Below are 72,089 nucleotides of genomic sequence, written 5' to 3' on the forward strand. Positions count from 1 at the left end.
CCCACCAGGGGCGGGCAACATCTTGACAGGGTGCAATGAACTTTCAATCATAAATTCATTCCTTCCTCGTGTAGTAGTACTGTAAATACTAATAACATTAAAAATGCACCATTATCATGATAAACAAATGATCCGAAAGTAACCTTATTTCATTTTTTGCGTTTGCTGACTTGATCAATCATGATCAACAGATGCTTACAACGAGATCTCATTCAGTTGTCACAGGATGTTGGCGAGATTTGCTCTATATGCCTTTCAAGTTGCCGATCTGTTTATTTTATAGCTCTTTGTAGAAGCCGATCGGATTCCCTATATTTAGGCCGAGCACAGCTTATCGGCAGAATCATAAGCTCAACTTAATTACTGTGTATACATGCAGTGAGCCTTAAGAAACAATAATCTAAAAGGCCCATTTCAAATTGATGAATAAATAAAAGACAGTGGCTAGAGAACCGGAATCGGTTCCCTAGACTGCGAAATTATTCGTCCGGAACCGGTTCTCTAAGCAAAATACCGTGCATAGGCTAGGGAACCGGAATTTTATTTCTATGCATAATGCTGCCGAAATCCACTTTGTTACTTGGTAAGTGTCATGCATATTATTATCTTAATTAATTTTATCATGCCTTTGCATTTATCTGCGTTTACTGTCTCCAAAAGTGTACTCGCCGCATCTGCCGTATTGGAATGATATAAACTAGTACGAATGAATGCTTGAAAACTACTTTGCAGTTTTTAAATGTTATTAAATTTTGCTTTAAACTTGTACTATGTTTAAATTATTTAAATATAAAATGATATTGGTTTGTATTTGCGTCATTACATGTTTATAGATTAACAAATTAATTTAATTGCCCTTAAAACTTCATACAGATTCTATGATAACTTTAAATACTTGTTTGTAATACCTCGGCATTTCACGTTCAAAGATATGTAATCAATACTAATTAACAGAAATTACTTAATTTGTTTTAATCGTTTCTTTTATTGTCTTATACCTTTTAAGTTTAATTTCAAGTTTACTTCGGCTCCAGGGTCGACGATTTCGCATTCATTCGTACTAGTTTATTTTATCATTCCAATATGGCGGACAGTATGCGGCGAGTACACGTCTGGAGACACAGTAAACACAAATAAATAAAAGGGCATAGCTTGCTGAAATGGTAAAAATAATTAACTTATTAAGATAAGAATATGCACATGATACTTACCAAAAGAAACAAAGTGAATTTCGACAGTTTTATGCATAGAAATAAAATTCCGGTTCCCTAACCTATGCACGGTACTTTGGCTAGAGAACCGGTTCCGGACGAATAAGTTCGCTGTCTAGGGAACCGATTCCAGTTCTCTAGCCACTGCCTAAATAAAAATGTAAAAAATAAGGAATTTCTATGCTTTTTATGGGTGGGGTGTTTGTTTACATTATTAGGCGTAAAAAAAAAAATTGTTTGTTTCCGGTATCCCAACCTACCCTAAATTTTTGGCCCGACCCTAAATGTTTTTATGGCCTTGGAGAATATTTTTTTCAACTTTTTAACAGAAAGATGCAAAACTGCACTTTTTATGCTTTAAACATGGCCAGTGATGTTAGAAATCAACTTACTGATGCTCTAAAGGCATAACCCCCTTATTTGTAATCATTTTTTGACAAAAAAAATAATTTCCGATATAAAATAAAATAATATAATAAAAAAAAATTCCAAAAAAAAAAAAAAATTTCCGACCTACCTACCCTAATTTTTTGAGCATGTTACCGGAAACAAAGAATTTTTTTTAGGCCTTATTATACAATGGAGAGTTAGTTACTCACGTTTCTAAAAATGTCAACAGGTCCAACCATGCACATGCTGTACTGGAGTGCCGTCCATATTCTATATAAAAGTAAAATAATTCCATTAATCAGTCATGCCTGCAAGTAAAATCACGGATTTCTTAATTTTAAAAATTCAATATAGGCTTAGTAACAGAGAAGTTCAAAGAAACTAAAGTACCGGAAAGGAATTAAAATACGATCTGAAAAGCGACACAAAGGTGAATCTATTCTCTCATTCCCCGAGCTGAAGAACTCGGAGAATATTTTTGTTTCCTCAAAAGTCAAATTTTCAAAAAATGTCGGCGCCAGTGTAACGTGTATCCACTCTCACTCTAAATATAAAAATGTTCAAAATGTCGCCGTTTAAAAAATGCTACTCAGTATTGAATAAAGCATGTTTGTATCACAAATTTTATCAGTGTAGTCACGTTACTGGCTGATTAGCTTCTGACGCAACAAAATGAATATTCTTTCGGGTCGCAGACATCTTATTGTGCGGATATTGCGTTTCGCCTACTGATCTGACGGACGCTTATTAACATTAACGAAGACCGTGATATCCCGAATTTCATCGGGGTCGTCGCACGCCCATGGTCTAAACCGGAACTCCATATTTTTTTATTTGGATAGTATGTGTTGTTTGGATACACTCGTATGTTACCGTAGTGGGATTCGATCCCGATTTTCGTCGCTTCGCGACGAAAATCGGTAAGATCGATTCCCTATTAAACGACTACGATATATTTTAAAAAATTACATACTGAAAATGTTACGTCAAAAAGTCCATTTCAATAGTGAGTTTCCCCATTTTATGCGAGTTATTATTGAAAGTTGGCATTGATCTTTATAGAAGGCTAAAAGTGCATTGTATGAACTTTCTAAAGATATCTGACTTATCTTGTTAGTATAAAACTTTCATGAACCACCATTATGTGAAAAAATTACATCGTTTACAGTAAAGCTGCAAATATTAGATTGCATAACGTTACGTCGTATAATTTCACTTTGCTGTACATAAAAACGCAACGTTTTTGGTAATTTTATTAGCTCGATTTCCATTAAATAACTTTAAAGTATTTGGTTCATTTTACAAATTTGTGACGCATATTATAGATCTTTATTATCTTTCTTCTATATTTTCAGTATCTTCGAAATAATTTATTCTGAACATTGTGCCTAGAAGTAAACTTAAAGTATGAACGTCTCATCTATGATAATTTGAACAAATCACTTTTACATTTAAATCTAAGGTCCAGTCCAAAAAAAAAATGTTCTGTAAGAAAATTGTACTGGACCTATAAAGAAAGAGAAAATTGCATGGCAGCGTAATTTTATTTGATGTGCCACGAAATGGAAGTATTTTTAAATTACTTTCTCAACGAATTTAAAATTACATATTCCTACAGACCTACCATCTATGAACTAATCAAATGTTCTGTTTCCCGTTTAGTTTTTCATAAAAACCAGTGTTGTAAGTGGTAATTTACAGGTCTATATGAATGCATTAAAATTCGAGGAATTGTAATACCGTGATAAAATTAAGGCGATCAGTTAGCCTACGAAGTTTAAATAAATAAAAGTAATACTTTTTATCTACACTTAAGTTAGGACAATTTCATTTGCATTTTGCTTCGGAGTCGAATTTACATGATTTTATCATATCATATACGCATATGAATGTATGCATCATAATATACAGCTTTCAAAAGTAGAACAGTCACTTTTGGGATACGTTTCTAAATAACAAATCAAAGAGGGGAAAATATACTTTTATGTTCTAATGAGCACACAAAAAGAATAAAAATCATTAGAAACAGTCATGGTGTCTTAATTGATAAATTCAAATGAAAAGAAGTCTGCTTCGTCCGCAGTCCCTCACTTACATAGTCACACAATATCTGCTCCCTCGCGTAGGTCATTTTGCTGTTGTTTTTTTTTTATGTTATACAGCAGTAATTCGGTCAAAAATATGCTTCCGCAGTTGTAGCGTAGTCGTAAAGATCTCTAATAAATGGAGTTTTTTTTTTTTTTTTTTTTTTTTTTTTTTTTTCATTTTAGCGCATTTGCGCGTAATCCCGGGAACAAAAAAAGAGGATACCTTTCATTATTGTTTTTTTTTTTTCTTTTTAATTTTTATTACCCCAAAAACGAAAGTACGTGTTTATTCTGCGGATCGCTTTCTGAAATGCGGCAATATGAGGGTACTTACTTCATTGACTTGTATTCCACTGCAAACTTATCAACACCCTTTTTCTTTTTCGTTTTCTTAAAGCATATTCATAAATGTCTTTTTGGAAATAGGTCTATAACGGAGTGAAAAACTAGAACCTGTATCAAAAAGGACCTGAAGCAGCTAAATTGTTATATGAATTTCTTTCATAAGCATATAACCTAGATTAATGTATGTTTTGACATACTTATCTTTATATATCATTCCATTGTTGTATATATCGTTTGCTAATATAAAATTCGAAAAAGTTCGTACACAGCTTAGTGTCCGAATTTTAACTATAGCCGTCCAATTTTTAGTGTTTCGTTTTTTCCACTCTATTTTCCCGAATAAATGTGCAAATTGTGTATTATTTACTGCGGTAATAATAATAGGTATAAATGAATATACATAACAAATAATGAAACGCAACATTCAGTCGACCATTCAATCCATCCGCGTGTCTTTTGGCAGTCGAATAGCCGATGAGTATGCACGAATTCATGACCAGTTGGTAATTATTTACTCGATCATTCATTTAGTCAGCCTGAAAGATTTGTTTCTTCAGTATGCCCGTTTAGCTGTCTGTCTTACTAGAGATTATGTCGGTCAGTAGCTATATGTAGTTGATATACAAATGTTATGAATTTTGTCAATGATTACTCTATCTTATTGATATTTACACAAATGAAGTGTGATACTCCCTCCCCACATCCCCCACCCCACCCTTGTCTGAGCATTGCGGAGAGGCGAGAGTGGTATCGCCAAAAGAAAAAAAAAAACGGCCACTTGAACAGAAACGCGAACGCTAGATGCAGAACTGTGACTAGTATCGGGTGTGAAGTTTCAAGGTTTTCCGCACAAATATAAAATATAAAAAGCTGATTTGACATTTTGATGCTTTACATATATTTTGAATAGATATAAAGAAATCATCAAACTTAGATACCGAACTATGTATTTTTCCTGCTTATAATACGCGGTCTTTAATAAAGACAATAAACAAAATTTTAATCGATAACGCCGTTATTTATTAATTTATTATGATAATGCACACAATGTCTATAGATCTGTGGAAGTTTGTCAAAAGCACTTGAGATAATTAAACTTTTTTCACATTTTATTTTATTTTGGAGCACGAAACATTTTTCATTTGCAGTGTCGCACATGATGTGAATAAAAAGGGTATTATTTAAACGGTACTTAAGCTGGTTGAGAACTGGTTATAGGGGCCTAAATAATTTCTTTATGAAATAATAACTTCCCAATCGTTGTTTAACGTAAGATAACACGTCTTTTGATTTCTTATGCGTAAGAATATATGAGCCGCGCCACGAGAAAAACAAACATAGTGCGGTTGCAACCAGCATGAATCCAGACCAGCCTGCGCATCAGGGTCCATTCTGTTCGCTAACAGTTTCTCTAATTCCAATAGGCTTTGAAAGCGAAGAGTATGGATCCCGACCAGACTTAGCGGAGGTGCATGCTGGTCTGGATTCATGCTGGTCGCAAACGCACTATGCTGGTTTTCTCATGGCACAGTTCATACTGAGTGATATATTGTTTCGCATAAGAAAGAAAAATTTTTGGTGTTGTTTTAAACAAAAGTCAGAGTACAAAACTGGATTTAGCATGAAAAAAGTTTTAAATCCACAGGACCTGTTATATTCTTAAATGCATAAAAATTTTCTAAAATTAACTGCTTTACGGTTTAATGAAAATATTTTTTTTTTCAAATATTTTCGTGCGACAGCACTGCCTCTTTGTCGGTTATAATCATCCTGATCACTGTTGATGCTAGGTTTGTTAACGTCCGGAAGTTGATATTTATGTTTGCGATCAACACGGTACAACATGATAAAATTAATTGCAGTTTAAAATGCAACGGGCGGTAATGATTAATGATAAAAAACATAAATAACAAAAAAAGATAAATAATAATAACAATGTGTTCAAAGCAATAACTGTAAATTACGATACCATTAAAGAATGTGCAGATTTATCTCAACGCATTTTTTGCTATTCATTTTCTCAATTAGTAATTTTTACTTCAAACTGACGTCAAAATGACGTTACGCATTTGTGCAAAATAGCGTGCGACGTACGACTTACAATGAGTTTGTTTCATAGCACACAGTTTCAATCTTCAAGGCTTTCTTTAGCAGGAAAATAAATGGGGTCGTGTAACATATATATAGGAATAAAAACAACTGTACCAGATTTACGACAAAACTTACAATTATTTTCTAAACTAAAACTCTTCGGTAGTTATCTGGTGATATAACATATGTGATGTCCGTACTTTTGAAGTGTAAAGCTCAGTGGGTAGAGCATTGGTCCTCGGATCGCGGGATCGTGAGTTCGATCCCCGGGCGGGGCGTTTGTTCTCCTTGACGATTTGATAAAAGACATCGTGTCTGAAATCATTCGTCCTCCACCTCTGATTCATGTGGGGAAGTTGGCAGTTACTTGCGGAGAACAGGTTTGTACTGGTACAGAATCCAGGAACACTGGTTAGGTTAACTGCCCGCCGTTACATGACTGAAATACTGTTGAAAAAACGGCGTTAAACCCAACACAAATAAACAAACCAACCAGGTAGTAAAAAAATACCAACAAATAACAACACTTTCCTTCCATCTTCATATTATCAATTAGAAGCCCGGATTGTTTTCGTAGCACCTTGATTAGATAGTTTTGGTCCAGATAGCAGATATTGCACGTCTCGCTATCTGCTTTCACCAAATTTGTCCCTAGTGCATTTCTTATCTATTTTTGTGTTGACTTCGGATTATATTTCAGATAGGAAATTTATACATGATTTCTTAAATAACGTTTATGTACAGAAAGTTATGAGGTATTCATGTAGCATAGTTGTGCAATTTTTTAACAAGATTTTAAATTCCAGTACGTAGATCCACTCGAGCCATATCTTGGTCCGCTCCATCGTATGGACTATGCCAAATTAAAAAATTACTTTGTAAACATTAACTGAATGTTGTCTACTTTTGAGCAGCTATCCGTTAGTTTCCTGTCACCAATTTTAATATTAACACAATGGATACCTCATTTATTTATGGACAATCTTCTTTAACAAGTTTATATTCACTAAATCTCAGTCACATAACGAGCAAGACTGCTTAAAACACTCTGCAATAAGGGGGTGAAAGTAGTACTCTTGTTATAAACATAACAAAATGATCGATACTGTCGGACTTTGGTTTACTTCTTTAAAGTGTTCCCTTCAACATTAGAGAAATCACTAATAAAGCGTTGATATTGAAACGCGTAATATCACTTAAATGAGTGCCTAGTCAGATAATGTCATTTTACATCACATTTTGTCGCTCGATTGTCTTGAAATTTTGACCAAAGTGTCAGGAAAACTCTTCTAGATTTTTAATTAGAAGGTATGAATCTGACACATCAACCTAACGGCCAGATTGACGTAAGAACGGACACCCATATGTTATATCTCCGTTTCTGGCGAGAGTGGGGTGGGTGTGTGAAAATATTGTTTTTTTTTGTGATCAGGGTTTAGAAAACAAGGAAAGGCGAGATGATTTATTTTGTTTTATGTAAAGTCGTGTAATGAATAACAGAAATGGAATTATTTCTTTCCGAAAATACATCCGAATCCGCTGCAGTCGGCTTCGGTTGACACCTGAACATTGTAACATCCAACAACCTCGTTTGTTGATGTGTCCTTTATTTCAGCATGAGCTTTGTAGTCACCCTGTATGGAAAAATAGTTCGTTATGATATAACTAGGAGTTTCAGTAGATCTTGTTTGCACTTTTAAAATATCAAAATAATGGGCCGCAGAGTAAGAAAAAATGTATAAGATAACTATTCCAAAAGTCAGATAACTAATTCCAAAATACAGAAGAAACCTTCACAAGTAAGGCTGAGAACGTGCACATCTATGTTTAACTAACTCCTATACTTAATTATAAGCGTCTGATGTCGGGACAACTTGCTACACTTAAATTAGGTTCTTTATTATGCAGTTAATTTTTGCAAAAATCTTAACAGACTTTTATTCTAGCATTGTGTAAGAATTTAAGCTGGGTCTGGCTTCCCACCTGGTAGTACAGAATCTTGGCGCGCTTTTTATATGCATTATATTGGTCCTTATTTGATAAACTAATCATGTGATGTATGATTCAAAAATGTATTGGATAATTTTTTTTATAATTAGTTGAGATTTCTCATATTTGAAACTTTGTAGAAACTAAGAAAAGAAAAACCGTGTTGTTTTCTATACATAAACACTGAAATAAAATAATGCAAAGAAGCAAAATAATAGGTTACCCTATTTGACTGAGTCTGTCCATGAACGGAAATTAAGTTTAACACCATTCAATGAATATGTGCATTTCAATTTTACCGCAACATACACGTATTTGAAAGACTTGTAATATTGAAATTTGCCGATTTACGCATACATGTACAATAATAAATATGAAGCATTTTGGTTCTGTTATTACCGACGCAAGAAATTTCCACACTCCGGCTAGTTCCGGTATGATGAATGTCGTGGGGTTGAGGTGGTAGTTTCCAGGCTGGAACGGGCATGCGCAAGGGAAATCTGGCGTCGATGACACAATTTCATTCGGACAATGGTGGGTGTTGTTAAAACTCCTACCACTTAACAGATCGCAAACTTCGTATTTACTGAATTGAAATACATACAGATTATGTTAGTTCAGCATAATTATTAAATTGTCGAAATAAAGAAGCGAAAATATATCAGTATATTAAAGATGAAATAAAAACGTTGCATTAAATCAATTGCATATTCATATACATATAAAATAATAAATACACATGTTTTTTTTTTTGATTTTACACAACGATTTTCATAACAGAGCTTGAAAAAACGGATCCACTTAGTAGAAAAATAAAATATACAAAACAGAAATCCTGAAATTTGTTGGCTGATTTGTGCCATTTCGTCATAACGTTCTGTCGCAGCGACACAACGACAAACGTTGTTATGGCGCCCCATCAAACGTCGCCCCGCCGGACGTCGCCTTCCGAAGTGACATGATAGTATTAATCAAATTTGTGATAAAAGGTAATAAGGTTTTAACAGTTATGATATAAATATTTATTAGCCCCTAATGAAGTGTTATCAGAAGCAATTGTCACTTTTGTCCCTCCCCCGCCCCAATCTTCTTTAATTGATAAGTGAATTAAGCCATCAGTGACACGATGTATAATTTTTAAATAACAAGTCTTTTTATGACATATAAATAGATAAGGGACAATAGCGCAAATCAACCACATTTCGAAATAAAAAAGATTTCTCTACGAATGTACTCGACGAAAGTAACTGCTCAATAGGACCTGACATGAGCCTTGCTCAACTCCCTCAGGAAGCAGTGGCATTTACCTTTCAAATAGGGATCTGGTGTTTGCTCGCGACAATTCATTTCACTGAGGCAGGTATAAAGTATTTTCCCAATGTATCTGGACAATGAATTGGAGAGGCGGTCTGGCGTGCGAGCGGACGTACGCATATTGCCCTCTTGACTATCTGTTTACAAAGTTACACATCGAGTTACTGGTGATGTACTGTTGAACTGGAAGTGGGGGGATAAGGAGGAGGTGAAGAGGAGTGGTGTGGGGAGTAGGGGTGGAAGAGTGGGGGTGGAAGAGTGGGGGTAAGCGTGAGCAATTTCCTTTGGTAATACTCCATTAGAGACTAACAAATATATCATAACTATTTAAATCTTCCTTCTATCTCAAACTTGAATAATATAACTAGTATCGTTCCGGACGAAAAAACCGACATTCTGCGGACACCATAACGACGTTTGGCGGGGCGCCATAAAGAAGTTTGTCGTTGTGGCAGAACAAAATGGCACAAATCAGCCACCACGAATTTCTACATGACTGAAAATGACTGGATACGCATTTTTTTTTTCTCAAACAGCAAAATTCAGGAATCTCTGACAATACCAAGTTATAGATGTATAAATGGGATATATAACGGGGTTTTTTCCTAAATTTCGCCTTAATTACATTAAAGTATAATACTGCTGAATTCATCTAAAATTATGTAACACTTCGTTTACAAAAAAAAAAAAAATGCCTCGTGTAATGTTACTGTTAATTCTTACCAACTTCCAACATTACTTATGCATGGAACAGTGACGAAACCAAATAACACTTTTTTGGATACAATCAAACTGAGTTCGAAATGGTTCCCGGCTATCGGCTTTAGAACTTGGACGTCAATGCTACCAGTCTCAGGACCAGGGATGTGGACTGGATCCGCACTTAAGTGGGCATGCTCTACGTGAATCACTTTATTTGGACTATGATCTGTAAAATATAATTATTTACTTCTCATAAACTTGCACACATTTCTGACATATCATTGTTTTCAAACGTTTGCTTAAACTTTACATGCAAACCATCATACAGCAATATCATTGTAACACTTCTGGTCTTCGAGAATGAATGACGCAAGAAGTTATTCTGGTTACAGCTGGTTAACAACATCCTTTATTATTATGACAAGAAGTTATACAGCCGATGTGTGCCTTCTAGCCATAATGGCACACCTAGCGTAGTAATGGCCCGAGAACTTTAGTGCGAGGCCTATTGTGAAACTAGGTGTACCATTATTGGCAAAAAACCTTTTTATTACGTGACGTTTCGTCAGATGTTGACGTATTATGTATTTAACACAGTGGGTGTTCACTACTTAAAGATATACGGTAAATATATTTTGGAATTACTCACTAGAAATGCATCTAAAGTGTTTCAAAACCATGTTAAATTATTTGGTCTTGTTAAAGTAAACATGCGTAAAAACAAACGACAGATGTCTAACCAAAATGCAACGGTTGCAAATTTGTACGAAAGCGAAGTTGTCAAACGTGTACGTCTAGTATTATATGATATTGAATAATAGTTTTGATAAAATATACGCAAGTTGCTATAGTGTTAATTCAGCATTTGGAAATTTGCAATTCAAAACAAGTACCGGTATATTATTTAGTGTACCGGGAATACTACCCTAATTATGAAGAAAGCAATCTCCAGCTATTCTGTAACGCACTGAAACGTAACATCGCCTATTTTTATGTACGGGAGTGTAAATGCGCAACATTGAAAAGATGTTTTTTCAAAACAAATTGTTACAATGTAAATAGAACTGACTTCGCTGTAAAGCATCATCACATTCAACAGCAAACAGCAAAAATTTTCATGCGTTCATCCTTCATAGCTCTATCGTTTGACTGTTTAGTCATTTTCAAGATGTAAATAAGACATTTTATGTCACGTTATGTTCCGCTTTTTGACGCCAAAAACACCCGACAGCGGTCACCCCTTTGCGTTATATTATTGTAAGATGACAACTACATTAGACACTGAATTACACAACATCTTACGCAACGTCATAAATATTTCTACACCACGTCGACGTCAGAATCGAGCGGGCTTTCGATCAGGGACCGTAAGTATGCCAATAATATGTTACTTTGTACACTGTGCCAACATCTCATGAGCAAGTCATTTCGTATTCGTGTAATTTCAACACGTTAATTTGTTTCTATGTATACAGGCATACTTGGAGAGATATCCCGAGGGCCAATACTGGTCCAGTATGCAAATGTTGCCTTAATGCTCACCAGCCCTGTTTTATAACTTATGTTCAACTCTACTGTTTGGTTGAAAAAAAAGAGGTAGAAACATGTTGTTAAGCGTTACTGAGTACTCAAAATGGGATGGAATGTCAGCGTTGTCTGATGATGTTTACGTAATTTCCTTCATGACATACTAATTTGACTATGTCATAACTTGTCAATACTGCTTTGATATTTGTCTTGTTTGATCTTTTTCTTGTGATCTGCTTCGCCCTTTATAGTGTTTCTCTGTTTTTATGTACCCATCTATACGGCAAAATAGAAAATGTGGAAACTCCAGTCGCTCAACACGACAAAAACAAAAATGCGAGTCGGTTTGACTGAGCCATTTCATGGACGGTAAGTCAGGTTAAGTTTTATTGCCAGGTGTGTTTTACGTATTAAACTCATAATTTCCAATTATCCTACTAAGTAACTTGAGTTTTGAATTAAGTGTTTTGAAATTTCGACTTAGTGTCTTGCCTTTTTATCCGCATTTATTATCTTCTGTCTATCAAAGGCCAAAATGTTAATGGACTAATATTAAAATTGTAAATAGGTTATCTCTTGTGACCATTTTGTGCCGATTCGCCGTAAAACCCAACTCACTCACTCTTAGGTAACCCGACAATATTTTCGGCCGAGGCTATTGCTTTAGCCCTATATTTTATAAGAAAAGTTTATTATCTTTTCCGATTCATTTTCTGTTTTGCACTTATTTTGCGCCGAAATATTAAAAGTCCTTTCAAAATACTCTTCCAAGGGTTTATGCACTATCTTTCAAAAAGTCGATAAAGAAAGGTAATATTTTGTTGGATTCCTATTCATGTTGGTATTTATGGATATTGCAGAAAGAAATCCCTTTTATTGCCACAATCTAATTTGAAATAACCATATATTGATTTTAGACCAAATATAAACAAATACATTTTTATCTAAATGGCAAGCGTCATGGAACAATGCTTTACCATAAACTGGTTTACGCTTCCCAGCGGTGGTTTTGCCACTGACCGTTCCAAGGCGGTGCCCCAACATGTTCCTTTATTTTTGTCCGTGTGTGTTTGCTTTGTGTGAGTGTTGGTCGTGCGGCGTTCTCGTGTTGGGTTTACGTTTGAGGAGGTTGCGTTTTTAGAACGTGGCTTTCCCTGTTGGATTTTCATTCTTTTTTATTCAATAAACTTCATATTAAACCTACTTTAGGTAAATGGCACCAAGGGAACTGATCTGTTCGCAGGGAGGAAGTTGTTCTTTCTAGTTCCCGACTAGGTCATACCCGTTTGACTCATTCTTATCTGTTGAACGAAGAAGATCAAGCTGAACATGTACAATGTCAAACTCCGCTTACTATTAAACACGTTTTAATCGACTGTGTGGACTTTGCTCCACAGCATAGTATTTACAATGAAACAGATGTTTGAAAGTTTTAGTCCGCACTATTTTATCAGCACTATCACTACTTTTTAAAGCACATAGGCATTTATCACAAGTTTTAAACATTATATTCACATCTTTTGCAACATTATTATGTTTGCAACTATTATAATATATCCAAACGATATCCCGGATAAATACCTTCATCTGCATGTATTGTACCGACTAGGTCGAAAGGCTTCCAGATGTGGTCAAAATAGAATATTTCACTACCCGGTCACCTATGACCTCTTCTCAAAATCTTAATACCCGACTTAGAAATCAGATTTTGGTCGGACTCGTGACTATACGTTCATCAAGGGTATGTGTATATTTCACAAAATAAACTTGAAATTCTTTGATGACTGTAAATACGGGTATATTTTTGAAATTCTGATAGCAGAAGCAGAAATACCCTAACTAGAGCTGCACTAGTGCTTTTTACGTTTCTTCATTGAAATACAATTCAAATACACATTGTCCTATTTAAAAAGATATCAAATGCTAAAAAATAGAGAAATCACAAGACTTTGTTTAGTAAAAAAGAAAACTCCCACTTACTGCAGTCCGTAAGTTTCAGATGAAGAACAGCAAATGATGTTGATATTGCGCATAATAAAATGCAAAGGCGAATCATTTTTGATCTTCTAACTTTCAAAAAGCTAATAGGAGAAGTAAGGTTTCTCACGAACGTAGACTAAATGTGTGTCTAAACCGATAAGCGCAAGTTAAAAAGTGGCAATGTTGGCCACAGATAAGCATTTATGACGTCATTCTTAAATAGCATAAATGTTAATACGCGGAAAGTCATGAGTGAGTGAGTTGGGTTTTACGGCGAATCGACACAAAATGGTCATATATCGCCGAGAAGAAGTCATATTGCAAACGCCAACTGTAAAGCATAAACATTGATGTAAAAATGTAAATAAAATCTGGAAAGAAGATCCCTCGGAAGCACCGAGAACAAGGCAAACAGTGAAAATTGCAGACTCGGTTTGATTGAGTCTGTTCATGAGCAGTAATGGAAATGAAGATTAAGTCGAATCCAAATGTAGCTTCCAACAGTTGTTTGTATGTCGGGCATAGGCTAGAGCCTAGGGGTCGTCGTCATCAAAGTTCCTATCTGTAACTCTTGACAGATAACTATTCTTCATGATACCACTTCTGACCTACAAAATCAATGTAAAAAGTAAGAAAAAGATTATTTTTGAAAAGTAAATTATCTAAAACAAAGTCGTCGTATACCGAATCTTTTATATTATCGACCCTGTTTGCTGAAAGTAGAATTTGAAGTCGTACATGATTTAAATGCTCGCAAAAGCATATTGTTTTAGACGTATGTTCTTACGTCAATCCAGACATAAACACTTCCAAGAACCAAAATAATGAGGATAAATCACAGTACACATTCATATAAAGTTACTGGTTAAGCGTGTGTGTTCGGGTTTAACGTCTTTTTCAACATTTTTTCATTCATATTAACGACGGTAGCAGTGAGCACAATGCCCAACTTTATAGTGCTGCCTCACTGGAATATCACGCCTGTCAAGATCAGGGAAGCTGACACGCTAGCTGCTTTCAAAAGCCTGCTCAAAACCCACTTCTTTGTACAATATTTTGTTAACTGACCGATACATTTTTTTTTTATCTTGTTTTTAAATTATACTTGTTTTCACAGGATTTTTGTTACTGTGGAATGCATTATCTTTGTATACGTATTTTTGCAATTTATTCTGTAAAGCACGTTTGAACGTGTACAAGTGCATGAAAAGAGTGCTATATAAATGTGGTATAATAATAATAATAATAGACACGTAAGTTACTGGTTAAATCGCTTGCGTGTAGGCACGTGTGCAGTACATAGGTTTAAATCACCAGAAAAATCGTAATTTTGGAAATTATTTGATATTGTTTTACATAATTCATCGAATAATTGAATAGATCTGCCCTTCTGATATATTGAATTTTGAATTTATGTCCAATTCGTGACATAATCGGCATTTAAACCTATAGCATATAAAAAGTCAGCAGCGATGAAAATTTCATCGCAAATTTCCTCCACTATTTTGACGTCATCGAAAAAAGTTAGGTGCAGACTACTGCTTGGATGATCGAATAAGGCGAGCCATTTGAATGCCTTTTTATATCCACATATCCTGCCTTTAATGTACCCACCTCCAATAACGTTGTTTTGTGGATAACTTAATGATATAGATCTCTAGTTCTAATAATAGTTTTTCTTATTAAATCTAAGTGGAATAATGCATGTAATGCAAACATGTTCCTCTTATTGTTCTATTCATTTTTAAATTAGCTATTTTCCGCAGGATAGCAATGTCTTCCAACAAGCAATAGCAAAGCACCAATGGTTGTTGTTTTTTTTGTTTTTTTTTTTGCTGTCTGCTGGTATGGCAAGAAATGCAGCAGCCCGTTTGTATCAGGTTCCGAGATAAAAGATTGTCGATAAACTGAAACAACAAAACTTGTGCAAAAAAAACAGGTTTAACGCAAGCCGAATAACCGACACCCGTCAATTAGGCCTCACCAAATTGTTCATCGGATTTGCCGCTCGTATATATTCAGATTTTCAGTTTTTTTGTTTTTGGCTTGCGCTCTTTATGCAGTTACGCCATTTTCTTCAAATGTTTACCAAATTACATTCTCCAAAAATCGATTTATTTCATTGGAAACTGGATGAAGAAAAGCATACTAATTTGTTTGATAACATCAATCTACATTATTTTGGTAAGGGTAAATACTTACTGATGCATATCACTTATCAGTTTTCTGTTTTTTCCTGTCCAAATGATCAGCATTTGCATACGAAAGTTGGTGGGGTAAGGAATTTACATTACGAGTTGTTTTCAGAACAGTTTTGATTTTCAAATTTTCCAGTCATTTAGTAGACTAATGTTAATGCACGTTAATCTCCATTTCAGACTTTAATTGAGACTTTGTTTCAACAAATTTAATATGTTATGAAAGTTTAAAGTTAGAAAAAGAGCTGTACATAAGACATCATGCTCGACTTTTCTGAATCAGAGCAAAGAACTCTTTGATCAGAGCTTTGCCAGTAAAAGGGGCATAATAGTCAGAAGCTATTAAAGTACAGAGCTATTGCAGGCCTTTTTTCATCAATTTGGGAATGCCACCGACACCGGTGGAATTGGGAAAATGCTCTCGGAAATTGTCTTGATTGGGACAATTTGCAAATTACCAAAATCTACATAAATGTGTTTTTGTGTGAAATATTAATGAATTGCATTTCAGTAATTGTTCAGCAGTATTATAATTTACTTAAATAGACATACAAATCAGCTAAACTATCTTAAAACAGCAAAAACCCTAAAAGGTATAATCATTTGGGAATTTTAAATTCAACTTTGGGAAAAAACATACTTTTTTGCATTGGGATTACCTCCTTTTACAGGAGATAGATTTATAGCGGAAAAAAGCCCTGTATTGGTCATTATATAAAACTTAATTAAAAATCTTCTATGTTAAAAAGGGGCATAACTCTGTCTAGATTCAGAATTAAGAGTATTGTTTCTCCTGGTGTAGACTTTGACAGTAAATAACTGTTCTAAGTTTCAAATCAGAAGCTTTAATAGATCTAGTAACACTCACATAGATATCTGATGTATCAAAAACTTTGTAAAGTTGGCTAAGAATGCTACATTTTCATAGCAGTAAATATTCAAGTCACATATATATGTGATAAGTATGGTGTAAGGTTATGCATTGTTGTTTATTACATATTTTCTAACAGCATTTTCAAAAGCATGCATTATTTGATTACAGTGTACTGTATGACAATGTTATTACCTTTTTTCCCCCCGAGTTCACTTTTTTGTGCGTCTGCATGTCAGATTTTCTCAATCCCTGGGGACTTACTTTTTAATTTAAAAGGGCTATACATTCTATTTTAAGGTTTTTATTAGTCAGTCGAGGGACAAATAAAGACAAATATATTTCTTCGCTCTTCGATCGCTCCTGATTTTCTCAAAAACCAAAAAAAAAAAAAAAATTAAATTATTTTTTCGCTCGCCGCCTCAAATCTTTCAGAAAAAAATCCGATGAACAACCTATCAATTTGGTGTGGCCTTACATATATTTGATTTGCGATATTGGCTATCCCCTTACATCCTTAGATCTTTGGCAGGTAGTAGGCTTAGATGGCAGAAAAAAAACTGATTTTCTGAACAATTTACCTGAATGTTTGTGTTACTTTTGAACATGGCGGGGGTAAGAGTGAGGTTAGGTGCACCATAAACTGGTTTAAGCTCCCCAGCGGTGGTTTTACCGCTGACCGTTCCAAGGCGGTGCCCCACTGTGTTCCTTTATTTTTTAGTGTGTTGGGGTCAAATTCAAGGTCAGGATAACTTATTTAATCTTCACACTAGAAAATTCCACGATGGCGCAGTGGTCTAGAGCGTTGGGCCAAAAGCTACGTTTTTGTCGATGGGACAGAAGAGCGTCGGTTCAAATCCAACTGAGATTTGTCGTATTAAAATCCGTCAAGTAATAAAAATAATATAAGCAAAAAGATCAACAGCATGGGGGTTTATCCCGTGTATACATGGCATGACCACCATGAAATATCTTATATATCTATATATAAATCCTCTGAAACATCACTTACGCACCCTAGCACTGGCCTAGGCGGAACTGTATTAACAGACATTGAATAGACTCAATGATCCCAAAGGATCAGAAAATATACTCAAAAGTCCAAGTACTGGAAGACATTTTACAGCCGCTGCACACCACTTAAAGGCTGTTGAGAAACTTGATAAAATTTGTAAGAATATCCTTTGGAAGCATAAAACACAACCAAGTAAAATAATAGCAGACTGGGTTTGACCAAGTCTCTTCATGACAGGCCACCACTCACACCCACTAGCACCGGCTTAAGCGATACTATTACCAACAGTATATATAATCCCGAGATTTCAGTGGATCGCTAAATGCATTCTTTGGATCACTTGTTGGATCCTGCATTTGTCCCGGCGATATATGACCATTTTGTGTCGATTCGCCGTAAAACCCAACTCACTCACTCAATGCACTGCATTTGTACATATATAAGAATCAATACTCCACTAAAACGCCATGTAAAAACAAAGACAAATATCATTAAACATTATAAATACAACTCGTTACAATCTTTTGTCTTAGTAATAAAAACAGGTCTATTTAAAGGCTCAATTGAATCTTATTAGTCAGAAACCACCAATTCAAACAATAGTTTTAAGAACACAAAATACCTCTCTTCATGCATGGGGAGGACTCTATGATGAGCAGTTTTTAAATCCTACCAGGACTGAACTGTTTTGATATCTGTCTTCTGGCCTGTTTCGTCGGGCCCTTAAGGGTGTTTCTCTTGTTGCTCTGTCTTCTGAAAAGGCATTGAGTACATACGTTTTTGGTTCTAAAGGTTTGCTTTTTATATATTTATACACGAGCATTTTTGTGTTTTACATGCCATGTCTTTTTGTTTCCATTACGTGTGTTAGGGATTCACCTGGAGGGGATAACTTTTATTTACACTGTCCCGTGTCTTTGGAACATGGTGGGGGTAAGAGAGAGGTTGGGTGCATACCATAAACCGGTTTAAGCTCCCCAGTGGTGTTTTTGCCACTGACCGTTCCAAGGCTGTGCCCCACTGTGTTCCTTTGTTTGTTCGTTTTATCCTAATGTGTTGGCTTTGTGTGTGTGCGCGTGTATGTGTGTTTGTGGTGTACGCGTCTGCGTGCTGTGGGTTTCGTTTTGGGGAGGCTGCGTTTTTGGTACGTGGCATTCCCTGTTTGATATTTGTCTTTGTTTTTCAATAACTAAACAAGGAACATAAATTATTTGGTCACTGTGCACTGGACGTTTGACATACTGACCTCAAATCAATAATTATTGGTCATTTACTAGTCATAAGTGACCTCCGTATCAAATGTGATCTTAGACCAAATCACTCTAGTTATCTGGCAATACAGTTCTACTGTTCTGGTCAATGTGACCATGACCTACTGCCTCAGAATCAATAGGGTCATCTGCTGGTCATGATCAACTGCCCTATCAAATTTCATGATCCTAGGCCTAAACGTTCTCATGTTATCATCCGGAAACTGTTTAACTGGTCCGGGTCAGTGACCTTGACTTTTGACCTCAAAATCAATAGGGGTCATCTACTGGGCAGGACCAACCTCCCTTATCAACTGTCATTATCCTAGGCCAAAGCGTTCTCGAGTAATCATCCGGAAACGGTTTAACTGTTCCAGGTTACTACAACATTGACCTTTTACCTTAAAATCAATAAGGGTCATTAGCTAATCATGATCAATATTAAGTTGCGTAACCCTAGGCCCAAGCGTACTCCAGTTTCAGACGGGAACGGTTTAACTGTTCCGGGTCGCTGTCACCTTCACTTTCAAAATCAATAAAGGTCATCCGCTGGTCATTACCAACCTCACCATCAACTTTTATGATCATAGGCCCAAGCGTTCTTGAGTTATCATCCGGAAACTGTTTAACTGTTCAAGGTCAGTGACCTCGACATTTGACCTACTGACCTGAAAATCAATAGGGGTCATCTGCTGGTCATGACCAACCTCCCTATCAACTTTCATGATCCTAAACAAGCCCCAAGCGTTCTCAAGTTAGTCCAGAAACGGTTCAACCGTTCCAGGTCAGTGACCTTGACCTAAAAAGCCACAGCAGTAATCTGCTGGTCATGATAAACCTCTCCATCGCGTTTTGTGATCTTAGGCCTAAGCGTTCTCAAGTTCTCGCCCGGAAACCGTTTAACTGTTCCGGGTCACTGTGACCTTGACCTTGATCAATAGGTTCATCTGGTGGTCTGGACCAACCTCCCTATCGACTTTCATGATCCTAGGCCCAAGATTTCTTGAGTTATCATCCGGAAACCGATTGGTCTACGTACAGACCTACCGACCGACTTACCAGAGCGGGGCCATATTTGACCCTAGGGGGATAATTTCTAAAGTCTTGCTAGAGGACCACTGGACGATGCTACATACCAGATATAAAAATAATTAAGACCATCCAAGGAACATTCCTGTGAAGTTTCATCAAAATTGGCCTGGCGGTTTAGGAGATGTTGTTTAAAGGAAAATCTTGACGGACGACGGACAATCACTGACCACAATAGCCACCCTTGAGCACTTCTTGCTCTGGTATGCTAAAAAATACGTGAACATTTGCTTTTAAAATTCAACATTTTCTTTTTTTTTTTCAGTATTTACTTATACATTTTGACAACTATTGCTACCTTTCACGAGTATTGAAAAAATGATGTGTATAACGTTTTTCTCCCATCATGCAACCGATGTAAACAGGGGGTCATATCGTTAGTGAATGCGAAATTGACTAAAAGTATCATTATTCATATGATAGTTTGGCTATTTCACTTTGATTGTTCTTTTAGAAACTGTGACTACATACATGTTTCGATTTGGGATCTCACCCTTATAGAGCAGCTGGCGGATTAAAATTCACGTACCGTAAAGTGATCAGGTTTATTTATATTTTACAATCTAAACATTTAGAACTATTTTATCAGATTCTATTTATGTCTCCGCATGTCTGGCAATGACCGTTTCAAATTCCAACAGACAACACTGCTATTACTTAGGTTATTGCATGCAGTCGCATACACCAGCTAGCCTGCTGCCACGTCGAGACTTCTGAGTGAGTGGGATGTAACGGCGAATCGACACAAAATCTATCCGTATATACATATATAGGTGGCAAACAATAATATTGCAAAATATCTGACTCGAACATTTAATTTTCAGATTTTGTGATAAATGTCTATCGGCTTTAATTCATCAGCTTGAACATTTCGGCCTGGGTGGTTCCAAACTCCCGCTTTCATAGCTTTGGGTATTGTAAATCACCCCTTGGATATGGTGCCTGCTTTTTAATTTTGTCTTTTGGGAATTCCTGTGAAATGCAGGCTCCATAACCTCCATTCTAACTTCCAGTTTGTTTAGTTCTGCCCATTGTTTTCTCGTTTAGGGCAAACCCATTATTGTAGCTGGGGACCATACGCCGGTTTTCATGGAGTTGCTAGTGTATCATGGATGGTTCTATGTGTACCGCCTTATGAATACATCTGCTGATGTTTGTACTTGTAGCATGTGTAAATGTTGAGTTCTGCTCAACCCGGGGCTAGAGGGCGTGGACGGTAGCATGCATTTTCACTACCGTCCATGAACAGGCTCAATCAAACCGAGCCTGCAACATTTTCGTTTTCTCGTGTTGAGCGACTTTACAGGAATGTTGGTCAGCCTGTGTAGTTGTGCACCTGGGGTTTCGCGTCCGGATTTATTCAGTCATGTAGGAGTTATGGCCCCTGACTTAGTAAAAAATTGGTCATTTTAATGTTGTGTCGAGCCTAGCTCCAAAAGTATTTGACGTAGAGTCACAAAACTTTACAGGAATGTTGGTCAGCATGTGTAGTTGTGCACATGGGGTTTTGCGTCCGGATTCATTCAGTCGTGTGAGAGTTATGGCCCCTGACTTAGTAAAAAATTGGTCATTTTAATGTTGTGTCGCACTTAGCTCCAAAAGTATTTGACCTAGGGTCACCAAAGTTTACAGGAATGTTGGTCAGCATGTGCAGTTGTGCACCTGGGGTTTCGCGTCTGGATTCATTCAGTCATGTAGGAGTTATGGCCCTGACTTAGTTAAAAATTGGTTTTAATGTTGTGTCGCTCGTAGCTCCAAAAATATTTGACCTAGAGTCACCAAAGTTTACAGAAATGTTGATCAGCATGTGCAGTTGTGCACCTGGGGTTTCGTGTCCGGATTCATTCAGTCTTGTAGGAGTTATGGCCCCTGACTTAGTTAAAAATTGGTCATTTTAATGTTGTGTCGCGCGTAGCTCCAAAAGTATTTGACCTATAGTCTATATGACCAAAGTTTACAGGAATGTTAGTCAGCATGTGCAGTTGTGCATCTGGGGCTTCGCGTCAAGATTCATTCAGTAATGTAGAAGTTATGGCCCCTGACCTAGGAAAAGATTGTCATTTTAATGTTTTTTCGCGCGTAGCTCCGAAAATATTTTACCTAGAGTCATTACGAAGAGAAATGAGTTAGTTGATCCGTGTCCTTTGTCATGTAGTGGGGGCATCTGTGTCCCATGGATTCATTTCTAGTTAAAAATTCTGACGAAATCGTGGATAAGTTTGAAATAAAAAAAATACAAAGTATCTACAGTCAGTACATACGATTTGTCTACTTTGGATACAACTTTTCCACATAATTTAATAAATGACAAACTAACTGCCCTAATTCAAAAGACATTTGCCAGAGAGAATGCTACATTTCCTGCTTGCAATTTTGACTAAGCTTTTTCTAATAGCATTATCATGAAATATTGTCCAATATGGACCTGTGATTATGTTTGTATGCCCTTTCTTTTTTATTGAACGACATTTACATCAGGTTTGGGAATGCAGTTTTCAGACAAGTAATTCGTATTCCCATGGGAACAAATTGTGCACCCCTTGTTTTGTTTGTTTGTTTTGGGTTTAACGCCGTTTTTCAACAGTATTTCAGTCATGTAACGGCGGACAGTTAACCTAACCAGTGCTCCTGGATTCTGTACCAGTACAAACCTGTTCTCCGCAAGTAACTGCCAACTTCTCACATGAATTATCAGAGGTGGACACAATGTCTTTTACAAGTTAAAGCATAGCAAAAGTTCCTTCTAGGGCACATCTATATAAATATATAATGATCATCTTTTGGTTGCAATTTCTTCTTTAAATATTGGTCATCAGTGTGTGGAACACTAGGATTGGACGCAATGACAAGACCATTCTACCTTATTAGCATTCTATAACCCCCGTTTAAGCGTCCCGGGGGCGTTACAGTTGCACCAAGGGGGCGTTTATATCTGCACCAAAATACGAAAAAAATGTCAAGTCCGCTATTTCCATAGTAATTACGCTAAATGTTAAATCCAACAACAAAGTACGTTTCCACTTTTAGTTGAGTAAATACGGCAATTAAGAAACACTGGCTGTACACGTTGACCCAATTTAAACTCGTAATGTCCACGTATTATTGGAAAATCGTACACGCGTGTAGATTTTTTGAGAAGTTTATAGGGATGATTTAGCGGACAATTAAAAGTGAATAGAGGATATTTTACGGAACTTTGTGTTTTTTTCCAACATGTAAAATGGATATTATACGAAAGTGTTTGGTTTTAATCAGTTACTTTTTGAAAAATGTTCATCCCTTCAATAGCTGGTGACGGGATCCTAATTTACTAGTTATTTGGGCCGCCGTGATTTTATGCGCTAACAGTCTTCGACCTCGCACACAACAAATTTAGAGGTCATTAATCAAGTAATTCATGGCTGTAATTTAGTAGTAGCTGTCCTAAACATCTGGGCATTCGATTCATGAATTTGTTGTGCACAATGAGAGGGTCGCAATGGGGTTTGTTTTCGAAGGTAACGACGTATGTTAACCTTTGTGACAAATGAGATGTTTGGCCTGTTTCAACAACTCCACTTTTCCATCCCCGGGTTTAGTAATGTATAATCTGCAGAGCGCGTTCAGCCAGAGAGTCGCCTCAATTAGGAAAGAATAATTTAAACGTCAGAGGTTATTTCTAAGGTCGCGGAGTATGATTGGCCAGCTTGTAATGACAACAGCTTTCAAGATCAATACTCAGTCAAGTGTGACTTACCCATTCTGCTGCCAATTTCAGAATAGTGCGCCGATTCAGTGTTTGCACCATACACATGGAGTGACTGACTGATATCGATTTTCTTATCGTGAGTGGCTAATCTTGTAACAGTCATTTACATGAACTCCGCCCAAGACGTACGCGAGACAAGTTATGTACATTTAAAATTCTGTGGGTTTTTCCCGTTAATCGTCTAAACAACACATAAATTGAAGTCAGTCATGCAATGTGTTTACGGCTTTTAAAAACTGATGATATTGCAATTTTAAGCCGTGTCTCAGAATCAGTTTCAAGTCAAACATTTTTTACAGAATACACTTCAACCACTCGCCCCGTTTACATTATGTGCGTAAAACTGTCCCATTTGATAGCTGTTTATTAACGTCGCATTATCTTAATTTATTTCACGTATGATTTTTTTTTTCTTAAATTGATTCCTTGTGTGACAAATTGATAAAATCACTCACTACAAAATGCAAATTTATTCAGCGGGTGCATATAAGTTTAAGATCAAACGATGTGTTTATACATGTAAAATTACACACGTCCCATCACATGTGAAATTTTTGTCGCTAGGTCAGGGAATTTTCTTATTGAAATTAAACTTTTCTGGTCCTTCGGGATCATTGATTTCAACTCATTTAGATTTGAAGATTGAATACTGCTTAAGCCGGTGCTAGGGGGCGTGGGCAGTGTTGCATTTTCCATTACTGCTCATGAACAGACTCAACCAAACCGAGTCTGCAATTTTCACTGTTTGCCTTGTTTTCGGTGCTTCCGAGGGATCCACTTTTCAGATTTATATACGTAATTCAAATTGTAAAGGTAATAAAGTATCATGTGTTTGTGAATCTAGTAAACATGCGATTAAATCAGCTGGAGTCATTTCTTTTCGTACATTGAACATGTATTTACACCTAATCATCAATTCAAATTTCGGTCCTGTAGCCGTTGTACATGAAATCAAACGCCTTGAGTGCTAGACTCGTCGAGTGGTTAAGGTCACCAGCTTCAAATCACATCCCCACTTATTGAAGTGGGTTTGAGCCTCACTCGTGGCGTTGAATTCTTCATGTGAGAACGCCGTCCAGCTGGCTTACGTACGGAAAGTCGGTGGTTTCTACCCATGTGTCCGCTTGTGACGAAATAATACATGGTGGGGCACCTTGGGTCTTCCTCCACTATCAAAGCTGGAAAGTCGCCATAACTATGACCTATAAATGTGTCGATGCAACGTTAAACCCAAACAAAAATAAGTGCTGAACTCCTTCATTTAACTTTATATAACAGAGAATTAAAACTTGATTCGAGATTCATGACTAAGTAAGTTTCCTAACCAAGAAATTTTCTCACGACGGGTTTTTTTTTCTTGGGGTTAACGTCCGTTTTCAACAGTTCTTCCTGTCTGTCGGGTGGGCAGTTTACCTAACCATCGCTCCTGGGAAGAAACAGTACAAGACCCTCGTCCTCAGTATGAATCTGCCAAGCGTTCTTACATAGAGATATGGCCGGTAGCAAGGCTCGAACCCATCCCCCACAGGTTACAGTGATTTCAAGTCAGCGACTTACCACTCGACTACAAGGGCGATCACACGATGGACGGTTACTACACTTCGGAATCTAGAAACCACATGGATGCGTTGTTGCAGTAATGCCAGACTAAACTCGACATAGAACTCCCAAATTGATTTTTGACTAACAGCTTATTTTTATCTCTACTTTTTTTCGTTTGCCTAAAGTTTCTTGACATCTCATACCACATGTCTTCTATATGCAGTAATTATTTGACGGATTTCTATGAAATAATGTATATCTTTTCATATGGAATCTTTTCTTGTCGATGTTAATTCTTTGGTTTGGTATTCTACAGTTTGAGAGAAAATATCGGTAGAAATGGAAGACTGGAAGTAGTAATCAGACTCAGATGGACGTATAGTTATAATGATCGCATCACTTTGTGTTTTTACCGACAATTGTTACATAAATTCATACCGTGTAGGAAAGAAAATGCGTATATGTTTAATGAAAATTGGCTGCGTGTTTATCTGCACCATTTCGCAACTTTTGACGCAGTCTAAAATAAAAAATGCTAAGACGGTACGCGATTTACCCGGCCGCACTCAGCGTGCGTTGTGGTCCGATACACATGTGTAGAAGAAATGACTTACTGAACAAGACATAGTGCTATTGTATTGTAGTAACCTGAAAGCATATTCAGTTAAAATAGCAATGCATCGAGTGGCGCCTGTGCAATAAACTTTTTATTACAAAATCGTGTGCATGGTCATAGAGCCAAATGTTCTATTATTTGCGACAGAACTATGTGCCTTTTAAAACAGAAAGGCACTACACATACTAGGTATAGTCGATTTGAAGCGATCCTAGTAAATACTGAGAAACTTTTTTTCATATGGGCAATATCCCCACTCGCGTCAAACACTCGAAAGACCAAAATAATTGGACAATTTCCGATGAAATTTTCATCGCTGCCGACGCTTTAAAGGCTATAAATTTAAATGCCGATTATTTCACGAACTGGCCATAAATTTAAATTAAACTTTTATGCATCGAAAGGTGATTCAATTCCTCACTGATTTATGTAAAAAATTATTAAAGAATATCCAACATTACGAATTTTCTAGTGATTTAAACCTATGTATCATTGTATGTTGACAGCTAATATGCACAAACGATAAAACCAATAACTTTACATGACTTTGTACTGTGATTTATCCTCAATTATTTTGGTCCTTCAAAGTTTGACGCATAGATTCCTGTCACAAATATAAAACAATCTGAACGTCGAACTATTTTGACTAATACTAGGTATTACCAGACGTTCACGAGTCTAGGGACAACTTCCAGTTATGTTTCGACAAGATACTGCGTGTAGTCTTGAATAAATAAATGGATGAATATAATCTATTACAGAGTTTGTTTTCTCACAACTGAAAGCGAACTTATAGTTCAATGTGTAAAGACAACATCGAGTATGCGATATTTTCCATGACCGACATCCGTGGACATTTTACGAAGAATGGATACATGTACATGTACATCAATTTAAAATAAATACATGAAACCTTCGAGACAAAACCTGCAGTAGCAGTTTTATTTTATTTCGTCGAGAGGTGCTATATAAAAACATTTACACACATCGATGTTCAAATCTATAATCTACATAGATTTATGTGTATATGCACATGAATGTATTTATTATGCTGGGTCAGAGCTATCTTGAAATAAATACCTGTGATATTTTGCTTTTGAAACTAACCCGTAACAATCAATTGAAAAATACTTTAGGGCTGAGTTAACTACAAGCGTGATCAAATTAAGGCATCGCCTACAGTGGCAGCCATTTGACTCAAAATTTTACATGGAAATTTTCATAAAAATAAAAGATGACTAAGTGGTAACAATAAAGTCAATAAATTTGTCATAATTATGTTTTAAATATCTATGTGAACATATGCAAGTAGAAGGATGTGCATTTTACTACCTGTATTATGCCTTTATTCGATATTTTTCTATGACAAAATTTTGCAATTTTATCTACAGTCAAACTCAATATATATTCAATACATTTCAAAGATAATTACAGCCAATTGTAAAGCAGACCGTGAAGAATAAAGTCGTCAGAAATTATTTTGAAATTTTACCTGATTACTGAATTATACACAAAAATCCCAACACCATCAATTAATCCAATTTGTGTTATCTGTTTACACATAATTTACATGTATATAAACAGGTGATATTATAGGATTATGTATAGGTTTACCTGGCTACCTGTGGTCAGTAATGCATGTACAAACAACATTTTAAATTAAATTTACACGAGGTTGTCTTTTTATGTCTAATGCAATAACCAGGAACAATTTCGACAAAAATCCGTAGGAGTTTGCAGTATACATATTGTACTATGAAATTAACTAAATTTTGTCTTTGTAATATTTTTTATATTGGAGTTCTACTGCACATAAAATTTCAATATTTTTCGGTAAATTTTCGGTCTAAACGAGACTCAAATATTTTACAAGCGGCATATGTACTATAAATCATCATATGCTTCTTATGTTGATGATAATTTGACCAGCTGTTAAGGCTTTAGTGCAGTTTTCAAGAGAAAAATACTAGGCCTGAAAATATGAACTGATACTGAATTGTGACTGTGGCAATGCCTTAACCTCTCACCGATAACTAGTGACACCTACGTCATTTACTACCAGCGTTTGATGTAAACGCCCATTCGGCGAGCTTTTCTGAAATTGGCAGTAAATGTTCCGGAACAACAAGAGATGGAACAATCAAATCGTCACGGAGAACCTTTGTTTTTTAGCTCACCTGTCACATAGTGACAAGGTAAGCTTTTGTGCTCACCCTTCGTCCGTCGTCTGTGCGTCCGTCCGTCCGTGCGTGCGTCAACAATTTCTTGTCTGCACGATAGTGGTTTCATTTATGGTTTTATTTTAACCAAACTTGCACACAACTTGTATCACCATAAGATCTCGGTTCCCTTCTTGAACTGGCCAGATCCCATTATGGGTTTTAGAGTTATGGCCCCTGAAAGGACCAAAATTAGCTATTTTGACCTTGTCTGCATAATAGCAGCTTTATTTATGATTTGATTTTTACCAAACTGGCACACAACTTGTATCACCATAAGATCTTGGTTCCTTTCTTGAACTGGCCAGATTCCATTATGGGTTCCAGAGTTATGGCCCCTGAAAGGGCCAGAATTAGCTATTTTGACCTTGTCTGCACAATAGCAGCTTCATTTATGATTTTATTTTAACCAAACTTGCACACAACTTGTGTCACCATAAGATCTTGGTTCCTTTCTTGAACTGGCGAGATTCCTTTATGGGTTCTAGAGTTATGGCACCTGAAAGGGCCAAAATTAGCTATTTTGACCTTGTCTGCACAATAGCAGCTTCACTTATGATTTGAATTTAATCAGACTTGCACAAAACTTGTGTCACCATAAGATCTCAGTTCCATTCTTGAACCGGCTAGATCCCTTAATGGGTTCCAGAGTTATGGCCTCTGAAAGGGCCAGAATTAGCTATTTTGACCTTGTCTGCACAATAGCAGCTTCATTTATGATTTGATTTTAACCAAACTTGCACACAACTTGTATCACCACAAGGTTCCTTTCTTGAACTGGCCAAATTCCATCATGGGTTCCAGAGTTATGGCCCCTTAAAGGTCCAAAATTGGCTATTTTGGCTTTTGCAGCCATATAGAGACTTCATTTATGGTTTTATTTGATACAAACTTCAAAAATATCATCAAAAATAAATCTTAGATTCCATGACAAATCAGATCCAATCGTAGGTTCCAGAGTTATTTTATATCTGATTACCTCCCCTGATTGTAATCAAAATGGATTTATATCAGTAAGTCCTATAGGACTTATAGGACTACCAGGACTGAACTGTTTTGATATTTGTCTTCTGGCCTGTTTCGTCGGGCCCTTAATGGTGTTTTTCTTGTTGCTCTGTCTTCTGAAAAGGCATTGAGTACACACGTTTTTGGTTCTTACGGTTTGCTTTTTATATATTTATACACGAGCATTTTTGTGTTTTACATGCCATGCTTTTTTGTTTCCTTTACGTGTGTAAGAGATTCAGCTGGAGAGGATTACTTTTATTTACACTGTCCCGTGTCTTTGGAATATGGTGGGGGTAAGAGTGAGGCTGGGTGCGCACCATAAACCGGTTTAAACTCCCCAGTGGTGTTTTTGCCACTGACCGTTCCAAGGCGGTGCCCCACTGTGTTCCTTGTTCGTTCGTTTTGTCCTCTTGTGTGGGCTTTGTGTGTGTGTGTGTGTTCCTTTGTTTGTTCGTTTTGTCCTAGTGTGTTGGCTCTGTGTGTGTGTGTGTGTGTGTGTGGTGCGCGCGTCTGCGTGCTGTGGGTTTCGTTTTGGGGAGGCTGCGTTTTTGGTGCATGGCATTCCCTATATTTGTCTTTTTTTTTTTCTGCAAAGGCATTGAGTACATACGTTTTTATTTCATAAGGTTTGAGCTCCCCAATGGTGTTTTTGCCACTGACCGTTACAAGGCGGCGCCCCATTGTGTTCCTTTATTTGTTCGTTTTGTCCTCAAGTGTTTTCATTTTGTTGGTAGCGTGTACATCTGCGTGATGTGAATTTCGTTTTCGGAAGGCTGCGATTTAGGAACATGACTTTCTCTGTTTGGTATTTTTCCTTGTTTTTCTTTTTTATCAACGAAGGATTGTTCCAATGGCATGACAATTGCCATTAATTATTTAGTTTAAAATCAGTTTTTAAACGTTTTATAAAAAGAGGTTACGACCCAACTGTTTTGAGACATACCGCATGTTTAGTGTTCAACCCTTTTACAGTTGGACACTACGCTTCCCTCTTTGATTGTGTCTGACGGAAGAGGGGGAGGACTCTATGATGAGCAGTTTTTAAATCCTACCAGGACTAAACTGTTTTGATATCTGTCTTCTGGCCTGTTTTGTCAGGCCCTTAAGGGTGTTTCTTTTGTTGCTCTGTCTTCTGCAAAGGGATTGAGTACATACGTTTTTGGTTCTAAAGGTTTGCTTTTTATATGTTTATACACTAGCATTTTTGTGTTTTACATGCCATGTCTTTTTGTTTCCATTACGTGTGTAAAAGATTCACCTGGAGGGGATAACTTTTTTTTACACTGCCCCGTGTCTTTGGAACATGGTGGGGGTAAGAGTGAGGTTGGGTGCGCACCATAGACCGGTTTAAGCTCCCCAGTGGTGTTTTTGCCACTGACCGTTCCAAGGCGGTGCCCCACTGTGTTCCTTTGTTTGTTCGTTTTGTCCTTACGTGTTGGCTTTGTGTGTGTGCGCGTGTATGTGTATGTGTGTGCTTGTGGTGTACGCGTCTGCGTGCTGTGGGTTTCGTTTTGGGGAGGCTGCGTTTTTAGTACGTGGCATTCCCTGTTTGATATTTGTCTTTTTTTGGTAATTTCAACTGAGACTTTGCTAATGAAAGTGATTTCAGCAGCCTCGTTTCCATTAATACCAACATGACCTAAAATCCAACTAAATATGATAGACATTTTGAAAGATAGGATAGTGTATGCACCCAGAGAAGAATACTTTGAAAGAAAGGATTTTCCATATTTCGGTTTTGAATTGACTGTAGATTCTAAAACTGGAAGCAAGTCGGAAAAGATAATAACCTTTTCTTATTTTCTGGCTAAATCAATAGCTGGTGAAGTGCGGGGAATGCCACGCACCAAAAACGCAGCCTCCTCAAAACGAAACCCACAGCACGCAGACACGTGCACCACACACACACACAGCCAACACATTAGGACAACACGAACAAACAAAGGAACACACACACACACACACACACAAAACAAAGACAAATATCAAACAGGGAATGCCACGCACCAAAAACGCAGCCTCCTCAAAACGAAACCCACAGCACGCAGACGCGTGTACCACACACACACACACACACACAAACAGCCAACACATTAGGACAAAACGAACAAACAAAGGAACACACACACACAAAAAGCCAACACACCAGAACAAAACGAGCAAACAAAGGAACACAGTGGGGCACCGCCTTGGAACGGTCACCACTGGGGAGCTTAAACCGGAGAACTGCAGTTAAATAAAACTAACAACTCAGATAATACTACTTCATTTCTAGATTTACATCTCTCTATTTACGAAAATTTCATACATACCAAAATTTATGACAAGAGGGATGATTTTAATTTCAGTATTGTAAATTTCCCACATTTGGATGGAGATGTATCCCAGGCTACATTTTATGGGGTATATATTTCTCAGTTAATTCGATTTGCAAGAGCGTGTAGTCATGTTGAAGATTTCAATGAACGTAACTTATTTATTACAAATAAGCTTCTTCAACAGGGCTACCGTTATTACAAATTGCATAAATACATTTCTAAATTTTACTATCGTAATTCAGATTTGGTTTTAAAATACAATAGCAATTTAAAATCACTTCTGCGGGAAGGTATATCAAAAACAAAAAAACAAGGAAGAATATCCAACAAGGAAAGCCACGTTCAAAACACGCTGCCTCCCCAAAGACACTCACGAACAACCCTCGCACACAACACAGAAACTGAAACACCAAAGGACAAAACAAACAAATATAGGAACACAGTGGGGCACCGCCTTGGAACGGGCAGTGGCAAAACCACCACTGGGGAGTTTAAACCCGCTTTTTATGGGGATGTGGTTTACAAACTTCGTAAGATTTTGGGTCATGGCAATTTTCCATTTGTATTTAGTAAAGTAATTGAACGTTTTATGAAAAGAGGTTATGACCCTACTGTTTTGGGACACACCACATGTTTGGTGTTCAACCATTTTACAGTTGGACGTAGCGTAGCTTTCCTCTTTGATTGTGTCTGACGGATCAGGTGGAGGACTCTATGATTAGTAGTTCTTAAATCCCACCAGGACTGAGCTATTTTGATTTCCGTCTTCTGGCCTGTTTCGTCGGTCCCTTAAGGGTGTTTTCCTTGTTGCTCTGTCTTCTGCAAAGGCATTGAGTACATGCGTATTAGGTTCTTAAGGACTGCATTTTATATTATATTTACAAGGGCGTCTTTGTGTTTACCATACCATACCTTCTGTTGCCTTTACGTATGTTAGGATTTCACCTGGCGGGGATTATTTTTATTTACACTGTCTTGTAACTTTGGAACATGGTGGGGGTAAGAGTGAGGTTAGGTGCACCATAAACCGGTTTAAACTCCCCAGTGGTGGTTTTGCTACTGACCGTTCCAAGGCGGTGCCCCACTGTGTTCCTATATTTGTTTGTTTTGTCCTTTGGTGTTTCATTTTCTGTGTTGTGTGCGAGGGTTGTTCGTGTGTGTCTTTAAAGAGGCTGCGTGTTTTGAACGTGGCTTTCCCTGTTGGATATTTTTCCTTGTTTTTTATGGTGCGCACCCAACCTCACTCTTACCCCCACCATGTTCCAAAGACACGGGACAGTGTAAATAAATGTAATCCCCTCCAGGTGAATCTCTTACACACGTAAAGGAAACAAAAAGGCATGGCATGTAAAACACAAAAATGCTCGTGTATAAATATATAAAAAGCAAACCTTAAGAACCAAAAACATATGTACTCAATGCCTTTTCCGAAGACAGAGCAACAAGACAAACACCCTTAAGGGCCCGACGAAACAGGCCAGAAGACAAATATCAAAACAGTTCAGTCTGTAGGATTTATAAACTGCTTATCATAGAGTCCTCCCCCTCTTCTGCCAGACACAATCAAAGAGGGAAGCGTAGTGTCCAACTGTAAACGGGTTGAACACTAAACATGCGGTATGTCTCAAAACAGTTTGGTCGTAACCTCTTTTAATAAACAGCCAACACATCAGGACAAAACGAACAAACAAAGGAACACAGTGGGGCACCGCCTTGGAACGGTCAGTGGCAAAAACACCACTGGGGAGCTTAAACCGGTTTATGGTGCGCACCCAACCTCACTCTTACCCCCACCATGTTCCAAAGACACGGGACAGTGTAAATAAAAGTAATCCCCTCCAGGTGAATCTCTTACACACGTAATGGAAACAAAAAGGCATGGCATGTAAAACACAAAAATGCTCGTGTATAAATATAGAACAAGAGGGCCATGATGGCCCTATATCGCTCACCTGTTATCATTGCACTTGAGACAAGAAGGTCCTCAAAAAAAATATCTAAATCCAAAGGACAGGAACAACAAAGGGAAGAAATTTAACCAAAAAGAAGAAAAACATTCTTACAAGGTATAGATATGTCAAAAAACACCTAAAAATTGGAGGTACCATCCATGTTGTACCACAGAAAAGTGGTCTCGTTTTTCCCTATGGCCAATAATAAAAAAGTTACTAAAAATAAGCTATTTATAGTAACGTAAAAGGGAAGTAATTAAAAAAAAAATTAATGTAAGTGAACAAAGAAGGATCTGCCAAATAATATGTTGGCATAAATGAAATTTCAGATCAGTATCTTCATTAGTTACGGAGATATACCAATTTTAATTTGAAATAAGGGAGGTAATTTGACATTAAATCAGTCCATAGTTATCTACCCTGATTGTCTCAGTCCAACTAATAACAATAATGAAATTTCAAATAAGTCCTATAAGGACTTACTTATATAAATCCATTTTAATTACAATCAGGGGAGGTAATCAGATATAAAATAACTCTGGAACCTACAACTGGATCTGATTTGTCATGGAATCCAAGATTTATTGTTGTTGAAGATATTTTGAAAGTTTGTATCAAATAAAACCATAAATGAAGTCTCTATATGGCTGCAAAAGCCAAAATAGCTGATTTTGGACATTTAAGGGGCCATAACTCTTGAACCCAAGATGGAATCTGGCCAGTTCAAGAAAGGAACCAAGATCTTGTGGTGATACAAGTTGTATGCAAGCTTGGTTAAAATCAAATCATAAATGAAGCTGCTATTGTCAAGGCAAGGTCGAAATAGCTAATTCTGGCCCTTTCAGGGGCCATAACTCTGGACCCCATTAAGGGATCTGGCCGGTTCAAGAAAGGAACCAAGATTTTATGGTGACACAAGTTTTGTGCAAGTTTGATTAAATTCAAATCATAAATGAAGCTGCTATTGTGCAGACAAGGTCAAAATAGCTAATTCTGGCCCTTTCAGGGGCCATAACTCTGGAACCCATAATGGAAACTCGCCAGTTCAAGAAAGGAACCAAGATCTTATGGTGATACAAGTTGTGTGCAAGTTTGGTTAAAATAAAATCATAAATGAAGCTGCTATTGTGCAGACAAGGTCAAAATAGCTAATTCTGACCCTTTCAGGGGCCATAACTCTGAAACCCATAATGGGATCTGGCTAGTTCAAAAAATGAACCAAGATCTTATGGTGACACACGTTTTGTGCAAGTTTGGTTAAAATCAAATCATAAATGAAGGTGCTATTGTGCAGACAAGGTCAAAATAGCTATTTTTGGCCCTTTCAGGGCCCATAACTCTGGAACCCATAATGGGATCTGGCCAGTTCAAGAAAGGAACCGAGATCTTATGGTGATACAAGTTGTGTGCAAGTTTGGTTAAAATAAGATCAATAATGAAACCACTATCGTGCAGACAAGAAATTGTTGACGCACGCACGGACGGACGGACTGACGACGGACGACGGGTGATCACAAAAGCTCACCTTGTCACTATGTGACAGGTGAGCTAAAAGCAAACCTTAAGAACCAAAAACGTATGTACTCAATGCCTTTTCAGAAGACAGAGCAACAAGAGAAACACCCTTAAGGGCCGGACGAAACAGGCCAGAAGACAAATGTCAAAACAGTTCAGTCCTGGTAGGATTTATACACTGCTTATCATACCAAATTACCAAAAAAAGACAAATATCAAACAGGGAATGCCACGCACCAAAAACGCAGCCTCCTCATAACGAAACCCACAGCACGCAGATGCGTGCACCACACACACACACACACACACAGCCAACACACTAGGACAAAACGAACAAACAAAGGAACACACACACAAAGCCAGCACATACGGACAAAACGAACAAACAAAGGAACACAGTGGGGCACCGCCTTGGAACGGTCAGTGGCAAAAACACCACTGGGGAGCTTAAACCGGTTTATGGTGCGCACCCAACCTCACTCTTACCCCCACCATGTTCCAAAGACACGGGACAGTGTAAATAAAAGTAATCCTCTCCAGGTGAATCTCTTACACACGTAATGGAAACAAAAAGGCATGGCATGTAAAACACAAAAATGCTCGTGTATAAATATATAAAAAGCAAACCGTAAGAACCAAAAACGTATGTACTCAATGCCTTTTCAGAAGACAGAGCAACAAGAGAAACACCCTTAAGGGCCCGACGAAACAGGCCAGAAGACAAATATCAAAACAGTTCAGTCCTGGTAGGATTTATAAACTGCTTATCATAGAGTCCTCCCCCTCTTCCGTCAGACACAATCAAAGAGGGAAGCGTAGTGTCCAACTGTAAACGGGTTGAACACTAAACATGCGGTATGTCTCAAAACAGTTGGGTCTAACCTCTTTTAATAAAACGTTTTATAATTTTACCAAATACATTAGTCTTCCCCCTCTTCCGTCAGACACACAACAAAAACGAAAATGTTGCAGGCTCGGTTTGATTGAGCCTGTTCATGGACGGTAGTGGAAATGCATGCTACCGTCCACGCCCTCTAGCCCCGGGTTGAGCAGAACTCAACATTTACACATGCTAAAAGTACAAAAAATAAAAAATTTATCTGTGACGTCATCAATGGCGAAAAAACATCCTTAATATCAGTGGACTACTTCATCAGATTTAACTTTCCAGATTTTACTTTCATCAGGTACTGGGAAGTGATCTAACACGGCATATTGTATTTTACACTGAAATAAGCACAAAAAGAAATTTGCTATTCAAAATTATTTCTTTTCGCTATTGAATGTTTTACTTGGGTCATGGTAATTTTCCAAATGTATTTGGTAAAATTATAAAATAGAAAAAGTGGAAACTTCACAGGTCGCTCAACACAACAAAAACGAAAATGTTGCAGGCTCGGTTTGATTGAGCCTGTTCATGGACGGTAGTTAAAATGCATGCTACCGTCCACGCCCACTAGCCCCGGGTTGAGCAGAAGTCAACATTTACACATGCAAAAAGTACAAAAAAAAATAAATTTACAGACATCCGCAGATGTGTTCATACGGCGGTGCACATGAAACCTTCAATGCTATACTAGCGTGTAATTCCATGAAAAGCGGCGTATTTATTAAAAGAGGTTACGACCCAACTGTTTTGAGACATACCGCATGTTTAGTGTTCAACCCGTTTACAGTTGGACACTACGCTTCCCTCTTTGATTGTGTCTGACGGAAGAGGGGGAGGACTCTATGATAAGCAGTTTTTAAATCCTACCAGGACTGAACTGTTTTGATATCTGTCTTCTGGCCTGTTTCGTCGGGCCCTTAAGGGTGTTTTTCTTGTTGCTCTGTCTTCTGAAAAGGCATTGAGTACATACGTTTTTGGTTCTAAAGGTCTGCTTTTTATATTTTTATGCACGAGCATTTTTGTGTTTTAGTGTTGCATTTTCCATTACTGCCCATGAACAGACTCAGTCAAACCGAGTCTGCAATTTTCACTGTTTGCCTTGTTATCGATGCTTCCGAGGGATTTAATTTCCAGATTTTATTTACTTCACAACAGCGGGTGTTCAGTGCTGTGTGGCGGCCGTAAAAAGTCGCCCCGGCTTCATCTCAGTGTTGCTATATTTTCTAGTCCTTCGGGATCATTGATTTCAACTCATTTAGATTTGAAGATTGAATACTGCTTAAGCCGGTGCTAGGGGGCGTGGGTAGTATTGCATTTTCCATTACTGCCCATGAACAGACTCAGTCAAACCGAGTCTGCAATTTTCACTGTTTGCCTTGTTCTCGATGCTTCAGAGGGATCTAATTTCCAGATTTTATTTACATGCCATGCCTTTTTGTTTCTAGTACGTATGTTAGAGATTCACCTGGAGGGGATTACTTTTATTTACACTGTCCCGTGTCTCTGGAACATGGTGGGGGTAAGAGTGAGGTTGGGTGCGCACCATAAACCGGTTTAAGCTCCCCAGTGGTGTTTTTGCCACTGACCTTTCCAAGGCGGTGCCCCACTGTGTTCCTTTGTTTGTTCGTATTGTCCTCTTGTGTAGGCTTTGTGTTTGTGCGCATGTTTGTGTGTGTGTTCCTTTGTTTGTTCGTTTTGTCCTCGTGTGTCGGCTTTGTGTGTGTGCACGTGTATGTGTGTGTGTTTGTGGTGTGCACGTCTGCGTGCTGTAGGTTTCGTTTTGGGGAGGCTGCGATTTTGGTACGTGGCATTCCCTGTTTGATATTTGTCTTTGTTTTTACATCTTTGAGTGGTACATGCACCTACTGCAGATGGCACACTATCCAGCAAAGTCCACGTTTCTCTTCACAGCAAACTGAAGGTCACCATCACAGCTCGGATTCGTGTGCAGATGTTATGTGGTCACAGCATTTACAATCCCCCATAGTTTTCTGGTATTGAGAAGCTTGTAACACTCCCGGTTGGACTTAACGAATAACGAATGGAAACTAACCTTGATTTTTTTCTTGATTAGAATTTATAGTAGCTTTTAATTAATATCGCCAAATGAAGAAAAGATAGTGTGGTGTATAAATATAATCTGGAAAGTAGAAAGTATTCTGCCTGTAACAAAATTTGGACCACGATATACAGCCTTTGTTATGTCTGCACACTGAAAAGGAATTAAAGGGCCGATTATATAGTATATCTTCATGGCTGCCATGTTGTACTTTCATAGCATATGCTTTTTGTGTAATGCAGCAATCCGGTGTTTGACATGGTAAACAAAGGTTGATCTTCTTCGTTCACAAGATAAGAATGTGTCAAACGTGTATTATCTATTCGACAATGAGAGAGAACAGCGTCCTCCCTACGAACAGATGTTCCCTTAGTGCCATTTACCTCTGTTCCCTTAGTGCCATTTACCTAAAGTGGGGCCTCCGTGGCCGAGTGGTTATGGTCACTGACTTCAAATCACTTGCCCCTCATCGATGTGGGTTCGAGCCTCACTCGGGGCGTTGAATTCTTCATGTGAGGAAGCCATCCAATTGGCTTACGGAAGGTCGGTGGTTCTACCAAGGTGCCCGCTCGTGATGAAATAATGCACGGAGGGGCACCTGGGGTCTTCCTCCACCATTAAAGCTGGAAAGTCGCCATATGACCATATATCATGTGTCGGTGCGATGTTAAAACCAACAAAAAAAAACCTAAAGTAGGTTGCGTTTTCCACTTTTTTATTTTAATAGCATGAAGTTTATTGAACGAAGCTTTGTTCATTGACGATTACCATTTAGATAAAATGTATTTGTTTATATTTCAAATTGGCCTAAAATCAGGGTACCGCATTTGGACGGTCAGTGGCAAAACACCGTCGGTAGTTTAAACTAGTTTATATTACTGGCGCCCAACCGCACTACCTACTAGTATGTCCCTGTAAGATATTGAAACTTAGATCATTCCCCGCCAGAATACCTTACTACCACAGGAACACATGGTAAAACAAAATATGCTCATGTAAAGATATATAAATCAAAACCCATGCAACTGTGAACAGAAATATAAGAGCACCAAGGAAATCGCCATTTAGGGCATGACGAGTGTTAGAAATTCACTAGGCGAGGTTTAATGTGCACCATCGTGTGAATATTATGCGGATGACTAAATATAGTACATTTGTGTAAATTTGAATAAAATCTGTAAAGTAGATCCCTCGGAAGCACCGAGAACAAGGCAAACAGTGAAAATTGCAGACTCGGTGCCCCACTGTGTTCCTTTGTTTGTTCGTTTTGTCCTTATGTGTTGGCTTTGTGTGCGTGTGTGTTGTTCGTTTTGTCCTTATGTGTTGGCTTTGAGTGTGTGTGTGTGTGTGTGTGTGTGTGTGTGTGGTGCACGCGTCTGCGTGCTGGGGGTTTCGTTTTGAGGAGGCTATGTTTTTGGTGCGTGGCATTCCCTGTTTGATATTTTTCTTTGGTTTTTTTTTGACTGAGTCTGTTCATGAGCAGTAGTGGAAAATGCAACACTGTGAGTTCTGCTCAACCCTAGTCTAGAGGGCGTGGACGGTAACTTGCATTTCCACTACCGAATCGAACCGAACCTGCAAAATTTTCGTTTTTGTCTGGTTGGGCGACCCGTGGTTTTCCACTTTTTATGCACCCACACATTTATGTTGAGGGGGCATATAGCGTTAGCTGTCCGTACGTCCCGAAATCTTGTGTGTCCAACTCCTCCCACACTATTTGACTGGTTTGATTCAAACTTTCACAGATGAAAAAGCTTGATGTGTAAATGACCATAAAGGAAGGATTTTTTTGTGACTATTTTTGCTGCAGTTACGACCCTCTGATACTTTTCGTTATATAGTGTGCCCAGCTCCTCCGAAACTATTGGGCTAAAGTAAAAGTAGAAATAAAGTGGAAAGCCACAGGTCCCCCAACACGACATAAACGAAAATGTTGCAGGCTCGGTTTGATTGAGCCTGTTCATGGACGGAATACAAATACAAATACATGGCATTTATATAGCGCAAAAATTATAAAATATTCTATTGCGCTTTACAACTACATAACACACATTTAACATATATACATACAAAATATGAACAGGATTCTAGAACTTAGATTTAAAGACTTGGACATGTATAAATACTATTTTACACCACTTCTGATATTTTGTATTTTAACAAGACTACACTCATTGTTCATGAAACTGCCTAAATAAATGTGTTTTCAGTTTTGATCTAAAGCTGGCTTCAGACTGAATGTTTTTCAGATAGCTAGGCAGATCGTTCCACCATTTGGGACCAACGACTGCCATAGATCTGTCTGCTAATTTTGTTCGCCGTCTAGGGATGTTAAAGTTAGTGTCACTTTGTGAGCGAAGTCTGTATCGTTGTCGAGTAGGTACAAACATTTCCTTCAGATATACTGGAGCTGTACCATTGATGACACGGAAGACTATTACTAAAACTTTGAACATGACTCTAGCCTTAACTGGAAGCCAGTGTAATTCTTTCAGAAGTTCGGTACTTGGTTTTTCATAGGAAGCATTCTTGACTACTCTAGCGGCATGATTTTGGACTCGCTGTAGTTTATTGATTTGGTAGGCTGGAATTTCTGTAAATAAACTGTTGCAGAAGTCAATGTGAGAATGAACCAATCCATGCACTAATGATTCAGTTGACTTTTGTGTGAGATGTTTCCGTATAGTCCTAAGGTTTCGTAACTGCACATGAGCTATCAGACATTTTTTCTGAATGTGATGGTCAAAGTTGAGTGTATTGGTCATAGTTACACCCAGGTCTCTGACATGATCGACGCATTTTACGTCACACCCACCAACGTTTACACTTGTGATGTTCAATTTCGCTAACTGTTGTCTTGTTCCATACATAATAATTTCAGTTTTTAGATTGATTCCTTTTCAGTTTGAAGGTTGTCATCCATTTTATGATTTCATTGAGACAACTGTCGAGTTGTTGAAGAACAGTTGTCTCATTTTGAGAATTTCCCGCTTGAATTTTTAACGCAATCTTGTGGTCGTCCGCGTATCCATAGAGATCAGCTGGATATTTCTGCACCACTCGGTTGAGAGCCGATATATACAGGGTAAAGATCACCGGTCCGGCACAAGAACCCTGCGGGACACCAAACCTCAGTGGCTCCGTGTCAGATGCTGACTGTTCAACTAAAACTTTCATTGTTCTGTTCGTGAGATAAGATTCTATCCATTTCAAGGGAGTGCTATGTATACCAAAGTCATCTTGAAGGATTTGAATCAGTATCGGGATATCGATGGTATCGAACACTGCACTCAAGTCGATCATGACCACGATTGTTATTTGATTTTCATCTATGGTTTCCAAAAGATCATTATACATTTTGACCATTGCTGTTTCAACCCCATGATATTTTCTATAGGCACTTTGGTAAGCTGGGAGGAGATTGTTAGCTTCAATATGCTTGTTGATTTGATTTAGTGCAGCCTTTTCAAGAATTTTGGAGAGGAATGTTAAATTTGACACTGGGCGATAGTTTTGCAGTTCAAGTGGGAGACCTTTCTTCTTCAACAAAGGTTTTATCACAGCATTTTTTCCATTCCTCAGGGAACACACCAGATAGCAGTGATCGATTTACAATTTCTGTCACAACGGGAGCAAGTTGTGAAAAATGCTCCTTTAATTTCTTAGTTGGTATCACATCAAGTTCACAAGTTGTAGATTTTGATGCATATACAAGTTTCAAAATATCGTTTTCGGAAAGTGGTTTGAACGCAGTAAATGTATTCATAATCACAGGTGGATTTGAGTAGGAAGAATTACCATTGGGTGTTTCAGTTGATATGTTGTCAAGATCATTTCTCAACTTGATTATTTTATCAGCAAAGTATCGTAGAAAGTCATTTGCCAAGATACTGCACTTGTGTGTAATGGAGCGGATTGTCCTTCGACCTTCCAGTAAATCGGATGTTACAGCATATAGCTTTTTGATGTTTCCTTCAGCTTCTCCAATCTTGTTATGGTAGTACTCATCCTTGGCCCTAAAAAGTTCAGCACTATACACATTTCTTACACCACTATACACTTTCTTTGAAAGGTCAGATTTGTCATTCATAAAGATTTTTTCTATTGATCGTTTGTATTGTTTCAGCTGTTTTAGGTATCCAGAGTACCAAGGAACTGTCGGTCTACAGAGAATAGTTCTTTCCTTTAGAGGGGCATGTTTCTGAACAATGTCGGACGTGATTCTAGTGAACTCAGACACAAGATCATTGACATTGGACGAGTTCACTACAATGTTATTTAATTGACCGAATTCTGATTGTAATATGTCACTGGATACAGATTTCCAATTTCGAGATTTGATTTCTTTCCTGATCAAGGGAGGGCGACACTGTTCAATGTTACAACTAACAAAGCAGTGGTCAGAGATGTAATAGTCTGGCAAAGGTTCTGAGACATTCACACGTTTGTCTTCTAGCTTTGTGATCATCAGGTCAAGAATATGACCACCAGAATGAGTAGGAGCATTGACATGTTGAACCAGTCCAAAAGATCTCAAACACTGCTGAAATTGTTTTGTGTAGCAGTCTGACTTATTATCCATGTGGATGTTAAAGTCACCTAACAGCACCAGAGACTGAAGTGGAAATGCAAGCTACCGTCCGCGCCCTCTAGCTTCAAACCTTCACACATGAACAAGCTTTGTGCGCAGACGACCATAAAGCAAGGGATTTTTTTCTGTGAATATTTTTTCCGCAGTTTTAGCCGTTTGATACTTTTTGGTATATGGAATATAGTGTGTCCAGGGTAGGCCTGATTTGCTTTAAACCTTCATAGATGAACACGCTTTAAGATGTAATATTTTATAATTACGTAGTAAGGCTAGTATATATAAATACCATGACCTAACAGGTATTTTTTGTTAATAAGGAAGAACAGAATTTCCATTGACGTGTAAATATTACACGGCTACTAAACCCTAGCGCCACCACCAAAAAGTGGTGATAAGGAAAAGAGTTATCGACATTTCCGTGGTGCAGCTATCACCGGTTTCAAAATGTAAACAGGTGAGTAAAACTTATATTTCACGTTACATTTTCGTTGATATAACTTATTTCAGAAATCGGAGAGTGTAGTGCCGCGTAAGAACCTTTTTACTATAGGTTGGTTGTAATATCGTTAAGATATTATAAATATGTAAATTGTAGTGTCAAGAGCTTTTCTCCCGATTTCGACGTTTGTAAATTTTGACTGATTAATTGATTCCAAGAGAAAACCATTTCCGAAGTATTATAGATGTTCTGAAAACATTTGAAAAAGAAAATGTAAAAATTGAGTTTCTTGTCATTTTACAAAAATTCCACATGCTGATGTTACATGTCTGTTGTTTCTAGATGTGGTTTGGGACGATCTGTGTATGAAAAAAATTGGAACCACTGCCTTACCCTTGCATGATCGTAAGAGGCGACTAATAGGGTCTTAACAATTGGTTTTGCTGTAACTCTGTGATTCCAGCAGGTATGCAAATTTTGATTCCATACTTCATGTTTTTATTTCGATGTAAATGAGATGTGAAACCAAAACTTGTAGTCCTGTTTGGCGCCATATAACCTATACTGTGTTGGTGCGCCGTAAAACCCAAATAAATAAATAAATAAATGTTTCTAGATGTAATAAAATGATTCAATGCAGATGGAGTTCAGCAAGCTAGATATGACATAAAAAAAAAATTGTTTTCAGTGACATGGCAAAAAAAAAAAAAAAATAGGGTAGGTAGGTAGGAAATTTTTTTTTTTTTTTTTTTTTTTTTTTTTTTTAACCTAACACCATACTAGTTTCAAACAGGGAGATTATAAACCTTATAAATATGCGTCCTATTGTTAAGTTTGATTTACACCTGAATGTACAATGACTGGTGATGTTTTAGCAATATAAAATGCAATTTGATTGTGTATTTAAATATTATGAAATAAATACTTGCTTTACATGTTTGCATTTTGTTGTCTTTTTTTTTTTCATTTTCAGGTTAGCCCGTCCGATTAGCTCAATAGGTAGAGCAGTCGATCTATGGATCGAGTGGTCATAGGATCGTTGTGTCCTGTATCATTCATTCTGCTTATTCATGCGGAGTAGTTAAAAATTACTTGCGGAGAACAGGGTTAGTACTGGTATATTCGCGTTCTTGGTCTAGTGGTTAAAGTCGCTGACTTGTAATCACTTTGCCTCTCACCTCTGGAGGGTCGTGGATTCTAGCCCCACTACCGACCATGGCCCTTTATGTAAGAACACTTAGTAGTTTGTGTCGGAGGATGGGTGTCTAGTACTGGTACTTTCCAGGAACGATGGTTAGGAAACTACCCGCCTGCACATGACTTGTTGAGAACGGGCGTAAACACTCAAACAAACACACAAAAGTACTGATATACTTTCAAGGAACACTGTTTTAATTAACTGCCGCCGGTACATATTAAACTGAAATACTGTTTAACATATATGCTGGGTTTCTTCACAGTACACACCAACTTCTTGTTAGTAACCAGCAGCTACCCTTTTTGAATCACTTGCCTATCAAACAACTGCTGAAACAGTTTTATCAGACTTTAATAACTGACTACTTCAGAAATTCAAAACACCAGGTCACAAAGACACCAACTTGTTTTAATAATAGTTTACAGAACTCTGGATACTTTTTTCTGCGAAAGAACATACATATAATTATCAAGCTCTACACTTTCAGCACTTATCACCTGTCTCTACAGTTTCTTCGTTTTTCCATAGGGTCGGAATACAATCGGCTTCAGGCCATTCAATTTACACAAGTTACATAATGGAAGGACAGTTTTATAGTTTAACTTTAGGTCTTGATCAATTTCTCCTCCACCATTCCCACACAATGCACATACATCATTTGGCCCTAATGCACTCCCGTAATATGGGATTTCTACAGGTGATGCACATTCACATGGTCTGCAGCTGACTGCTAGTTTACTTGAGGGGCTTGTAATCAGAGATCCACAAACAAAATCAATTTCACTCAATGCTAGAGCTAAAAACAGTTTGCTTCGTTCTGTTAGCCTTTGCTTGCTGTAGATAACTCTAGGTTTTCTACATTCCACACAAGTGACGATAGCCCGAGCATTTTGGGTTGTGTACAGAGATTTGTCTTGACTATTCCCTGGATTCTGGATGTCATGCTGAGGGGTTCCTTCAGTCTGCAATTCATCACCATGTGTGCTGTCATTCATGGTTTGTCTTTTACTTACACTTTGTCTGTTTGTTCCGTTTCAGTGATGGCCTGCAGGCTTCTGAGGTTTCCATTGTTTTTGCGACGTCATACTTGTAGTAATGATCGCCTGTCTCATCTAACATTGGATCAGGAAGCCAAGGCATATCTTCTCCAGGAATACAGCAATCTGCATCTTCACATTTCTTTATTTGGAAGATGTAATGGCTTTGACGGCAATGTCTGGACATCCAGTCTGCATACTCTGGAACTTTACTGGTATGAACCTTTTGAAGTTTATCTGTATCCAGTGTAGGAAACAGATCCCGAAGATGCCTCTTTATTACATCGATATCTTCGTCTGTCATTGGGTCCACTGATTGAAACCGTTCATCCTTTAACTTGAGACGTAAGAATCTATTTCTGATGGTTGACTGGACAGGCTCAATTTATTCCTGCCATTGTGTTTTCACTTCTGGTTTCTTTGCAGCCATTTCTCTTAGCTGTGCCATAGAGCCACACTTTTGGAATTCTTTCTCGGCTTCTTCAGACATTCTCATCCTCCCCAGTGAACAGTTCTGTAGAGCTAAATTCAAAACAGACATTACTCTCTCTGCGGGATTTGTCCAACTGTGCCCAGGGGCACATCTGGCATGAATTAACATGTCTAGATTAAGTTCTTTAAATATACAGATATTAGCACATTTGAATGACTCTAAGTTATTCCTTTGGTCTGTTCCTCCATCTGTATACTTCATCATGATCTTCGGCTGTTCATTTCCGAGCATTTTACATATAGTTGCTGCATGTCTGAACGGACTTGAGGTCTCAAATACAGAGTCATTAATGACAGTTGTAACAACACCTTGCACAAATGATTTTTCAGCACTGTCCGGAACATTGCATCTCAAATAGACAGAAGGAGTGATTGACGCTTTAGTCATGTCATGATCTAGTGCAGATAATGTTGTGTCTGTTGGTGCAATGGTCTTTTTTCCCCTAACACCTGTGGATACAGGTGCATCAGGCTCACCTACTGGCACTTTAGCCTTACCATCACAAAATAAGACTACTGGTTTAGCTTCTTTTTGTTCAACAGCCATATGTTTAAAATACTTCAAAATTGCAGAACAGTAATGTTGGTCTTGATGGCTTATGCGGAGCTGCCTTCGCTGAACTTTATACTGAACATTTAACGTACTTGTGAAGCTGAGAGCTCTACGAGTGTATGGGTTTCTAGGAGCAAACTGTAGTCTAACAGAGCTAGGGGATGGTATCGCTGTACCTTCAGGCAACCGTGCTTTGGTACTCTCTATCAGTTCTTCAACAGAAATCCATTGACTCAGATGTGCTATGTTATGTCGGCGTTCATCTGCTGCTGTAACCTCCTCGATAACTTCTTCAAGTTTGTCAAAGAAAGGCTCAAAAGCCTTTGGTCTACCACTATTCAGTTGCCTTAGATCCTCAACAAATTTCTGTGTTTCCCAGAGAAATTAAACGTAACCTTTCCTGCATTTCAGGGTTACTAGATGCTGACCCATCAGATGTTAAACGACTGTATATGAAGTCCCTTACAGCAGGAGTCATGGCTGTGATCAGATTAACTTTCTCCTTAAAGACTCGCTTTTGTGTTCTAGTGTGAACTTCTTCAAGTCTTGACTGAATTTTCTGTAACAAACGAGCTCCCTCTATTAATAACTGTGCTTCTGGTGGATTATTTGAACATTTGAATAAGCAGAAAGTTGTGATTCTTGATCCACCTGGGCAGTAACGAATTACATACACTGGAACAGTCAAATACAAGTGCTCAAAGTATCTTGCTCTCTGTTTTGAGTCTTCAAACTGATGTTCAAGATGTACAGACTCATAAAAAAATACAGGTGACATATCAACTGCTTCCCTCATAACTTGATCAATATGTGAATATCTGCTTGCAATAAAGTCCACTTTCTTCTTGTGCTCGACAGTAGCATATTCTGATATAGGTTTACATGGGTGAGTTTGTTTCTGATTTTCTGTTTGAGTCTCCAGTTCCTTCTTTAAGTAGTTCTTGTACGAGTCCATACAATCAGCTAAATCCCTGATGTTCATGAAGGCTTGGTTCCATGCAGGTGTACTTTTACAAACTGGTTTTAACAAAATATTGTACAGCGCCTGACTATGACTGGCGAGATCTGACTGTGACATCTGTTGACCCTTCATTTTCTTCCTTTTTACATCGTTGTAACCTGAAAAACAGTGCACATGCCTAAATTTTAAAGGATTACTTTAATATTAATACTATTACAAATGTACAAGCAAGCAGTTTAGAGTATACCTCTTGTGCTGTACTTAAATGTAAGAGTTGTCTTAGCTGAACATGTTTGTGATTAAATGGTTTTAAATCTTAGGGTCACCTGAGAGCCAAAGTCATCCAAGAATATACCACTTTAAAAATCATAAAAAGGAATATTTTGTGTGAAAATGAACTAAATCCAACAGTGACAATAGCTCTTTTTTCAGATAAAAAGTAGATGTAACAGAATGTGTTTCAAACTTGACAACATTCTAGAAACAAAACTTATTCAGGATACAGACTGATACAACTTACCTGAATAAACAGTTTGAAAACATCTGGAATGGGTTTAACGTCTTGGCTTTGGTGGGCTGTATCATTTATCACTTCATGATGATTTGTTAGGTACCACAGAACATTTGTCAGGACCTGTTTTTTTAAAAAAAAACATCTTTAACAAGGTGTCTGATTTCTTGTCTAGTAAACATTCAGTCCAAAGAATGATTTACAAGATTAGAATACAACTAGTATCAGTCTGACAAATATGTTACAACACTAAATTTTGTTTATAGTCAAAGGTCATAACAAAAATTACAAAAGGCATTTTTATATAGTGTCATGTCTTGATCACTGAAACAGATCATGAAATGTCTTGATCACTGAAACAGGTCATGAACAAGAGTGCCAAACTGTCACAAAAAAAAAACGCCCGTTAAATAGCCAAATTTTACATTCAATTTGTACTTATACAGTTCAAGGGCAAATAACTGTGAAACCTGTACAGGCTGTATATTTGTTTGAGGTTTTTATGCTGCTTTCAATATTATTTCAGTCATATGGCAGCAGCCTGATATGTAAACTGACGCGTTTCCTGTGTTTCTTACCGGTACACATCAACTCCTTGTTAGTATTAAAAAACAAAGAAAAATATCAAACAGGGAATGCCACGCACCAAAAACGTAGCCTCCACTGTGCATGCTGACCAGGCTCTTTGCTATTAAATTTTTATCCTGGAATTCCTCAAATAACAATGAAAAGCTCAGAAAAAGCTATAAAGGACTAAAACGATTTTGAAAATTTAGCAGTACATTTGTTAAAGCTACTTTCCATCTAATATCTACAACCATAGCAAATGAAAGAAGAGCTGACACCAAAACCACAGATGTTAGTGCATACTTTAGTAAAACTACTCTATAGCTATACAGAAATATAGAAACACCAAGGGAGTATATAGGAAGGTGTCTTAAAAGTAAGGTGAAAGAAACATCAAGGAAAGTGAAGTCCATACACCAAATTATAAAGCCATCTATGTGTAGTCCAACCAAATATAGTCTTATACACTCGTTTTCAAATTGGTATATTAAATTTATGAAATGCCAAGAGCTTGTCTTTTTATTTATGTCTGACAATCGCTTATTGTCAGCATTTGAAATAAATTCTTAATTTATTTTCAAAACAGATTAAAATTTTATACTTTCAAATATTAAATAATTCTTAATACCCATGTACAGTTGTATGTAGGTTTAATTTTGTACACTACATATAAAATTCTGACACTTCATGACATTCAAGATTCAGAACAGCAAGGGTTAGAGACATAATTATTTAGTTTGTGAAAATACTTACTAATGTCATGGCTCTAAAAATATCAATGAGATGTGAATATAGTACACTTTAAAAATTAATACTAAAAATATAGGAAAGAAATTTTGCTCAAGGAGACTTGGTTTTTAATATTTAATATGAAGTTTTCATCTGTGTTGGATTTTATATTTTTTATTCCTATAAAAAATCAAATTCCATGTCAGACTATTTCCTTTCAAAGTATTTTAATACCCATTTTTTGTACCAAAGTATGCCCCCAACAAAAGTATTCAAAAGCACACAAACACTACTTTGTATGATTGATTTTGTGTCACCATGAAGAGCTCAGAAGTCTTAATACACTTCTCCCTGGTGACTTCAAGTGTTGTCAACTGAGGTGGTTCATGGTTTACATAAGAACTGAAGCTAAGATGATACCAGGGTGCACAGACTCAGATACCAGATAAATCTGGTGGTCTCCTAGCGCATGCATAGTTGCTTTACATCTAACTTGCAATTCACCATACACCTACCTTAAAAGACAATGTGAAATAAAAACATCTATAAAATTGTTTCTTTTGATCGAAAAAAGTCTGACAATGAATACATTTATACCTTTTTTTTTCAATATATTAAAATGTTGAATATTAGTGTATACCTGAATAAAGTAAGCTCCATCTGTGGATGCTTGATTAGCTGGCCAGTCTAGCTGTTGGTCTTGAAACTGGCCGACCAAGTCATTGAACAACTCATCCTTCCTGGACAGACCATCTTTCATACCAGAATTGTGAAATAAGTTTAAGTTTTAATTTTACTTGAACAAATTCCTGTAGCAAAATTGAAAAAAAAAAGCTTAACATGTATAAAGCATTTCAGTGTTGTTTTAACTACATCTGTATTAAATTGAATATAAAAAATATTTATACACTTAAATTTTACCCGTGTCAGATGAAAATTACCTTGAAGTTTTTCTTTTTGTAAACTCTCGTCTGCCATCCGCCATTAATATCTTGAAAGCATCAACTGCCTTGCGATTTGTCTCCTTCAGGATGTCCTCAGCAACACTTTTTTCATCTTCAGCATCACCACTCGGTATACATGTGAACTCAAGGCACTTTATAGTGAAACGTTCAGTTAAGGTTCCAACAGACATTCCACCTGAAGCAAGACAGACAAAGCCTGACTGACCATATATGTACAAAATGTTTTGCGAAAAATACAGCCAATTATATTTGATTAAACATGAAACTAGAAAGAATTCTTGCTGTGGATTCTCTATCTATCTATCTGTCTTCCGTAACCGTCAAACCCTTGGCGGGGAGATAGACGTTTTAAATAATACATAGTCATTTAATACCATCACCCCCCTACCCCAGTCTAAAATTCTGGATTATTTATATTAAAAGCTGCAATTGGTTGTTCAATGTCTTACTTCTATAAATCCCATCTAAAAACTGACTTTTCATGACTGTCATGCACAGCAGTGTTGTGGTTGCTAATATATGCACTGTAACATTTAGTACTGCTTAGCCTAGTTGTGAGATTTAGCGGGTGGGGTATGTAGACGCTGGTGGCTGCCTTAGCTTCCGAAAAGCACATGCAATTCAATACACATACATATCTTTCTTCAATACAATACTATTTAATCTATTATTAATTATATAAAAAATACTGTCAAATTGACACGTTTTCAATGTATACCTTCTATTTCGAAATTCTCGGTTGTATTGATGTTCGTCTTGCATTTGGCAAGAAACGTTAGAGTTTTCCGATGGTCACCCGTCGCCTGGTGTTCTTCGTAAAAAATTTCATTTAAAAGCTTGGTGTGTGGTATGCTTTTAATCACCTTCCGAGTCTCCTTTATGTGACGGCATTCTCGAAAAGTAACTGCTAGAACAGCAGAAGGTGTCACTTCCGGGTCGTTGTATCCTAGAAAGTAGTTCTTTGAAATTTTGAAGTTCCCAATTTAACGCTATCCCTACTTTGACATGTTATATTACAAATGTATTTATTGATACTGTGTACATTGTTTGTCATTTCTGATGTCTTTAACAGTTGTTTTAGTGGTTTTTTTTCCAGGATTACATTTCTGTGGGGAAGGTTTAAAAACTACACCAGACTGGTGGCCATGACAGATGTCAGTAGGAAATTTAAACATGGACTAGATACTTTGATGTGTAGCAAAAAAGTTCATCGTTGATGGTGGTGTTTTCCTGTGATATATTGACTGGGATAGTATTACTCTTCAGAAATACAGAGCTGTCAATGCTGAAATTTTTGTTGTGAAATTCACAATCCATGTCCAAAAGTGCTTGTTTTAACTATACAGCAAAGAAGGAAAAATTTGTACCGGGCCGACACCTATATGGCAAATTCAGAAAGGGGAATATCTCAGCAACATAGGGTTTACAGTCATGAAACTTCACTACTAGTACTGATAACAATACAAATCAGTGGCTAAAAGGATATTTCCAAGGTTTGGTGAAATTTTAATTTTATTCAAATTTAAAAATTCGTAGTTGAATTTTCTTTGAAATTTGGTAATAGTTGCTCCTCTTGATTTTGTCATTTCTTTAACTATAGGGGCAAAGACACTGAACAAGCGGGAAGTTTTAAAAAGGCTATAAAAAAAGAAGACACATATTTTTTTCACTTTAATTTTAAGAAAAAAAAATATAAATTTAAATTTCTTAAATTTTTTTTTAAAAAAATTCTTTTGGGCATAGTCTCTTTTCCGAAGAATTTATAAGTATAAAAATATGTGAACTGTTACATAGTGCCGCAGTAGACCGTGGATGAACTGTGTCCGTATTTTGGAAAGCTGTACATTTTGGACCGGAGGGGTTTTTAAAAATGAGGCTATAGTCGGTTTATAACAGGAGTCGAAGAAACTGATTGTTTGTCGGGCCTGGATCTCGAACGGTCACGGTGTTATTACACTGAGTTAAAGCCAGTCAGCAGGCGTCTCATATATGATATAAAGAAATTGCGTAAATGTTCGTTCCCTTGCGTATGAGACGCATAACTAATATTACACGAAATAATTGTTTTTCTCATTTCAGTCAAATCCATGTGCTACCGGCATTTTGGCATAAAAAGGGGACATTGCTTACCGGTGTGCCGAGTGCATTTGTCGGCATTATTAATGTAATAACAAGTTTCTTTAACGCCCAGGACATTGGTTGAATTAACACGGGGAATTACATGGGGTTTTGCTTCAGTGTGATAAAATAGTTGTTGTTGTTGTTGTTTTGTATTATTTTATTTATTCATTGTTTTTTTCAGTTTAGAACAATTCCGGGGCTTTCAGCTTCAGCCCGCATCAGGCCGCGTCAGATACATTCTGCCTTGAATGGGATGTTTCTATCTGATTTGGCTTTTCAGGTTTACAACGCGGGTCTGTGTTACTAAAGAAATATTTAACGGGGCCCTGATTTTCTGGGTCCGGCCTCGGCAGTTTCCTTAATATGTATTTGTCTGGTACCGACTGGAAACCAACTTAAAGGGTATTTGTATTTCAGTTTTGCTCGATTCATTCTACTTCATTCTTTAGATAGGACTTTTCCTGTTGGGACTTTTATTCATGTTTTTCTGTATGTTGTTTTTTCATAGCATTTTTGTGTTTCAATTCTTTAAATGTCATTTCAGATACTTTGTTGTCTGTGCTGAAAGAGGTTTTTCTGGTAATACTTATTTTTAATGTACTTTTCACTATTTCAGCTAACTTTATGTGTAGAAAATTATTCAGTTGCAGTTTTTTAAAATGACATACTTCCTGTAAAGTTCCTGAACCAGTTGATATCAGAATGATAAAGAAATGATAGATGGACCAATCTGTGAATATATGCACTTTTTTTCTATGGGTGTTTCCTGATCACACTTAGAACTATACCCCACACACTCAGTTGTTTCTCAAGAAAGGCCGACACCGGTTCGCAATCTTTCTTTTGTCATTTGCAGGCGATGAATTCCATTTCGTAGGAATTTAAAAATCGTACAACCATCAGCAGCTACTCAAAAACCAGACCAACCTATTAAGTCGAGCGGGCAGAAGCTGTGATTCCCAGTGTAACACCGCAAATGACGGCTTAGTTTTCGGAAAGGGCGATTTACATTTCCACCGGTGCTTTTCCCCCTCGGGTCCTAATGTCTTTAGTCAAACTGTAGCCTTGTCAGTACTGCTTGACAGTTTCAGGGGTACCCTGAGCTGTGTCTGGCTCCAGTTGAAGTTCTTGACCTTCCGCACTTGCCTGCTTCCAAGATGGCGCGGATCGGCTTTGCATAAAATGACGTTTCAGGCATTGCCCGGCTTAGTCGAAGAAATTTAATTCATTTTAAGATAGGCTGTGATGTACTGATCTGTTTTACTTCCGGTAATTGTCATAAATAAAATCACATATTGGTCTTTGCTTGTGGGGGTTCTGGTCTTTCAATCATTTAAAGTTTCATTTTTTTTGCAATTGTAGTGGGTAAATTATGCATTTTTTACTAAAAATTGTATATTTTTAAAGAAATACTCATTTTGATACATCATTTTTCAAAATAAATAAGCTTAAATTTACATAAAACATACTATAAGCATTAACTATGATATCACAGTTGATTTCATGAAAATCTGATTGAAAATTTTCAGAAGGAAGGCAAATTTTATAATGTGGGCCTTTTTTTCTTCAAAATTCCGGTTTCCGAGCCAATTTCTCCCGCAAAGTAGGTCTAATGTTTGAAATTTTCTGCGGTACAAATTTTCTTTGCGATGACAAAGTCTTGTGTAACTTTTTCTCGCAAAACCTAAGTTACCAAAATTTTATGGGGAAAAAATTTTGGGTAATAAAAATTTGATAAGATTTAGGTGTCACCACGGTATAGAAGTACTTCCGGGTCGTTGTATCCTAGAAAGTAGTTCTTTGAAATTTTGAAGGGTTTCCCCTTTAAAAGATATCCCTACTTTGACATTTATATTCCAAATGTATTTATTGATACTTTGACATTTTTTGTCATTTCTGATGTCTTTAACAGTTTTTTTTATGTGTGTTTTCAGATTACATTCTGTGCGGAAGGATTAAAAAAACTCACCAGACTGGTGGCCATGACATATGTCGGTGGAAATTTAAACATGGACTAGATACTTTGATGTGTAGCAAAAAAAGTTTTATCGTTGAGGTGGTGTTTTTCTGTGATATATTGACTGGGGTAGTATTACTCTTCAGAAAACAGAGCTGTCAATGCTGCCCAAATTTTGTTGTGAAATTCACAATCCATGTCCAAAAGTGCTTGTTTTACTATACAGCAAAGAAGGAGAAATTGTACCGGGCCGACACCGGAAAGAATTTGGGCCGCCACCATATTGTTATATTTGATGTTTAGCGGCGGATAAAGTTTAACATACGGCCCGATGTTTATTTCGCGGCGTCGCAAAAATATGCGGCCCGATTTTACCGCTAAAAAAGTTTAGGGTCGGCGGCAAAAAAATAGGGTAGGTCGGGCCACCGGAAACAAACAATTTTTTTTTACGCCTATGTATGCATAGGACATATTATGTGGTGTGCACTTTTATTTCGGAAATGCTTAGCTCCGAATTGTTGTCTTTTCTGTGTGTTTTTGTTTTATTGATTGACGTTCTGTTGTTTATATGAGAAATAAAATCGTTCAGTTTGTTCTGATCTAAACAAGGTAGATATGTAAGTTGATAGCCGCAGTTGAACAGAAAACGCATACCATAGCCACAGCGCCACCACTACTGAATACGATAGCGCCACCACTTTTAAAAATACTGGCACATTTCTTTTAAGGGATATTTCTACTGCTAATGTTTGCCTGTGTAAGTATCATACATATTTAGACCATTTGCATGCGCGATAATGTTTTATAGTGTGTCTATGCTCTTGACACAATAATATTTTGATGAAATTACAGTCATCCTGTAAAAAATGTGTTCTTACACGCACTACATCCTGAAATAAGTTTTATCACAGAATGTTAACATTTACAGTGTGCAAGTGGTGATAGCTGCACCACGGAAATGTCGATAGCTCTTTTCCTTATAACCACTTTAATGTGGTGGCACTAGGGTTTAGTAACCGTGATATTAAGAGCTGAAGAAGAGTGCAAGACTGGTTTGAAAGTACTTAAGCTGTAGTGCATCATGTATTATTGGTAATTTCAATATATGCACGGGGGCCGCCGTGGCTGAGTGGTTAAGTTCGCTGACTTCAAATCACTTGCCTCTCATCGATGTGGGTTCGAGCCTCACTCGGGGTTATGCATTCCTCCTTACGGAAGGTTTGATGGTTCACCAAGGTGCCGCTCGTGATGAAATAATGCATGGAGGACACCTGGGTCTTCCTCCACCATAAAAGCTGGAAAAAAACGCCCTATGACTATAATTGTGTCGATCACAGTTTCTGTACTGTAAAAGCGTAAGAGCAGGGAGATGGAGGGGTTTTGGTGGAGCATCACCGTTTTAGTGAATTATAAATTTCCTTCTGATGATAAGACTATACTGATAATGTTATGCTATAAACTCAGAAGAATGCAGCATTTGGACTTCGAAATTATCCATAATCCTCTACAGTAATCGTACCACGTCAGACAATGGTCTCTCACAAAATTAAATAGTCACAAATTTTCTACTCAATTTTTGTTCCACTACTAATAATTTGACATTATATATCTTAAACTAGAGTAATGGGCAATCATATTTTCAGTGTTGAAATTCTCTTAGAATTCAGGATTTGGCATGCACAAACTTCGAAAGTTCCGCAAGGAGGACCCCTGTACCAATCTCGAAGAAATTTTACAATACTTTCAAACAATATGATGACCATTTTGTTGAAAGCAGCACTCAAATCAGACCAAAACTGCAAATAAAAATTAACTGTTTATGAGAAAATAAATCAGTTAAAAACAGACTTCTTCAGGTAAAAATGCAAAACACTTGTGAAAAGAATTTTTTTCACTCCGCATAATGCAGGATTTAGTGTTTAAAATATCAAAATGTTTGCTCGGATGGGGACCACTTCCTATAGTCTGTCCTACCCTGGTTCCCAATGAAACCGTGAAAGTCTAGAATTCAGACCTCAGAGCATTTTAAAAGAAATGTTCTTTTAAATTAAATTTTCTTTTTTTTTCTGCTCGCAAACCTGATATCAGAAGTATTATATTTAGCTAATGTTAGGAGAAATGAAACAATAGACTCACTGTCTCTTAGGTATACACGCAATTTTACAAGATATTTTGCTGCTTCACCCTTTCTCTACCCATAAGACTACTTGTATATCGCATTAGGTCGAGATAATTGGCTTGTGTTACCCTAAAACAATTGTTATTAAAACATAGATTTACTTGCTTAAATGTATATCAGATAAGCCACGTAGGTGTGTATTAGCATTGGGTCCGGTGTCCCGGGCATGAGCCTGATATTGACAAGTATAATTTAAAGGTGGTACTTTTCCTTTTATCTGGCCAACTGACCTAGTTTTTGATCCCACATGACAAAGTTTCGAATTTGACCTAGAAATCATCAAGACAAACATTCTGACAAAGTTTAAAAAATATTGGGTCACAACTGTGGCCTGTAGTGTTCACAAGCTTTTCCTTTGATCTGGCCTACTGACCTAGTTTTTGATCCCACATGACCCAGATTCAAACTTGACCTAGAGATCATCAAGACAAACATTCTGAACAAATTTCATAAAGATTGAGTCACAACTGTTGCCTCTTGAGTGTTCACAAGCTTTTCCTTTGATCTGGACTACTGACCTAGTTTTTGAAACCATATGACCCAGTTTCGAAATGGACCTAGAAATCATCAAGATAAACATTCTGGCCAAGTTTCATAAAGATTGGGTCACAACTGTAACATCTAGAGCGTTCACAAGCTTTTCCTTTGATTTCACCGGGTGACCTAGTTTTTGACCCCACATGACCCAGATTCGAACGACCTACAGATTATCAAGACAAACATTCTGATTAATTCTCATGAGTTTCAAACTTAAATTGTGGTCTCTAGAATGTTGACAATATTTTCCTTTGCTCTGGCATAGTGACCTTGTTTGTGACCCCATATGACCCAGTTTCAAACTTGACCTAGAAATCATCAAGACAAACGATCTGACCAAGTTTCATAAAGACTGAGTAAAAATTCTGGCCTCTAAAGTGTTCACAAGCTTTTCCTTTGATTTCTCCGAGTGACCTAGTTTTGACCCCACATGATCCAGATTCAAACCTGACCTAGAAATCATCAAGACAATCATTCTGACCAAGTTTCATAAATATTGGGTCACAACTGTGGCCTCTAGAGTGTTCACATGCTTTTCCTTTGATCTGGCCTACTGACCTAGTTTTTGACCCCACATGACCCAGTTTCGAACTTGACCTAGAAATCATCAAGACAAACATTCTGATTAAGTTTCATAAAGATTGAGTCAAAATCGTGGCCTCTAAAGTGTTCACAAGCTTTTCCTTTGATTTGACCGGGTGACCTAGTTTTTGACTTCACATGACCCGGATTCACACCTGACCTACAAATCATCAAGTCAATCATTCTGACCAAGTTTCATAAATATTGGGTCACAACTGTGGCCTATAGAGTGTTCACAAGCTTTTCCTTTGATCCGGCCTACTGACCTAGTTTTTGACCCCACATGACCCGGTTTCTAACTTGACCTAGAGATCATCAAGACAAACATTCTGACCAAGCTTCATAAAGATTGGGTCATAAATGTGTCCTCTAGAGTATTCACAAGGCAATGTTGATGGACGATGCACGACGTGGGACGACGGACGCCGGACAATGACCGGTCACAATAGCTCACCTTGTGCACTTTGTGCTCTGGTGAGCTAAAAACATCAACGAAATGCCTTTCAAACACACTGGATCCCGGAAGGATACAAGAACATAAAGATAGAATTATAGAGTATGAGAAAATATATGTTCAAACAGTGTCAAAAGTTTAATTATAAACCCGAGCGTTTTCGGCTTTTTAAAAAAGCCTTTTTCAAGGGTAGCATAAATCAAAATGATACAATTACGGCGTAAATTCCGCCTGTATAGTCTGCCTGTTGGTCTCTAGTTTCAGTATTGCTAACGTTTAAAACGTCGGTTTCTGCTGGACTTAGTAGTAGTAGCCTCTTCATTTGTTTCCCTGGTAGTATTTCAGATTTTGAGTCCCATAGCACGTAGCTTTTTTGTTTTGCTGTATGTAAGTTTACTGTAAGATTTGTTTTGTTTTCTTGATCTGTTCTTTATAATTGCGTGTTATGTCTCTGTATCAGTGGTATTTTGTAACTTCTGTGAGAAGTCGTTGATTTTAATTTGACTTTGCTTTCTCTGCTGTGTCATTTTGCTAACTAGTAATGTTATAAGCTCTGCTGAAGCATTGTTTAGGATTGCGTTCCATCTTGATTGAAATCTATTGGAGATGTGTCCTAAAATTTGCGGTTTCAAAGAAATTCTAATACCTTTTGGTGTTACCTTGTGGGTTAAACACTGAGTAAGAAAGTCAGTATGACTCTCTAGTTTTGTAATCATGTAGGTATCTTTGTACGGTTGTGTCTCTGATGAGTTGACCATTTTAAGATGATCGATATGTAGTGATGACTAACAGAAAGGATTTCGGAACTGACGGTACACGATGTTTAAAATAGGTATATAAGTGAGATATTAAAGAAAAAACATCAACGAAATGCCTTTCAAACACACTGGATCCCGAAGGATACAAGAACATAAAGATAGAATTATAGAGTATGAGAAAATATATATTGCGTATGGATGTATATGACTGTGCTCAAAATTAAAAATTATAACTTTGGTCAAACTTCTACTTATTTAAATATGTAATCAAAGAGTCTTACATTTAGCTATTCATGTGTACTTAAGCAAACTGCTCAATACAGAATGTATATCTTTATCGTGATTATTAGTTATTGAATAACAAAGTATGAAAAATGTTACCCTGAAACCTTCAAGTTCAGAAAAAAGTATTACAAAGAAAAACAGGTCGGCCCCTAATCCAGCTTGGCAACAAACTTAACAACCCAACTGGAAAACAATTTATATTTCTTTAAAACCTCAAAAACTTTATAGTTCAATTTAAAGAACGCGTCATTTTAAAATACAGCGACTTTGAAAAATTTAATTTTTTAATTGTACTAAAAATCACCACTTTGTTTTTGTGAAAACGACTTTTTATAGGTAATGGCGAGTTTCCTCTTTTCATGGCGTTTATTTCTTCAAGGAGGGGCACCTTGATAGAATACCGACTGTTTAAAGCCAGCTTGGGGTTTCCCCACATGTAAATTTCGCCCCCCGATCGATCGAACCCCATAGGTGAGGGCAAGTGTTCTAGTCGCGCCTTCCCACTCAGAACGGGGGCCCCCTGTCTATTAACAGGTATCAAAATATGAACTTAACACCTGAGATCCATAAAAAATTCAACTTGGTTCGGTTAAGACTTCGGGGACATTTATAGAAAATAGCGACACGGAAAAAAGGGGTCAAAAAGGGAAATTTTTTCCAATTTTACATGAACCTTCAAAGATGTGCTAATTACTAATTGATGGGGAAAAAATATCCTTTTTTTTTTATTATGAGTGAACCTTATTTTTTTCAAGTTGTGGGAAAAAAAACGCGGAAGTAATTTTTAAAATTTTTTTTTTAATGAGTACGTCACCATTTTTGGCATTTTCTTTTCCTTTTTTAATGTTTTGTCAGCTAGTAACTGAAATAACTTTTTTCGTATCAAAAATCTTTTGTTTAAATTTAAAAAGTAACAAGCACAAACTTTCTTCGTATTATTTATGTGGGGGGCTTTCTTTAATCTAAAAAATTTTAAAAGTTTTCCCCCTTAGAGGGGCACTCTTTAGGGGCGTCAGCAAGAACACCCCGGGGAGGGGGGGGAGGGGAAAATGAGGGGTAGGGTAGTTTTGGTTTCATGAAAACTTAAAACATGCGCGAGTTTTTCCCCTTAAAAAGTGCACTTCCAAAACACTATCAGCAAACTGTATTCCGTTGCGATGGGGAAATTGTCCACTAAAAACGAAATACGAAAAAATATTTTTTTAAGCTGCAACCAACAAGAAGGGAATTTTTCCTTAGTCTATCTATGATGTTTTTGGCGTGTGGTCACCAAATACAAGAACTACTCGAAGATATTTTTAATCGAGTTAAAGTCGAGAAAGTAAAAGGTTTTATTAAGTTAAGTTCGCTGACTTAAAATCACACCCCCTCGGGGGTTTGGGGGTTCGGCCTTATTTGAGGCTAAAATTCTTCATGAGGGGAAAAGCCATCCAGCGGCGTAAGGAAGGTCGGGTTCTCCCAAAGTGCCCGCAAGGGGGAAAACATAAAAACCCAAACCCACCCCATCCCCCCAAAAAATAAAACAAGCCCGCCCGCTAAATCAATGGGGGAGCACATATCTACTGATCGGGGGGGCGTGGTCCGTCCCGGGGCGAGGTTGTTCCCCGGGGACGTTTTGAAAAAAGATTTTGTGTAAAAATCATTCGTCCTCCCCCTGTTTGGGGAATTGGCATTTTCTTGCGATTTAACTGGTACAGAATCCAGGAACACGGTTGGGTTTAACTCCCCGCTGTTACAAAACTGAAATCGGTTGAAAAACACTTTAAACCCCCAAAACAAAAAAGAAAAAAAATAAAACGCACAGGTCTGTAAAGTGTCTACGCATTTTTAGCAAAACTCAAAAACCCGCTGACGTCAAAATGCCGCGAAACGTCTAAACTTCCTTTTTAGTGTACTCCAAACACTGAATCTTACAGAATCGGTTCGAGTGCAATCTAGTTTGTTTTTAGAATTTTGTAACTTATTTAAATAACCGAAACAAACCAGGTTCTACTGAAAGTTTTGGATTGATAACTTTATTTTCGTTTGAAAGACATGCTCAAAAAAACTTTATTTTTAATTATAGATAATTTTTTCTCTTCCTTTGTTTAACTTTTTAGATTTGGTTTAAAGCCATTTTTCTCACAATATATGTGTTTTTAAAAAACCCTTAAACCCCAAGTGGCTTTGTATGGGGGGTTTTACGTACGCCGGGTTTTAACATTTTTTCATGTTAAAACTTCCAAAAATAAACTGTTCACAAAAACCTTTAAATTCCATTGGGGGAAGAAATAGTAAAAGGGAAACTCTTGTTTACATACCAAGAAAATTTTACTTGATAATTCTTTCTTTACGGAAAAGGGTAAAATTTTAAGGGGATTGAAGGGTCCCGGGAAGGGTGTGCAAAAAGTTTTTTTATATATATTTGTTTTTTTTTTATAATGTCAAAAGAGCATTGTAAGAAAAAAAATTTGGTTTCCTTTTAAATATTGTGATTTAACGGCACAGAAGGGGTTTTTAATTCTGGTTAATTAAATTTGTAGTGTTTCTTTTTTTATAAGATTCGCTCTCACGGGGGGCTGTGAAAGTAATTTACTTTACCGTGATTTTTTTACAAAACAGTGTTCAAATTTCCTGGGCTAAATTAAAGTACAAAAACACAAACTTCTGTTAACGTGTGGTCATTTAAGTTTTTTGGGGGACAATTTCAAACAAGTTTAAAAAAAATTTTTAAAGGATGACGTTTTGAAAACAAAAAAAACAAAAAACAAAAAAAAAAACAAACAAAAGCTTTCCTGGGAGAACCCCCTTTCCCACGATGGCATTTTTAAAGATAGTTATGGCCGTTTTTTAGGTTAGGGGACCTTTGACCTACGGACCCGGGTCTTGGCGCACACGTCGCTTAAATTGCCACACATTCATTAGTTATTTTAAAATCCTGCCTGAATGACAAAAATTTGGCCGGGTGCCCATCTTGCACTATCATGAAAAAAGACATTTTAATCTAAGTGTGACCTTGACTTTTGAGCTACGGACCTGGGTCTTGCGCGCGACACGTCATCCTACTGTGGTACACATTCATGTCAAGTTATTTGAAAATCCATCCATGGATGACAAAGATATGGACCGGACACGAATGCGCTATCATGAAAAATGACCTTTAACGTCTAAGTGTGACCCTGACCTTTGAGCTACGGACCTGGGTCTTGCGCGCGACACGTCGTCTTACTGTGGTACACATTCATGCCCAGTTATTTGAAAATCCATCCATGAATGACAAAGATATGGACCGGACTCGAATGCACTATCATGAAAAATGACCTTTAACGTCTATGTGTGACCTTGACCTTTGAGCTACGGACCTGGGTCTTGCGCGCGACACGTCGTCTTACTGTGGTACACAATCATGCCAAGTTATTTGAAAATCCATCCATGGATGACAAAGATATGTACCGGACACGAAAATTGCGGACAGACCGACAGACAGACGGTTCAAAAACTATATGCCTCTCTTCGGGGGCATAAAAACGCTGCAACAAATATCATGGTATGGGGATGCCGGTGGTGGAGTGTGTCTGTCTGTGTCGGGGTCGAGTTGTTAGTGTACTACAAAAATCATCAAGAAACACAAGATGACAGCAGCTGAAAAAGTAAATTAATATTTTGGCGGAACGTGAGACGGAGATTTCGGGGAGGGACGTGAACCCCAAATTAAACCTAAGGTGCAAAACTTTACATGTTAAACAAGACGACATTTCACCTAAATTTAATAACTCGAGTCAGCAAATACTCATTGTGGGACACAAACCTTATAGGCCTTTGATCCCTTCAGCGATATATGACCATTTTGTGTCGATTCGCCGTAAAACCCAACTCACTTGATTATATCTGATATGGAAGATACATATAGCAACATCTCTGTCGGTTCAGTATCGGTATTTTTCTCCGATGTTACTTTCCACGTATAGAGATATAGGTCACACTAAGAAAATATTTCGAACGAGCCTCGGTAATGGATTTCTGCGCAAAGTATCGCGGATTTCAGGACGATGTCTGTGTTATCTATCGTCACCGGAATAAATAACACAAGTCGTCTTGAAATCCATGATCCTTTACTCGGAAATCCGTTACAAAGACTCGTCCGAAATCATTTCATCGTCTGATCGACTTCATAAACAACGGAACAATTATTATAGCCTGCGTTTTTCCCCGATTCAAGCTGTATTCAGAAAATGTCTTAATGAGGTTAAGACGGCCATTGTTTGGAGTTTAAGGTATGATAAAATGTAATATAATGTATAATAATACCCATTTTTCGGAACTGTGTTGACAGGTCCCAGTAACAACAGGTTGCTGACAATAAAAGGACACTTACTGGATTATCCGGTGAAGATACCGGGTCATGTCCGAGTCTCGAGCACGGTAGACATCCATAGACCAATCAGAGCGGGACAATTGAGACTGGACGTAACCATTCAGAAATGGATAGTTTTTGGATACTTCACTCTGCCATGTATCTCCTCGGCTGGAAGTTGGTGCGTAAAACTTTTGTACTCTATTTATCTTTATTTCATATATGATTAGAATTTTTCATTGTCATTTTAGACAAACACTGTGGTAGAGAAAATACACAATTTTGTAGAAGGGAGTAACTCGAAATATTAAATTGCGTATGTTTAAATATTACTAAGTAATTAGAAGATTCAGTCAGGTATACAGTAGGGATTGCAACAAAACCATGCAAGAATGGAAGAAAGAAATATCTTGTCTCCGACGAACGTTATTTTGATTAAAAGAGATAAAAGTACCTACTTTATCTCCATTGTAACAGCTCGTATGATCTCTGTGACCTACTGTCGTGGTTTGAAGATACAGGTTGTCCCTGGCAACTGAAATCCAGCAACTTCCCATGTACATGTCCATTTTCCAACGGAACATACACACTCGACCCACATCCATTCCGCATCCCAGAAGTAACGATATGGCAATGGATTGCATATGTAAGTTTGTTCATACATACATCGTACCAATAACTGTTGCATTGTTAGCTCAACAATATAGATCAAAAGGTTGCAAGGTCGATCTGAGTTGTGGAATGTATTATAAATATACTCTTGACAATTTAACAAATGACAAAGCGTCTATAGACTAGAGGCATTTGTCCTAAAGCCATGTTTTATAAACTAAGTCGTCATTTTTTGTTGAAAAGACAGTGGATGTCGAACCATGTATTAACAAGATTGTTAAAAAGTAACAAAACAACTTACTTTAGATATACGAGATAAGATCCCTAATTTTCATTTATCATTAGTACACCGTCCTCATTTATAAAACCTATGCATTTTGATATTTTTAACATGATGTGGAATATTAACAAGTAACAAAACAACTGAATTTAGATATACGAGATTCGATGCCTCATTTTCATGTACCCAATCGTCATTTGTAAAACTTATACATTTGGATATTTCGGACATCATACAGAATATAATAGTTTTACCAGACTATATCAGATCAGGGTACCGGTTTAGTTCGCATATGACAACTGTTTTGAAATTGAGCCAATATTCTTAACACTTCGTTTTCAGGGTGATTTCCGAGTGATAGGCAGCCTTGTTGATAAAGATACCTCACAGGAAGTAGCGTGTTACAGTTTAGAATTCACAGTCCAGAGTGCTCGGACCTTCGGGCGCTGGTGGTAGACATCTTACTACAATGTTATGTTGTAAATAATGATTAACAAATTATTTGGGAAATGTTACTAGCAAGCTGTACAGCGTAGTAAAATGTAAAAACATTGGTATTATTGAATAAAATACTAAAAAATATGTTGATGTTTTTAAACATGCAGTGAAATATATTTTCTACAGATAGATTTATAAATACGCAAACCTAATTAACTTGTAATTTCTACCAGTACCTAACATTTGATATTGATTATTAATCAAACCTCAACTCATCGCAAACGAATACAGTTACTCCTGCCCTTGCCTAGCTTCTGGGAAACAGATCCATGATGAAAAATAGCAATATCAACATCATATATAACATTAAACTAGCTATTTTTTTCTATTTTAGTTTCAGTCATACTTTGGTCTTTTCTTCATTCAAACTTTTGTAATACATGTTATAATTGTTTATTTCGTAAAAGTAATTAATTTTATGCAATAGTTAATTTTCGAGGGAAGGGCCGTTTACTAATGTTGGCAGAACTTGTGGTCCGACCCTATTGCTATAATTCAATCGATTGTTAATATCCATATGTTGATGTAATGATATAAATACATGTATTATAAGCAATAAAGTATGTTTAAACTAAAACTATTAACGGAATTATATTGATCCGATACGTGACAGATATAAAAAAGGGATATAAAAGTATCATACGGTAAACACACATAAAGAGTCGGTAAGTGTTTTGTAAACCTTTCGTAGAAAAAGTAATTGTTTATTTCCTATCTCGTTAAAGTACAGCGAAGTAGATTACGCATTTTTATATTTTTACTTTTGTTCAAATATAAATAATTTAATATCTAACAACTGTGTTATATCTAACAACTGTTGGAGGAGAACAAGACTCAAGAAATTCAAAAGCAGTGTCACTGCAGTTAAATGAATGAAAACAAAATGTAACAAGAGGGTCATGATAACCCTGGATCGCTCATCTGAGTAATATGAGCTACATGTTTCAAATGTCAAACTGATGATAAAATATTAAGAAAGTCAGTAGGTCACATTCATGGTCAATGAAATTCAGTTTTCCGATTTGTGTGCAAAACTGTGTATGTCATCAAAATTTCAAGGCTGTATCTTAAAAAACAAGAAAATAGGTCAGTAGGTCAAGGTCACAGTCAAGTGTCATCATATAACTTGGGGTCATCAAGTAATTATAATTAAATAGTCTTGGAAATAGGATCGGATGATTTTTTATATATTTTCCTATATAACTCGCATAATATCTAAGTGACCCCAGGGCGGGGCCTTTTTTAACCCGAGGGGCATAATTTGAACAATTTTGGTAGAGGACTACCAGACAATGTATCATACCAAATATCAAAAGCCTAGGTCGTATGGTTTTTGACAAGAAGATTTTTAAAGCTTTTTCCTGTATAAGTCTATATAAAACTTGGGACCCTCCAGGGTAGGGCCTCTTTTCACCCAAGGGGTACAATTTGAATAATTTTGGTAGAGGACCATAAGACAATGCTACAAACCAAATATCAAAGGTCTAAGTGTTGTGTTTTCAGACAGGAAGATTTTTAAACTTTTTTTCCTATATAAGTCTATGTAAAACTTGGGACCCCCGGGGCGGAGCCATATTTGACCCTAGGGGGATAATTTGGACAATCTTGGTAGAGGACCACAAGATAATGCATCATACCAAATATCAAAAGCCTGGGTCGTATGGTTTCTGACAAGAAGATTTTTAAAGCCTTTTCCTATATAAGTCTATATGAAACTTGGGACCCCCAGGGCAGGGCCTATTTTCACCCAAGGGGTACAATTTGAAAATTTTTAGTAGAGGACCATAAGACAATGCTACAAACCAAATATCAAAGGTCTAAGTGTTGTGGTTTCAGACTAGAAGATTTTTAAACTTTTTTTCCTATATAAGTCTATGAAAAATTTGGGACCCCCGGGGCGGGGCCATATTTGACCCTAGGGGGATAATTTGAACAATTTTGGTAGAGGACTACTAGACAATGCATCATACCAAATATCAAAAGCCTAGGTCCTATGGTTTCTGACAAGAAGATTTTTAAAACTTTTTCCTATATAAGTCTATATAAAACTTGGAACCCCCAGGGCAGGACCTCTTTTCACCCAAGGGGCACAATTTGAATAATTTTGGTAGAGAACCATAAGACAACGCTACAAACCAAATATCAAAGGTCTAAGTGTTGTGGTTTCAGACAAGAAGATTTTTAAACTTTTTTTTCCTATATAAGTCTATGAAAAAATTGGGACCCCCGGGGCGGGGCCATATTTGACCCTAGGGGGATAATTTGAACAATCTTGGTAGAGGACCACTAGATAATGCTACATACCGAATATCTAAGCCCTAGGCCATGTGGTTTTGTACAAGAAGATTTTCAAAGTTTTCCCTAAATAAGTCTATATAAAGCATGTGACCCTAGGGAGATAATTTGAATAATTTTGGTAGAGGACCACTAGATGATGCTACACACCAGATATCAAAGCCCTAGGCCCTGTGGTTTTGGACAAGAAGATTTTTAAAAATTTTCCTTTCGGTTGCCATGGCAACCAGAGTTCTGCATGGAATTCAATTCTTCGAACAACTTTGAAAGGGGGCCACCCAAGGATCATTCCTGTGAACTTTGGTGAATTTCCGCCCAGTGGTTTTCAAGAAGAAGATTTTATTAGGAAATGTTGACGTACGGACGACGCACGACGGACGCCGGACATTGAGCGGTCACAAAAGCTCACCATGAGCCTTTGGCTCAGGTGAGCTAAAAAGGGACATATTATATGAAACGCAATGCCGTGCATGTCAGATCATCACTGTTAAAAGGTGTGACGTTTCAATCCAATCTCCTAGTCGTTACTGAGATTCCAGCTTACATACACACAATTAAGCAAATTAGGTATTTAACTTTGTTAAATTACAAAATAAGATTATAGAATCTACACAGTGTATCAAGATCATTTGAGTGAATTGTGTGAAGTTTTAATCAATTCCAGCTTGTGCTTATTGGGGTACCAGCTTACATACAGAAACAATCAATTCGGAAAGCCGACACAGTATAGGAGTAATATTCTGGATAATAGTAATTCTGGTTTAAAATCATGAAAAATGTAAACTCACCTACCCATACAGTCTATATTGACTTGTGTAATAACGTTAATTCAAATTGTTGGACAACGCGAATACACTCTATAATTGACCACTTAGGATATCATAATGTGCGTGTTAATTTTAATGTTGATATACATAAATTTGATATGTTTAAGACACGATTATTCGATCAATACATGCAAGATTGGAATGCATCCGTAAATGAAAGTGCTAAGCTAGATACTTATTGTAACTTTAAAACTACTTTCTGTTTTGAAAGTTATATTGTTAAATTATCAAATGATGAACTTAGAAAATGGTTTACTCGTATAAGACTTAGCTCACACAACTTAGCCATAGAAACTGGTAGATATAACAACATACCAAGGGAAAATAGAATATGTGCTTTGTGTAATAAGAATATGATTGAATCTGAATACCACTTTATGTTATGTTGTACAAAATATCATGATATTAGAAAGAAATATCTAGGTAATGTATCATGGCCTAGTAGACAGAAATACTATTCTTTGATGTCAACTAATAATAAAACTAAACTAGTTAACATAGCCAAATATATAAAAGAAGCTATGAATATCCGTATTAATACCCTTGAACAATGAACTGTTTCTGTGATTATTACATGTATATATTGCAAATGAAATGTTTTTGTATTTGTACCTGTCTTTGCCATAATGTATTATGTTTTGTAAATGGCCAAAGGCAATTTTATATTGCTGAATTTTGCCAATAAACTTGAAACTTGAAACTAGTAATAATTATTATGTATTTCATCACCATTTCGTGATACTAACAACCTGTCATTGATAATCAATTACAAAATATAGTTCCGTAAAAAGGCCCGAAGTCTGAGAGTTATAACAGCTACAAACGCTGCACTTCGGGTTAAAAAATCGGACAAACTGATATGACTTTTGATTTCCGGAAATTTCCCAAACTCTGTTAAGTAATATTAGGTTATTTAACATTGTTCTGTACAATACGGAGATATATTTGGACGAGTACCCAGCTGAGAAAACCATATTGGACGAGCCGCTAGGCAAGTTCAATATGGTTTTCTCAGCTGGGTACAAGTCCAAATATATCTCGTATTGTACAGTACAATGTTAAATAACCTTTTTATTCTATATCTATTTTATTTTACTATAATAGTAGTTTAAATTAAAAACATTTCACTGAATATTGTATTCCTGCCTTTTCTAGTTTTTCCCAGCTTGGTATGAGTGCAAATATATATTATACAGAACAATGTTAGACCTTAAATAACCTTTTTATTCTGTATTTATTTCACTTCATACGTAATATACGTAATTCATTGAATGTTGTTTTTTCTGCGTATCATCATTAAAAAAGTATATGATGCAACCTCCCTACAACAGTCATTTGGCGATTTGGGTGGTAATACTACTTGGCTGAGATATTATGCCCACAAACATTGTCAGCAAGTTTGGTGAAGATCGGATGAAAATTGTTCCACTTAAAAGAGCGGACAATGCTAAATTCCCCGTTTTTCGAGTAATTCAAGGACTATAATCAAAGAGTGCCTGGTACAATTTGGCTGGTTATAGAAACTGGCTGAGACGTAATGCCCACAAACATTGTCAGCAAGTTTGGTGAAGATCCGACGAAAACTGAATTACAGAGCAGACATGTTTTGGATGCTGACCGCCCGTCCGCTGCCATTCATAATCTTCTCCATTTTGTTTCGTAACCGTTAAATAAAAACTGCTGAGGTAGCTATACAGACAGTCAGGGCTGATACCAATTTCTAGGTTTCGTCCGGAACGGCTTCTTTTAGCGACTTTTCAAATATTCCAACATTTGATGATCCTTTTTACTGTATTTTTAAGTTTTTGATTATTAACGAACGTTTTAATATCTAATTCAGATAGCACTGTTATCCCTTGAATCGTTTTTGTGTTTTGTAAACAAAAAAACTCAAATTAAATCCACATTTCAAGACGCATAATCAAACTCTGTACATAGAGCGCCTATTTCATCCGATTTACATTCGGAACATTTTCACGCGTTTCGGGCTTTATCGTATGTTCAACATTGGACCGTCCAAATACAGAAAATACAGGATTTATTTGTACGCGCGTGCGTCCAAATACAGAAAATACAGGATTTTTGTACGCACGTGCATCCAAATACCTTAATATATTGTACGATCACATGTTGCAAATGAACGTTCGCGATTGGATAGATAAAATAGGTATAGAATAATCATTGTTATTCACGCACTATCAAAACCTCTGAGCAATTTCCACTCCTTTCTCGTTCTTACTCTCTATGATTAATTAAGATATGCATAGTCGTTTTAGCTGGTTTTGTAGCAGTGGTCACTATTCGCAGGTGGGTTTTAGCACAGATATTGATGTATGTTTCCTTCTATGTGAGTATGATTTAGCCGACTTGACCAACGTAGTAAAATTTGAAATGGACCTGTACTTTACATTCGTCAAATGTCAGGCTACACCTGTACATTTGTACAGTTCAGATTATTTAAATTCCTTTGTTTTTCGCAACAATTCTACGAGCGTATTCTGAGTCTGTGGCAGTTTACAGTTTTCAAGCCAAATAGGAACACCGCTGGAAGCAGCATTAATTCTTTCCCGCAACTTACTTGATTGAGTAAGGACCAAATTCAGTTTTATCAAGACCTAGTATTCTTTAGTTAAAATTTTGCTTTAATCTAAGTGCATACTAACTTATTTGGGTTTTTGAGTATGTGACTAGGCTTGTTTAAGCCTTTCTCATCCTCACTACCGCTGCCTGATATTAAGGTTATTTTATATTCATTTACTTTGGCCCGGTTTACAGTGCAATTTTGAAAACGTGTTACTATTATAAATATTTTAATGAGCTGCAAAGGTAGTAACTTTGCATGATTTTCCATTTGCAAAACAACAGAGTTGACAAAATGTATACACCTGTAATTGCCATTTCTGAATATTTCTCCAAATGCATAACCGTACAGGACATTCCGACTGTAATGGTCAGTTTGCCATGACAAAGTATCCTTTTAACGTGATAGACATCCAAGGTAATAGCTTTATGTTTAATTGAAACTACTATATCGAACCTAATGGAGCCTGTTTATAATAAGAGAGCCAACACATTGTGACGAGACTGAAAAAAAGAAGGTGTACAGGTGGCATTGTCTATAACAGAAATCTTAACGTTCAGGTATATTTAATGAAGACCCCAATGACAGTCCCTTGCTGAAAAAGGCATTAATCTGTATATTTTTATACTAAAACGAAAAGCTTTAAAACATGACCTATAAGCGTAATTTCACATCTTCAATTATTTTCAAGTTGTTTTAGGAGCCTCCAGTACAACTTCACTCCCTCCAGCACAACTTCACTCCCTCCAGTACAACTTCACTTCCTCCAGTACAACTTCACTCCCTCCAGCACAACTTCACTCCCTCCAGTACAACTTCGTTCTCTAAACGCTTTTCAACTCCTCTCTCAAAAGCATCTACAAAATGTGTAAAATAAGACACTATATATCTGTGTTATCCGAAAAACATGAAAATCAAATGAATTAATTTGTAAAACGAACACATACATGATCAACCTAAACTCTCACCCGTGCCCGAGTGGCCAAGGTCACTGACTTCAAATCACTTGTCCCTCACCGATGTGGGTTCCAGCCTTACGCGGGGCGTGAATTCTTCATGTGAGGAAGCCATCCAGCTGGCTTACGGAAGGTCGGTGGTTCTACCCAGGTGCCCGCTCGTGATGAAATAATGCACGGAGGGGCACCTGGTGTCTTCCTCCACCTTTAAAACTGGAAAGTCACCATATGACCTGTGATTATGTCGGTGCGACGTTAACCGCACAAAAAGAAAACAAAATAAACTCTCCCGTGCAGCAAATGACCTCTCCCTACTCAGGTATAGGCTACACATAAGAAACGATGCGTTTAGTCTTTCCTGTGAAGCATGGGAATCACTTCCATGAAACAGAATTTTCTCTAAGCAGCAGAAAATGTATCACGCGCAAATATACTTATAACCTATTTAACTTGATCGAGATACAAACGTTTAACTTACACAGCTTTATTGAACCTAAGGGATCCACCAGTATGAATTTTTTACAGTTCTAACGCAGATTCTTTTTTCTCAAGAATTTAACTAAACAGGTCAACGATTGGAGTTCCGTGCGCTTGTCATTATTATTATTAATTTTTTATCAAAAATTCAGCTAAGTGGACTTTTTTGTTTGTTTGCGGTAGCAATCTAAATTTGATATAAAGTTTACCTTAATCATTAATTCTGGCATTTTTCCCAACTAAATTATAGTACCTCTTTCTATCACAAAGAAACCAATAAAGGGGAACCTAGACTTACAAAGTCTGTTGAGATCAAGTTATCTGTAATAAAGTTTATTCTTTCTTCATATTGACACTAATATTTTCTAAGTAAGTTAGAGTTAGAGGTT

General features: G+C 37.1%; 2 protein-coding genes across 2 annotated transcripts; one reads left to right on the top strand and one right to left on the bottom strand.

The window, feature by feature from the left end:
* Positions 1–7,582: 7,582 nt before the first annotated feature.
* LOC123552465 (ganglioside GM2 activator-like) lies at positions 7,583–13,814 on the bottom strand. Its single transcript, XM_045342137.2, has 4 exons — positions 13,637–13,814; positions 10,151–10,355; positions 8,513–8,699; positions 7,583–7,758 (listed from the first exon to the last, which is right to left on the bottom strand). Exons 1-4 carry the CDS (start codon positions 13,710–13,712, stop codon positions 7,633–7,635), a joined length of 594 nt encoding a protein of 197 aa, XP_045198072.2. The 5' UTR covers positions 13,713–13,814; the 3' UTR covers positions 7,583–7,632.
* A 49,311-nt stretch (positions 13,815–63,125) lies between these two features.
* LOC128556717 (ganglioside GM2 activator-like) lies at positions 63,126–64,649 on the top strand (the record flags this gene model as incomplete). Its single annotated transcript, XM_053542367.1, has 3 exons — positions 63,126–63,355; positions 63,652–63,820; positions 64,409–64,649. Coding segments are annotated over 3 exons (513 nt in total), but the record flags the coding sequence as incomplete, so codon positions are not given.
* Between the last annotated feature and the right edge of the window lie 7,440 nt (positions 64,650–72,089).

Source organism: Mercenaria mercenaria, chromosome 4 (genome assembly GCF_021730395.1).
Source record: "Mercenaria mercenaria strain notata chromosome 4, MADL_Memer_1, whole genome shotgun sequence".
NCBI lineage: Eukaryota > Metazoa > Mollusca > Bivalvia > Venerida > Veneridae > Mercenaria > Mercenaria mercenaria.

What these genes read in the sequence shown, in the direction of transcription:
- LOC123552465 (XM_045342137.2), bottom strand. Translation starts at nt 13,712, where the DNA reads ATGATTCGCCTTTGCATTTTATTATGCGCAATATCAACATCATTTGCT. An exon ending in TCTGAAACTTACGGACTGCA is followed by an intron (nt 10,356 to 13,636) that starts GTAAGTGGGAGT and finishes TATATTTTACAG; the next exon opens with ATCATAGTCCAAATAAAGTG. An exon ending in ATAAGTAATGTTGGAAGTTG is followed by an intron (nt 8,700 to 10,150) that starts GTAAGAATTAAC and finishes ATTTCAATTCAG; the next exon opens with TAAATACGAAGTTTGCGATC.